Source organism: Sorghum bicolor, chromosome 4 (genome assembly GCF_000003195.3).
Source record: "Sorghum bicolor cultivar BTx623 chromosome 4, Sorghum_bicolor_NCBIv3, whole genome shotgun sequence".
Classification (NCBI taxonomy): Eukaryota; Viridiplantae; Streptophyta; class Magnoliopsida; order Poales; family Poaceae; genus Sorghum; species Sorghum bicolor.
The window spans coordinates 8,905,582-8,975,439 of record NC_012873.2 but is presented as its reverse complement, the minus strand read 5'-3'; the positions used below and the strand labels follow the sequence as shown (position 1 = coordinate 8,975,439).

Here is a 69,858-nt window from a genome sequence, read left to right as displayed (position 1 = left end):
GCACAATATGTTACGTACGACGTCGCTGTCGTAAACAAACAAAGAAAAAGTTAAACATAGTTAAGTTGCTTTCGCTCCATCATCAACAAGAGACACAAACATGTTGAATTTCTGCAGTGTTGAGAAAGACACCGAGAGATCCAAGAAAAATAAAAGAGAGGAAATATATATGCATGTTAGGATGGGAATGGCTCTCTAAATAGATACCTGCGGTTTTTCCTAACTAAATGAAAAAAATGAGAGAATGAATTGTGTATTTAGTTCATTTAGTTACACTAGAGAAGAACCACAGGTATCCATTTAGGTCAGTCTCAATGGAGTTTTATGCACATTAAATATGCTGGTGTGTGGCACCGTATTCATAAAGAGAGAGGTGATAAGAGTTTCATGGGAGTAGAAAGAGTTTCATGAGAATGAAATTCTTCTGCAGTGAGTCATGAAACCTACACTGGGATGACCTTATATGCATGCGTCCATATCAAGAAATATATTGACCGAGATGTTTAGCTGTAGTCAGCAGGTCAAATCGATCACTACTCACCAACACCAGATCCAGCGGGCAGCAGGCCACAAAAATTTCATCTTGTTAATGATACCCTCGATAGGTGGTGGTATTTATTTATTAGTGATAAATGGGGCTTACCATATCAAAAGATTACTTTACATTCTAATCGATGTTGCTTGTCCTCTCAAGACCGATACCAAAATCTCTAGTGAAAGCGGGATCAGGCTACATATGTTCTCGTGCTAATTTTGTCTATTGTTTTTCTTCAGTTCACTTTTTTTTGTCTACTATACGGTGAAAGTTTTCTTGTTTTCCCCATTTTATGTTTCGGCATAAACTATATATAGCTTTACCTAAAAATACTCGTTGACAGCAAAAGGTGATTGAGATTCAAATTCAGATTATACTACTACACAAAATCTTTTCGGTGACCTTTTCAAAACAACCTCTGAGGCAAGCAACTATACGAACCGCCTGTTAATGTCGTGGGTTAATCGAGGCAGTGAAATCTATTAACTGAGGCGCCTCCAAAAATACCCCTAATTTCAGAGGCAGACCACTTATAAGGTCCACCTCGGTTAATCCCAAAACCCTAGCTTTCACTCACTCACTCTCTCTCCCACTGTCTCACACTCAGCCGCACCCCTTCGCTCTTTCTCGCGAAGTCGTGAGCCGCACCCCTCCCTCCCTCCCTCCCTCTCTCCAACTCGTTCTCTCTCCCACTCCCTTCCATCCCTCCCTCCCTCTCTCATGCGGGCACTAGTGAGGCAGACGGCGTGGGTGGCGAGGATGGAGTGTGCCGCATTGGTGAGGCGGGCCGCGAAGCCACAACATGGGTGAGGCCATGGGCGGACCCAGGGCCCGGCGACCCTGGGCGCCTGCCCGGGCTCTGCTCGGTGACGGACGTGAGCAAATGAAGGCAGTGCACCACGCTACAGCGTGTACTGTATCTATACGTTTGCACACTGCACACCGAAAGTCTCACGGAGTGATCGAGGCCTGCAGCGCAAACTCAGACGCATGCATGCAGATAGTACTAATTAATAATTGGCGTTGTACTTAATAATTAAATTAACAATCTTGGTCAGTTTCATATAATTCAAGACTGAAAAATGCAGCCAGTGTATAATTTAAGTATTTATGAGCTTACATATTTCCTAGCTTGTCTTATCAGCCGCACTTTTTCTGTCAGCAACTAATATTTTTCTCTCACAATAAATCAGCGAACAGTACGTTCAGCCATAACATTTCAGACCAGCGAACAGGTATCGCCCAGGCTCTACAAAATTTCTGGGTCCGCCACTGGGTGAGGCTGACGATGCAGGCGGGGCAGCGTCAGCGCGTGCGTGGCGAGTGAGGCGGGTTGGGGCCATAGTGCGGGCATGACGTACGGCGTAGGGCAGCGCCGATGGCGTGTGCGGCAGACCTGCTACCTCATCTAGTAGCGGCGACATGGCTCCCACCCCTCCTGTAACACCCAAAAATTTTCTTTCTTTAAAATAGATGAATTGAGTTTAATTAATCATTTTTGTGAGCATTTCAATATAGGAAAATAATAAAATTTTGGGAAATTAAAATTTAATATAGGTTAGAATGACATTTTTGTTGCATACATGCCAGTGCACTTTTACTGTGATGATTGTTATGAAAACAAAAATGTCAATTTGACTAAAAATCCAATTGAAAAATGCATTGAAAATTTATATGAAAAAGGAAAAAGAAAATGGAATTCTTTCTCCCCCCTCCTTTTCGGCCTTTTGGCCTAGCTCCCGCGCCCCCCTCCCCTTCTTCATGGCCCGCGGCCCAGCCGGCCTCCTCCCCCTTCCCCTCTCTCTCTCACCCGCTGACAGGCCGGGCCCGCCTGTCAGCTTCACCTTCTCCAACCGGCCGCCCCCGATTTCCTCCTCTCTCCCTGCTGAAACTGCAGCCCCCCGCTCCCCACGATCCCCCTCTTCTCCCCCCCCCCCCCCGCGCGCCTCGGACGTTTTTGAAAGAGCTCCGCACGCCTGAGCATCTCCACCTCCCCATTTCCCCCTCTTCTCGCCTCTGCTCTCGTCCTTGAGCGTTTCAAGAACCGCTGCCGGAGAGCCATCGTCGGCCGCGCGACGCCCGGCGATTCGAGCCGTTTCCGTCCCCGATTCTCATCGTGGTGAGCGCGTTACATCCTTCTCTTCTTCCCTAACCCCTTTCCTTGCTAAACAGCGCCCGCTAGCGACCTTCCCAAGAGCACCGACGGGGCCGGCCATGCCGCCACCGTCGGTCTCCTTGCAAGCCGCTCCCACCGGCCGCGTTTTACCCGGTGCTTGACTCCCCTCGCCGTCCTCTACCTCCCTGTGCAAACCGATTTGAAATCCGAGCACCGTAGCCCCCTCGCGCCCAACTCTGACGAGGCTTGGCCGGCCGGCCATGGAGCGCCGCCGCGTTCCCCCCTGTCTCCGGCCGGCAGCGCCACCCTCTTTCCCCCCCAACCAACCAGCGCCGTTGATTTCTAATCCAACGGTCCAGGGCGCCCCGTACCCCTTCGAGGGTAAATTTGCTAAAGAGCCCCTGTAGTTTCAGGTTATAAAACCCGCAGTCCAAAAGTGTCTTCTCAAAATACGTTTTCGTTTATTGAAAGCGTAAAATTGTTTACTCAGATTAAAAATACGTTTTCAGATATTACAGTTTTGCCACTTATTTCATTTAGCTCATAAAATGTTCGTTTTAACTCCGATTTGACCCGTTCAAATTGCGTTAGATTAGTAATCACGAGATCTACGTGTTAGTAAACTTGGTTTAACAATTTGAAACATTTTAATTTTGTGACTCTATTTAATTAATTACTTTTCTATATAAAATCTTAGAAAATTCATATCTTCTCCGTTTTAGCTCCGATTCGATCCGTTCAAGTTGCGTTAGTTTCATAATTGCATAAGCTTCGCGTTGGTACCTTTGTTGGCTAGATTCACCACTGCTAGATTTCCTAGTTAAATACAAGTCCGTAGATAGCCTTTGTAGTCCCGTTTAATGCGTAGATTTCACGTCGTAACTCCGTTTTCCGTGAATTTCCCGTTGACGTGATCGTAGCAGCGTGTAGATGATTTTGGAAAACCTTTATTTAAATTTATTTACTACTGGTGTACTGTTCTAATTGTAATCTTGTTTGCTTCGTGTATGTCTGTCTCCGATTGTTTGTATGTTGATGATCGATGATCGAGATTAGACAGTGGGCATTACTTCGGTGATCAAGATCACAGTCTTGGAAGCAAGTAAGACTAGCAGGACCAGCAGGAGCAATTGGATCAAGGCAAGTATAACATTTGGGTTTTAATTCTATGACTATGATCTTGTGACTAGATTAATATAAAGCAACAAATGATAATAATGACTTTTTAGCAACTTGAGGATTTATTCGTAAGTGATAACCGGGATGAAAGTGCAACCATGAGGGCTACGATGGCTCTGGCTTTAGTCAAGTATGAGTAATTTTTCTAGCTTGTTAGAGGTTACCCGTGTGGCGCAAATGAGGGATAGCAGACCGTGGATCCCCTGCGAGGTAGAATCACACGGACTGACTATCGAACCAAGCGGCCCTAACTTGTTAGACGAACCTTTAAAAGACTTCATAGTGATCCCTACCGACCGACCTTGGTAGTGGGTTTCGAGGCTGATCACCTCGGGCGAAAGGGTAAATCATGACTCATGGGTAAAGATGTACAACCTCTGCAGAGTGTTAAAACTGGTATACTAGTCGTGCTCACGGTTACGAGCGACCTTGGAGATTCTTACATTAAGGGTGATGAATCTTGTTATGTTAAGAAACTCATTGATTATTGTTTAATGCTCTATATTATTTATGTCACATTGATCATGAGACCGTGGGATCTATACTATCTAGTTGTTATACTTGCGGAGTCTGTCTTGGACTCACTCTTGCTATCTCCCTCACACCTCAGGAGAAGTATTGGGCTTGTGATCAACCAGTCAGTTGGATCCTGTAGAGTGAAGTTAACACCCGAAGTTTAGAGTTCTCTTCCGTGGTTTGCTGTTCAAAAGTTGTTTCTGGTTTATTATGTACGCTATATAATTTATGCGTTGTCCTTTGATATTACCCCTTATTTGTAGCTATATGTGAGGTTTGTCTTCTAAAACTCACATATGGTGCATATCTGATTTTGTTCTTAAAATCGGGTATTACACCTCCTTCCCCCCTCTCTCATGCAGGCGCTAGTGCTGGCGATAGTGAAGGGAGCGCGAGGCAAGGCGGGTCGAGGCCACGACGCCGGCGCGAAACAGGGCAGCGCTGATGGCGTGCGTGTCGAGCACGGTGAATGATGCGGGGCGGCACCGACGACGTGCGAGAGCCTACTCCCTCATGTGGAAGCTGCGGTGAGTGGGCCCAACCCCCTCCTCCAGCACCGGCCGCGAGTAACCGATGAGCTGGTGCCCGGATTCGGCAGTGGGTGCCCAGATCTAGCGAGTGGCTGTGCCGATGCGTCAATCTGGCGAGCTTCAGCCATGGTGGCATGTGGATGGGCTTGGCGGGGCTGTGGATGGGCCACCGAGCTTATCCAAGGTTTTTTTAATTTAATTAACCGAGACGGGCATCCAACTACCTCGGAAAAAGTCATCCTTTGGTCCCGAGGCGGTTCCAATACCCACTTCGGTAAATCAATTTTGCTCGCCTTCAGAAAAGTTTTGTGTAGTAGCGTTAGAGAATTAAATATAATTGAAAAGTGTTAAAAAAATTGGGCTAATTGTGCATTCTCCAGTAAAAACCGGTCCAAGCCGGTTTGGGACTGTTGCCCAGCCGAAAATAGCAGAATCGGCCTCCGGTTTCTCCATAGTGCACACGTGGGCGAGGAAAAACAGCCTAGAAATCAACTTAAGGGCTTCATTGGATCTAAGGGCTAAAAATTAGCCCACTTTATGAAATTAGATTATATATGAGCTAATAAGAGCTGATGGACTCTACCACCAGTTAACACTCATTAGCGCTCTAGCTTATTTGTCCAGAATTAGCCCATATTTAGGCTTTCTACTTAGTATAAAAATATGGGCTAATTACTGGCTGTCTCATCCAAACGGTTTTAACCTTAATTCAATGACCAGGATGTTTAGCGGGTAGGCAGCAGGTCACCACGTCCGCAGAATCATCTTCTTGTCCATGATGCACCCGGGCGCCCATCATTTGTACGTTTGCTTATTTATTTAGTGATGATAATAATATAAGCGTGGATGATTATCGATGAGAACAAATCATGCTCTGTATTTAACAGTCCAATCGATCTTACGAAATCCACCGAGAATATCACATATATATTAATTGTCTCGTGATCATGAAAAGCGATATATGATTAGGCTGTGTTTCATTCTTCTCTGGTTATTCTGTCTATTTCGCCTGCTCTGAAAATGATGAAAGTGTTTCCCTTAAAAAATAATCAGTCTTCCTTCTATAGCACTCGAAAAATAGAAATTCAAGTGTCATATAAGTCAGACTGATTTGTTTCTATGCTAAATAGATAATCCCCTCCTAGGTATTATCAGCATTACATATGGAGTACACATTTGCAGACCGCATAACTAAAGATGGCAATTTCTACCCGAAACCCGATGGGTAAAAACCCTATTAGGGCAAGGGTATGGCTAATTTTTTCACCCATGGGTAAGTAGATGGGACAAAAGTCTTACCCAGCGGGTAAAGCGGGTAAGGGTATGGGGCTGCATTGCCCATACCCTTTAACCCATGGGTAAATTAAACCCGACCTAACTCTATGAATCATGGGTTAAAATTACCACCACACAGCTCAAGCCCAGTAAAATGTATATAACGCAATCCTAGGTTTTCACCTCCCCATCCCACTTCCTCCCTCCCCTCCTGCGCTCCCCCTTGCCGCAGAGACTGCGACCGCGAGTTGCCGCGACTCCGGACGCCGCTGCCCCCATTTCTCGTGACTTCAGATGACAAATTTTATATCAGACTATTTTGATTATGTGTTTTTATGACTAGTTTATTTGATTAATTTGTTACTGATTCTTTGGCTGAAATGGGAGTCTGATATATTAACACATGTAATTTTGATATTGCAAACATTTTTAGATCCATGGGTAAGGATAACCCATGGGTACCCGTTACCCGCATGGGTAAGGGTATGGGAAAGAATTCTTACCCGCGCATAGATATGGGTAAATTAGTGGGTAAAATATTTCCTCGTGGGTAAGGGTATGGGCAGCTATAACCCGGTGGGTAATTACCCATTGCCATCTTTACGCATAACATACACATGGCCTTGTTTAGTTCCCAAAATTTTTTGGGTTGAGGTACTGTAGCGTTTTCGTTTTTATTTGACTAAAATTGTCCAATCATAGAGTAACTAGACTCAAAAAATTCATCTCGACAAACTGTGCAATTAGTTTTTGTTTTCATCTATATTTAATACTTCATGCATGTGCCGCAAGATTCGATGTGACGGGTAATCTTGAAAAGTTTTTGGTTTTTAAGGTGGGCCTATATGATAAAAGATTGTTTCTAATCTTAGTGGAAAAATAGCTAGTTAGATATACTCCATCCCTCTAAACATATGTCTACGTTGTTCTTATTTTTTCTAAACGACACACAGTTTTTGTTATACACTTGTCACGTTTAGATACACATAGCTAGTTGTGCTAAAAAATTATAACCTAAATTAATTATGATTGGCTAGTTAGTTGGGTAACGACTAGTGGGAAACTTAGCTAAAAAATTAGCCCACCTTTAGAGCAACTCCAAGAGCTTGGGCTAAAACTAGTAGTCAAATTCTATTGTTTAGCCATTTTATAAAATAGAAAAATTTTAAAAAAAGAAGAGGTATACAATAGCCTTGCTATTTTACAAAATCAGATAGCACATAGAGCCTATTTTTTTGTTATGCAAATTCTAAAATAGTCTCCACAATAAGAATAACCAAGCTGTTGGAGTTGCTCTTATTTAGATGCACTAGAGCTAATTTGACCTAAAATTAGCTAGCTAACAATTGGCCCATGATATTTCAACATTAATCTTTATATATATATTATGCATTATATTGTATCTAAAGTTCTAAACCTAAATATACAGTAAAGTTATATATTATATCTAAAGCCATTACGACTTGCAATTTAGAACAGGAAGAGTTAGTACATAACACATAATTATATATCCTCAGTAGTATCCCCCAATCCCATGTTACCAAACTCTTCAAACAAATCTTGATCTCATCAATCATGCATGAGATTCGAGTAGTGTACTATATACCAGTAGGATCGAAAGGGAAAGGAGAAGCCCTAGGCTGCTAGGTAGGTTGGACACAATTTTCAGCCAGTTGAAATCAGGCACGCACACGTCATAGGGTCCCGTAGGGGCATGGGCCCACCCAGACCGTCCTGCCTCGGAAAAGCCTAGCAAAGTGTCAAAAATGTCATGAAGGGGACGGAAGATCGATGGCTGCCTAAACACCACCCGTGCTCCTCCATCTCAAGATAATTGTTATTTTTCTTTCCAAAAAATAACTTTAACTAAATATATTTTAAAAATATTAATATTTATGGTCTAAAATTAGTATCATCAGAAAAAATTTAAAATTTAGATTTTTCTAACAAATTTATTTAAAGATATAAATATGACACGTATTTTTTTATAAATATAGTCAAACTTATGGTATAGAAACCTAAAACGACAGTTAATTTGGGATGGAGTGAGTATGACAATGCATGTGCTGCTTGTTTGTATTAGAGCTTATACCACAGTTTATACAATATCTATCTTCGTATTTTGATTATCCTGCATCGGCAACCGCGTTTAGTAAAATTATGTTTGTTTATTTTATTTATATTGGACAAAAAAAATCTGGGACAGAGCTAGTACCACATTTGTTGCACAAATTTCGGTTACTGCTCTCTCGAGTATTGAAAACCCATGACCTCTATGTAGTAGTGTCTTAAATCTTTCTTAAATAAATCAAATTTTTAACTTTAAAGTTTTAGATCTCACCGGGTACTATAATTTTAGTACAGCTAATCTTTTCATCCTAGGTTGTTTGAACAATTTCAAATTGTGAGAATTAAAACATACTTATATTTAGGCTTCTATAAACAAACTCAAATAAAAATGTCATCAACTAAAAAGTTTTTGATCTTGTTGACGTCTACATGTCAATGTAAAGTTTCTCTTCATCATGCTCATTTGAAAAAGTTATGAATTTATTTAATTTCTCAACAACTATTTACGTGGATGGTTGTCAACCATCATTGAAAATTGAGACTTAGTCAGCTACCCCTAAAAATCCACCTATTTTTCAGGTGTGATTTGCATAAGAAACCCTATCTAAAAATATGGTTTGTAGATATGGTTGTTTTATGTCAACCGCTCCTACAAATAGGTAGATTTTTAGGAGATGGTTTTATTAAGGCAACTGCTTTTAGAAATCGATTGTAGGGGAGGTACAAAGGCTATAGTGTGGAAAAATATTTCTAGACGGTTTACTATATAAAGTGCCCTTAAAAAAGGAAGGTGAATGTACAAATCATCCATAGTAATGGGAGGTGAAAAAATTCATTTTGTGTGCCCACATCGGTTTGTGCTAATATGCATTGCCTATATTGGTGATTTGACGATGTGCCTAAGAGGCACACTTTGGATTGAATTCATGCATGGACCAAAATAAGACATTGATCCACTAGAAACATAATGACTATATAAGATAGAAACTTTTTAGCGGAGTCTATATATATGAGGAGGTGGGGGATGAGTAAGGACTTTGACCACCCTAAAGTCCTACTAGCCGCCACCTCCTCTTGCCCTCCCGCAAAACCTAGCCATATGTTGGAATCAACCCAAAAAGCTTAAGGGCTCATTCGGTTGAGGCTTTAGGACGCTAGGAATTAATCCGACAATGAAAGCTTTTGTAAATTGGGCTCATTCCCAGTCAAACAAACGAGGCCTAAGTTTGTTTAAGTTTTTTTTTTTTGAGATGATGAAAAACAACTGGGCTAGGTTTTCTCGGCCCCAACTGTCTACAGGCCCATAAGACTTTAGGGCGGGCCTCCTAACCAAGAGTTTCGTGTGTTCTTTGGGCCGGGCTTTGAGTATATAACAGAGGCCAACAGAAAAGTTTGTTTGGTCCAAATGTGTTTACCCTGTAAGCCTGCTCCTCCCGTCCCATTGATAAACAGAGTTTGCTCTTCATTATCTTTGACTGAAACTTCTACTACTTAATTAGTTCAACAAAACCACATTTTCATTTCCCAATTCACCTAGACCATGCGAGATGATGCGAGAGACCATGTGTAGTATCATAGAACCAAACATATAATAACCCCTGAAACACTGAGCAAACTGCATGCCCGTGCACATTTGACAACACATGCGATGCGATGCATCATGATTATTCATGCATGCACATAATCCGAATCCAGAGACAAACTTCTAATTAATTAATAATGGTACTGGCATTGGAAACGAAACCTACGATACATCACGACATTAAAAGAGTCCAACATCATCATCAGCAACCTAATGAACATGAACAATATTTGACGATACGACACAGCACACACATGCGATGGCACTCTTAATAAGATTCAAACTACGTACTGATGATCATGCACAATAATGCATGCATGCCTAAACACCGAATAACACACAGAGACACTGCGATACGATTGCTGAAATCAAACGAAACCGGCTGCCAGCAGCGCGACGGCCACCACGAGGACGACGGCGTGAGCAGAGGAAGCCGCGACGACCGGCAGCGCAGCAGCGGCGGAGTGCTCACCGGACGGCGACGGCGACGGCGACAGCACCCAGGACCACGGCCCGGGCGCCGAGGACGACGACGACGACGACGACGACGGGGACGGCGCGGGCGCCGGCAGGCTGCCGGCAGCGAGGACGCTGACCGCGAGGCGCTCCTCCATGGCGCAGTGGGCGAGGTCGGCGCTGGCGAAGTAGGCGAACCCGGGGCCGTCGAGGAGGAAGACGGTCCGGCCGTCGCGCGGCGCCGCGTCGGCCGCCGTCTCGTTGCAGTGGTAGTACCCCGCCTTGGACACCCTCAGCACCGAGTCGTTCTTGTACACGAACTCTGCCGCCGCCGGCGGAAACGAGAGAAATGCATGAGCGGCGCAAGTTGCATCCGGTCGATGAGCATGCATGCGATTTGGCGCGTGCGTTACGTACCGAGGGTGTCGCCGACGTAGAAGGTGATGTTGGAGGCCCAGGTGTCGTAGTACCTGTCCTTGTTCTCCGGCGGCGGCGGCGGCGGCACGCGCCACCCGTCCTCACCGCCGACCCTGTACTGCTTCCCCTGCGGCGCCGCCGCCACTGCGGGGCGCTCGAGGCAGCAGACGGCGAGGACGTAGACGGCGGCGGCGAGCGCGAAGAGGCGGCGAGACGTCATCGTCGTCGCTGCAGCCATGGCCTTGGTGGTTGTCCTTCTTTCTATTGGAACAAGAAGATATGAATCGGAGAGAAGGAGCGGCGGCCGGCCTTGGTGGTGATATAGAGAGGGGACGTACGGTAGTAGTAGACTCGACTGGAACTGGCGGCCATTGGTGTGGTGGTGGTGGTGGGCGCTGGCGGTTCCGTCAACTCGCGCGGAGGAGGAGCGGACGTGCAACGGGGGAGGAGGAGAACGTGGCGTCGGACTGAATGGCGCGGCGGCAGTTCCAAACTTTGAAATGGCAGTTCCAATTCCAAAATCACGACCTGGTTTACTAGAGCGTAAATAAAAGCCTAAAAGGCCGGGCTCAAAAGGCCCACTATATTATATGTAACATTTGACAGACCCGCAAAGGGAATTTGGCTTTCTGTGCACTTTCGTAATTCGAGGTTTCGTGCACAGAAAATCGGTCGACTATAATAAAATAAAATAAAACTCCAAAGAGAAGATAATTTCGGTTCTCGATAGGTTAACAGGCTGCAAACCATGTGCTTATTACAAGCCTTGCAAGTTTGGTATGCAACGCACATACATTCATAGCTTACAGAAATAAGATGCTAGCTGTTCCTAGCCTCATCATTTGTAACAAAAAACCGACACTAAATCTACAGGGAAAGGAATTGCAACATTTTAATAAAAGTAGCAACATGGATATGGATCCTATGGCAATCCAGCTACACCTCTTCTGATGTTCAAACATCTACCGTTGATTATTTGGTTCAGCTCATAGGGGCTCAAGGCCTGGAAACTCCTAACCAACGTCTCCTTCTGAACACGGAGCAGAGTTGGCAATGAAAAATCGTTGGCCACAAACAGGTGCAACCATTAAATAACTAGCACCACAACGCCTACACCTTTGATGATCAAATAATGTCTATTATTCGTCCACAACTTGATTGCTGCTAATGACTTCTCTGGAAAACCCCAAGCCTTACTTCGCCTTAGTATCTGTGCAATGATTAGCTAGCTTTCATGCTATGATATCTGAATCGATTTGCTCGAGTTTTGGAAATATTTTCTTCAATGTCGATGAGTACTCTGGAGTTTTTGCCTGCAACAAAGGGGGAAACAGACGAGGGTAAGCTCATCGGAAAGAGGGAACAAATTCCACAGGGGTCCTATCAGAGTATCATGGTAGTACCCTGGAACACAAAATATTGTACAATTAGACATCAATTTTGTCGCATTTCTCTGATAGCAGATATTTTCATGGTATATAAGAAAACTTTAGTGCATGTGACTTCCTTCTCACTAATACCTTTATTGTTTATTTCCTGTTTCATTCAATAACTTGCGCTGAAAATTTCAAAATTGTATAACACATCAAATAAATGGTACAATGAGTAGCACCTGACCCATGCAAAACTAACGATGGGTCAACATCTCAAGTAACACAGCAAAGATACTGCAAGAGTACAAGGGTCCAAATTACCCAGTAACCACAATCAATGGAAGCAACAGTCATTAAAGTCCCAGCTTTATAAGTACCTTGATTCAGTGGAGTTTTTTTTTCCAAACTGATTCTGAGCAGAGTTTCTTTTTTCAAACTGACTGAGAGCAGAGCTTGTACTAGCTATCTTAGCCTATAGCTCACTCAAGATAGCCAAAAACAAAAGGTAATAACTTATAGTTAGTTTTTTTTTCCACTTTGGAATTCACACCACTGAGTTTTGGAAGACGCTTCTCAAGACTTCACTAATCAATAGTGTTACTTTTTACAATACACAGCAAACAGTTTAATTTTGGCAAAAAAAAAAAATTGAGAGACTATCAAGTATCAGCATCAACAATAGGGAACTTGTAAAAGCAAACTAGCAACATTAATTTACAAAAAAAAAAAAATGTACTCTAGCAACAAGGCACACAGCAATGGATGGCAACAGCTTAACCATAATAAACTGCAAATATGTTGAGCGCATATGATATGAATCTTGGCTCTTTTTCCCATCTATATAGAAATATCAAGGATTATATATACAAGTTATGAAATACTTACACAGGGATTTCGTTCAAGATATATTGTCGTCAACTTCTCCCGCGAACCAGCCAAAGCAGTCTCTATCCCATCTAGAGATGGTATTTGGTTGTCATTCAACCACAGGTCCTCCAGCCTATATAGCAAGTTCACATGATAAAGAAGAGAAAGAAATAGCCATTTTCTCCAGCTGCTTATATTCTTAGAATAGCTGTTTCTACTTATCTTGTTACTCTGAGAAGAAAAAGCTATCAGACAGATGGTATCATTTACCTGGTTAAGGTTTCAATATTTTCTATAGTGGTTAGCTTGTTAGATGAAACATCCAAAATGCGGAGGTTCTGCAAGGTAGAGAGGCCTTCCATCTTTTGAATTCCATTATGGCTGAGGTACAGCTCCTCTAACGCAGTACATTCCTGAATTCCAAAACAGATATATTACCATGCAGCAACTACAACAGGCGAACAAGGAAGTTATGATAGAGTACCTGAAACCCATCCATTGAAGTCAATCTGTTGCTTTGCAAACTTATCTTCTTAATTAGCTTCAAACCACACAAGTTGACAGCTCGAATTCGATTTCTTCCCAACCACAGTTCTTGCAGATTTGTCAATGTTTCAAGATTTTCCATTACCTGAAACAAGATAAAACACGTAACTACGTAAGGCTGTAGGAAATAACAGGATCTAGACATAAACAAATTACATACAGCATGAAGCATTACATATGGCTCTATCCATTGACCAGAGAAACTAACTTTCCAGACAACATGCAGTCACCAGGAGTCATATGCAATTTACTCTGAAATTCTTACCCGTAACCTGTTGCTACCAAGTTCAAGAATTTCCAGCGCATGTAAATGCTCAAGCTCTTCCATCTTTGCAACTTCATTCTTTGAAACATAAAGTTCCTTCAATTTGCTGGAAACCTTGGACATACCAGTCAAGGAAGATATCTCATTGAAAGATACATCAAACACCAGAAGACCCTTGAATATGCCAGCATCAGGAATCCTTGTAAGTTTGTTATCTCTAAGGACCAACTCCTGAAATATGAAAGGGAGACAGTTAAATAGCATTGTGAAAAAGTTTTTAAAGAAAGCATCTTTGTTTCTAAGGTAGATCAAATTAATTTGCCATGAATGCAGCTCTTTTATGCAAATGGATTTTGACGCTAGACGGTGGAGATGACAGTATTGTGTGAGGCTACTTAGAGCCAAGTATCTTCAGGGCAAGAATTTTAGTCAATCACACAGCGTAGGTGGATCTCAATTTTGACAAGGTCTTCATGCAGTTAAACCTTGGTATGAGAAAGGCAAAGGAATGATAGTTGAGTGTGTGCAACAGACAAGATTTTGGCATGATGTGTGCATTTAGGAAGGTCTGCAATGCTAATGACTCTATATCCAAACCTGTACAGGATTTCCCTGGACCAGGGCAAGTCACTTGCAAATTTAGCATAAAGAGAGTGAAATTTGTCTCTAAGAAGAAATTTAGGGAATAAGGAGGTGGAACAATGGGGACAGATGATGACTATGTTAGAGGGGATTAGTCTGACTGAGAGGACAGATACAGCTGTGTGGATGCTTGAGAAGTCTAGTAATTTGACTACTAAATCAGTTTATAAGATAATCACTTTTCCAGGAATAGTTGACTTGAGAATGAAGGACATTTGGGAAACCAAGTTAAATTTTCCTTTGGACGGTAGCTCACAACCGAGTACAGACCACTGAACAACTCGAAAAGAGAAATTGTAAAGAGGCTAAAAATTGCAGCTTATGTGGAAAGAATGAGACCATTGATCATCTTCTTTTCAGATGCCGCCTGGCCACTTTTGCTTGGTGTTGAATTAGAGATAGCCTAGGGTGGGACTCAATCCCGGTAGATAAGAGGAAATTTTGAGAGCAAATTCACAACAACTCCGGGTAGAATTAATAAGTGGAGCATGGTGATTATCATCAGATCATGGCGACCAACTCTTGGGCTCTATGGAGAACTCGGAATGATTTAGTTTTCTCAAATCATATGATTAAGAGCCCAAAAGAAATTAGTTATAAATTCTTTGGTTTTCTTCAGCACTGGAAGATCCTGCTGAAGGGGGCACAGCTGAAACTCATGGAAGGAATTCTGGAGAAGCTCAAGGAAGGCCTGTCAAGATGCTGAAGACAGGGTGTTTGGCTCAAGAAGGCCTCAATTGTAATTTCTGTTTTCTAGGGAGCACTTTTGTGGCTGGTTTCCTTTTGGATGCTGGGGTGTTTTGTTAGACTATGGAGGGGTGCAGTTTAAGAGAGTAGAGTTTAGAATTTGTGGTTGATCGTTTGGCTGAGAAGCTTGTGTTGGATGTGCTAGATTGTAAGCTGGTTTTCCCAGCAGGCACTCTCTATGCTTTCAGTAAAAAGCAGGGCTTATGCCTTTGGTCTAAAAAAACAAAAGAAGGTACCGAAAGCCTATACTAAATACACTAAGTACTACAGTGACCTCCAGCTCACTGAAGGAAAAAGTGGTGCCTCAACTCTGTCTGATCTTGACAATCCCTTAGTTCAAACTTCAGAGTGAGGACTCACTTTAATCCATCTCTCCACAAAAGCTTCTAAAAGTAAATGAATTGGTCACTTCGGGTATGTTGTGAAAGTATCAGGACTGTTACAATGCCCTCAGCTATAATGAGTTCCAGCAAATAATAATCATAAGAAATACTCCAGATAGTTGTCAACACAGCTGTCAATTTTTGTGAAATGTGTCAGACCAAAATTTAGTCCCCTCAGTAGGACTGCTTGTTCTTACAGTAACTGAGCCAAGTTACTGTATATCACAATCTATTGCCTAATGATACCAATTACCTGACTTGATATCTCAGTGAAGGGAAGAACATTACAAGAGCACCAAACTTCAAGTTTCATGAAATTTCTATGTTTCACCACAAGATTATCATAAACAAACCCTCTCGTTTTCCACTGATAAATGTCGCTAGGCTTTGTACGTAAAAAATGCAAATTAAGGGCATTTAGTTTTCACCCATTTACAGGAAAGAATAATTAATAATAGACAAATAATTATTGACCACGCTAGCAAGTATTATTATCTAAAATATGTGTTCCTGATAATACAGGTTGGTAGTCATCACAAGATGATTTATAATCAAAGAAACTGCAGGAATTCTTTAACACAAACATCTACTAGTAGCCAAAATTGGGCATCACGATCGGTGCGATACAACAACGACTCGCCACTACAGATTCCGGGTCAGTAATCACCTGCAATCCGGCGATAGTCTCCCAGGACGAGAGCGGCGCGACGGCGTCGTCTTCCAGGAGGTTCTGGCGGAAGGAGAGCTTGCGGAGACGGGGGAGTTGGCCGATGCGTGGGTCGACGGAAGAGAGGCGGTTGGCGGTGAGGTCGACCTCCTCCAGCGTGGGCGGGATCTCCACCTCGCTCAGATCGTGCAGCTGGTAGCTCGTCAGGTCGAGGTACAGCACCGGCCCCTCCCGCTCCCCCTCCGTCTCCATCTTGGCCTCCGCCTCGCCGCCAGCCGCCCCGGACAGCTGATCAACTACACCTTCGCCGGAGGCCATGGGGACCGCTGGGTCAGGGTGGATTCAGGTCTCGAGAAAGTTCTGGAAGAACGGGGGAGCTAAAGGCAGGAGAAGAAAATACGCAATTGGTTCCGCGAAGAGAGGTGATTTTTTTTTTTTTTTGAGAGGAAGAAGAGAGGTGATTTGAGTAGGCCGGGCCTGAATAGTATGTGGGCCAAATAAATGGGCTGACAATAATACCATTAAGGCCCATCTATGTCTTTTTCTGAAATGGCAAGGTCCAAAACCCTAAAAACCCACACGGCCTCGCCGCCCCTCCTCCGCCGCGAGCTCGTCACCTCCCTGTCCCCGGCAGGCAAGCCATGGCGTCGCGCCTCCGCTCCTTCACCCGCCCAGCCGCCGCGGCCTTCCTCCGCTCCGCTGCCGCCCGGAGCCCCGCCGCTTCCCTCCCCGGCACCCTCGCTCCTGTCCCCAGGTAAGGGTTCCTTCCATTTTTGTTCACGGCCTGTGAGGATGTTTCCCGATTAGGCGTTGCTTAACTGGGGTTTTATGTGGTGCAGGGCTTCGGCAATAGGGCGGCGGATGGCTCTGGCGCGGTCGCTGCAACCGCTGCACAGCGCGGTCTCGGCGGCCCGGCTGACGTCGCGGCTGGGGCCGGAGGTGGCCCGGGCCGTGTCGCAGGGTACGCTCTGCAGCTCCTACCCGGGAGTCTGAGTCTGATACAGTCTACTAATCTTTGCAACGCTACAGTGAGTTGTGGCTGCCCGATTGCTTGCTTGCTTGTCTATTATTGATCATGTGTTGTCATTCTTGATTTTGGATGATTTTGGTTCACTTGGTGAGATCTGTTTCACTTGGATCGATGAAACTAATATTAACTTCTAGGTAGGAGTGGAGAGTGAAAGTTTGCCATTAGTCACTGGCTACATTTGTAGTTTCATTCACTCACATCACATTGCTCTAGTGTCATATATGTCCGTGATAGAGTTATAATGTGGATGATTAATACAACTTTTCAAGTTATGGGAACAAGCTTGATAAACTTCTATCAGGATCAGTAATTCAGTATCACGGGGAACATGATATAGACATAGTGCCATTTCCTCGTCCCAGGAATGACAGAAGTCAGAACATCATTCCCGTTGGAACAATGTCATCCTCATCCGGACCTTGGCAACACCTTTCTCAAGTTGTGCACCATGTCCCTCGGACAGTCGGACCCCCTTTCCTTGACTAAGAAACGTCCTGACTATGGGGAAATTGGTGCATGATATACCAGAGACAGCCCATGCAAGCTAAAATGAGTGTCAATAGCTTCTGGATGTCATCGATTCATTCTTAATCTAGGATATTAACCTATTTGGCTTTGAATACAGTAAGTTGATAATGCATTTAGGTTTGTTGTGATTGTCAATTGTATCCTTTATATTCCTCAGCAATTGAGATTATCAACTTTGTCCTTTAGGTCTCATCTCCTTTTCTGATACAGGGTCAGTTACCTATTTGGTCTCTAGACTAGTTGACCTTCGTTGTTGGTTCATTTTTTTAGTTCTAGACAAGTAGACAGTCCACGTTGGTTACCATACTGCTCAGCATGCTTAATCCGCGTGACGAACTCCCCGTTTTTGTTGATTCAGCTGATGCATTGTTATTTGTGTAAAGTCTATTTTTCATTTTTTTTTCAACCTCCAACTTTCACGGTAGTTCGATTTCCAGCCTTGAACTACGAAACGGAGTACCAGACGCCCTACAACTGCCAAAACCGGACAAATTTGACCCTCTTGCTAGTTTCAAATTGGTTTTCTATTTTGTAAAAATAATAAAAATCTGGTTTAGTGTCTTAAAATCCATAACTGATTTATTTTAAATTAGAAAAATATGAAACCCGTGCCAATTTTGTTAAAATGGTATATGTCTGTTTGAGATCTATTAAGAGTTACTTGACATATTTAGTTATGTTGCATTGCTTTATTGCTTGTAGTCGTGCACTCATGCTCATTATTTATTAAAAAAAATAAGATCCATAGATAACATGTTTAGAAGAAAATTGGTGCTGGTTTCATATTTTTCTGGTTTAGTAAACTAAATCAGTTATGACTTTTCGGAGATTAAACCAGATTTTTATTATTGTTACAGTAGAAAAACAGCCAGAGGACCAAACTTGCCAGGTTTCAATAGTTGGAGGGGGTTTCATAGTTCAGGGTTGAAAATTGGACTGCCGTGCAAGTTTAAGGTTTAAAAGTGGACTTTATTAATGCCATTATCATTATGCTACTTGCCCAGTGATTCAGTCCACTAGGCGCTGGCCTTTCCTGTCTTTACCCTCGAATCATTCCCTTTACAGGAAGAGCATCACTTCCTTTATGCCACTCTTTAAGCTATCTAGTGACTGGAGCAGCATCATCTGCCTCCCACTGGTTTCCCCAGTGTGGCAGACGAATTTCTTGAACATTTATTATGTTTTATACATATGGTTTGTTCTTTTTCATCTTGTCAGCTTTTTTTTGTGTGTGCTGAAAATTATTTTCATTCTGTTTGATTTGAATGGGTTCAAATTTCTTGCATATTGGTCCCAAGGTCAGGCGAGGCTTGTTGATTTCAAGAGCTCGATGATGTAGATGTTAGGAAGCATAGCCCGCCAAGAATGAGATTCTTGCCTGACCAGCACTTGGATGTGAGTGGGTGGGCCTTTTATTTTGGAAGGGAGTCATCACTCAGTTGTCTTCATTACAAAACATGTCACTTAACAGGTTTTCTTGACCAAGAATTGCTTCATGGTCAGCTCATTTAAGGACCAAAGTGGCCCTATTTCCCATACTTGGATCAAAGTGGTCATTGACCCATAATAAAACACAATATAGTGGAAACTAATTAGTACAGGTATATATAACATGGAAAATTACATTTCTAGCATAATGTAATTGTAAACCAGTCGTAACTGCATGATAATTCCTGCCAATTTGTCAAGTCAAATTGGTGGTTGCTTAAGTTCTACCTGTATGTAGTATTGAAGCTACGTCCGTCCTTACACATATCAACTGTCACATTTACTTGTGCTATGTCCATTTCAATTTTCATTTCAGATCTGACTGTACTGAGAAGATCCTTTTATTCGCCCCATTTCTTTTGGTTCTGATTTTCACATACGTCTCAAATTTTGATTTGTCTTTATGATTTAGGAAAGAACAATGTCCTGTCATTCGTGCCTCTGCACCGTTATGAATTTGTCATTCGTGTTAAATCCTCCTCCGGCACTTTCATTGTGCATAAGCCCCAATATTAATGTGATGTTGCCAAAATGCTCCACTTGAACACTGAAGTTCACAAGATCTGGTTTCGCATTACCCAAGCCACTCTCTCTGGGGAAGAGTTATAGTGACATGGACATTTGGTGTTCTATGGTAGCTTCACTTATATTAGCAACTGCATAGCTTCTGGTATGCTTTATTGTACCTTGTGTAGTTGTGCGTGCATGGGTATATTAGATGATTTTACTGCAGTACAACCAAAAAACTCATGTTTTCCTTTGATAATATCTTGCAGAGACAGGTCTCAGTGTCCCTCGATAATGAAAGAAACTGCTCCAGATGGCAGCGACATCAGCAGCAGAGAGTTGGAGGGCTTGGTTGTCATAATAATAATCATACTTGTTAAACGGTTACCTTATTTATTTAGGGGCACTTTGTGCAATGTGCCAGTGGCGCATGTTTTACCGTAATACATTCCTGGTAACGGCTATTCTTTTGAATTCCATGTGAGGTCAAGGTTTTAGATAACATAGTCATTTACTCATTTTTCTTGTAAGTGTTCTTGCACGGCGTCTCCGTCTGTGGAGATGTGGGCATCAGTTGAAAGTTGAGATTAAATTTCGGGGTGGCATCTCGAGAAAATGTGATATTGTGTTGCAAACATTGTTTCAGTACGTTAAAGTGTTTTTCTTGAAATGTTGCGAAAATTGAATTGTAGATGATGTTGGAACATTCAATCTCGCGGCATCATCAACTGTCATTGTTGGAAAATCAAAACAACTCTTAAAAAAATCTCCAAAATTCTAACCTTTATTAGATCATTTTTACTCGAGATGCTTGAAGTCAATGACTGCAAGCAACATAGAAATACACATGCAAGTGTCGCATGGCATGCAAAGCACGACGAAGCACCATGAAGGGCAAAGCATGTTAGTGTAGATGAAGACATGAAATTAGCTTGGGACGGGAAGATAGCTTTTCACACTCCCGGCTCAGCTCTCAGCTAAAAGAGCTCAAACAAGGAAACAAGAGCCGATCCAAAAAGTTGTGAACTCCAACAGGCACTGAACCTGGAAACAAAATCAATTCTATACACATGGTGTACCTACGTACGCCCTGAAGTCGCAAACGGCTTATTACTCCCTGGGTGTACACTCTTTAACCAGCGATCTAGTTGGTGACCACCTGATCGTTGCGTACGCCGGCGATGAGCGCCATGCTGCCGACGGCGGCGACGGCGGTGGCGGTCTTGGCGCCTTCACTGACGACGACCCTCGTGCCAGCGTCAGACCTGGGCGACCTTGGGCCGCCCGACCCCGAGAGCTTCCTGACGATGCCAATGACGGCGTCGGCCTGGAACAGCGCGGGGTGCGTCCTCCCGAAGCCGTTGAACCGCCGGCACACGGCCATGTGCGCCGCCAGCGCGGCGCCGCGGTCGCCGCCGTTCTTGCCGGCCTCCTCGGCCACGGCCTCGGCGCACAGGCCGCACACCAGGCGGCCCGAGAAGCGGCGGCGCACCGCGGCGATGTACGACGCCGTGCACTCCTCCGACATGCCGCAGCACTCGCACTCCGCGTCCTCCACCTCCGCCGCCGAGCGCGCCGTGGCCGCGGCGGCGTCCCGTGGGTCGCCGCCGCCGCCGCCGCTGGCGTCGTCGGGGCTGAGCATCAGCTCCAGTTCCTTGTGGTGGTCATCGCCGCCCGCGACGCAGCTGCGGAGCTCGTGGCACGACGGGACCCTCTGCTGCCGCCTGTGCTCGCCGCCGAAGCTGCCGATGATCGTCGCCAGCAGCGGCGCCACGGCTGTCGTCATGGCCGGTGATTCTCCATTGGGTGCCATGGACTGATCGACTGACTACTCTAGCTTTTTGCTTCTGCTCTTGACGTGTGTTGTGTTGTGCTTCGTTTTTTATGGAAGGGTCGTATGAGTCTACTACACCATGGCACCTATTTATAGAGAGGCAGAGCTTAGAGAAGAAAGCGACTTGTCGATGACCTCGTGATCGATCATGATTAAGTAGTTTCGTATTGAGATGTACGTATATTTTTATACACTTCTCAAAGCGTATCCAATAAATAAGAGAGCGAAGGCACATGTAATAAGTAAAATAAACTTTACCCGAGGAGATCTTGGACATGTCTCTAGCTAAAGAGAGGATTTGATACGTGGTTGCACGAACTTGTGTGGTTGAGGTGCGAGGCGCGTGCTTATCAGTTATCAGCTTATCATTACGGTCGTGGGTTATCATGATTGGTGCACACGAGTAACATGAACATGAAGCTATCTTTGTGCCAAGTATCTGCTTTTTTCGACCTGGGGTTAGGTTTTAATCTCACGTATGTGATGACGCCAGCTATGGTTTCCCGGATGGAATATGCTAGATGCCCAGATACTTCACCAGGTAGGTTGCGTACAAGTCGGTATCGCGATACGTATTGGATTCTCCGAATACACGTCCGATATGTTATCGGAGACATATAAGGAAATATTATCAACAAAATAATGGTCTTGTTTAGTTCCGAAAATTTTTTAGTTTTTGTTTTTATTTGGTAAATATTGTCCAATCATAAATTAAATAGACTTAAAAGATTCATCTCGCAATTTATAAGTAGACTATGTAATTAATTTTTTTTTTCGTCTATGTTTAATGTTTTCATGCATGTGCCGAAAGATTCGATGTGACGAGAAATCTTAAAAAGTTTTTGGTTTTTGGGGTGAACTAAACAAGGCCGATAATTAAAGTTTTTTTGTTTGTGACCATCAAACAACAGCATTAGAGATTGCCGCACATGTCCAAAATTTTCAGATGCAGGAGGGGAAGTTCTTCTTTTGAAAAAAGATTAGCAGGAGCGCTGCTATATACGAAGAAAGAGCAATTCAAAGTTTTATAAAGTTATATAAGAAGATGCACATAGGCACAAATCACAAACATATATAGAAGACGAAGTAAAATCATTGGGTTAGAACAGGAAACCCGGTAGCTCTTGTAGTCTTGTGAGGAGTCGCAATTTCTTCTTTGATTAGGCCGAACACCTGTAGTGGCAATCGCGTCAATCCTTCAAAGTTTCTTCGACTATGCTCTTTCCAAATGTTTCAGGCCGAGTATGTGAGGATTGTGATTGTTGTTGTTGTTATTCTCTTTTCCGCTGCAATCTGTCCTTGAAGCATTTCTCCCGCCATTCTTGCATTGTTTGAACATTTATATTTATTTGAATGCACTCCCCTGCCTAGCTTCTTACCAGGTTCCGTACTTCTGGTTCTTGGTCACACAATGGGCAAATGGGATTGCAAGGCCAATTTCTCAAAGCAAGTTTGCCCGACCCTTGGTACTTTCACTTGTACCAGCAGCCAGGCAGGAGGAGAAGTTTCACCCGGATATGATATAGCAAAAGTGTTCATAAATTTACTCATAGCTTTTAATATAATATATATTCAAACCGGAAATGGTAATCAAACCAAATTTCGCTAAAAATGGATTGGAATGGCATGACATGTAATTAATTCAGGGGGAGAAATGAAGAGCTTGTTTGCACTCGTGTCTATGCGATTAGCCTCTCTTTTCGCATGCTAAATAGGAACCTAAATATAACCCAATTATGGTCTAATAAGAGCTAATGGGAGCTAAATGATAGTTAGATCCTATTAGCCCTTATTATCTTATAATTAATTAGCCTATGCTTATCCCATTATCTGAGTATGGGCTAATTTTTAGCCCTAGAATCCAAACATCCTAGAACCCAGAAGTAATAACCAAACATAGCTCGTTAACCACTTGCATTCCTAACGAACTGGGGAGAGAGAGAGAGAGAGAGAAGAGTATCATTATATTTTTCAATGCAATATAATGATGATTTGTGGAACCACCATTTACGATCTCGAGATTTGATGGTGGTCTTTTGGAGGTTTTTACTGAGGTAAGGGGTGTGAGTGTGTATTGAGGTCAATGTCCATACAAACCATATATACAATGCGTGTATGACCTTGTTTAGTTCCCTTACAAAAACTTTTCGGGCTAGCGTAGCACTTTTGTTTGTGTGTGACAATTATTATTCAGTTATGCTGTGTAATTAATTATTTTTTTTATCTATATTTAATGTGTATGTGTCGCAAGATTTGATGGGATAGGAAATCTTGAAAAAGTTTGTTTTTAGGTTTTCGAAGGAACTAAACAAGGCCTCAGTATTTGTACAAGTGTACCGTGATTTGCCAAAAATGTATAGCACGGTGGTTTATAGCAGGTTTATAGAGGGGAAAAAAACATCAATTCAGTTTGCGAGACCAATAAATACGTACCCGAGTGATGTCATCATCAATAAGATGTGTTTTATCTAATATAAGGGCGCTAGGTGATCACAATCGTGTTACGTTAGCCATGACCTTATCAGGTTTGCCTTTCTCATGACTTATCACTCAAACTCGATCTCTACCAAAAGTAGTGCTAGCTACTGCGCGCACGCGCATGCAGATGAGCTGATATTTTTTACGGCCCAGTTCAGTTGCCTGTATATATATATGTATTACAGTAGTTCTCCTTTATTTATTTCATTAATTCTCGCAATGCATGCATAGGGGGCGGGATCAGTCATCCATCAACATCAAGCACGCCTTTAATTAATTTGATATATATAGTCAGTCACGTGGAAGCTATTCCGACCAGGTGTGGTGTGCCCTCGCTCCTTGTGTCTCAAAATCATGATGATCATCGCTCCATCGTTAATTAGATCTGATGATCTGACGACAGCGTTGCTTTCACGGTCACGGTCAAGGTCCCAAGATTTGATTCAAATACATGTAAATCCTGACTCTCAATCTCTTCCCTATGCTTCTCTCTCACTCCATGTTTACTCATTCTTTCTCCCGTTCTTTCGTCCCTCCCTGCTCTCGGTCTCGTCCTTAGTTGAGCGCGAGCTAGTTTGGGTGGCCAAGCCCTGATTTATTGCTCAATCACCTGGTAATGATACGCCACCTATCATGGTCCACTTGTCCATATTGAGTGGTAAAACCACCTGTGTGACAGTCGGTTCATATATAAGAGCAAGGCTAATAATATAGTCAGTTGTTGCCAGTAAGGTCGGTCTCAGTTGTAATACCCGATTTTAAGAACAAAACCAGATATGCACCATATGTGAATAAGGGGTAATATCAAAAGACAATGCATAAATATATAACATACTTAATATAAAAGAGATAACCTTTAATAGCAAACAGCGGGTAGATAACTCTAAACTTCGGGTATTAACTTCACTCTACAGGATCCAACTGACTGGTTGATCACAAGCCTAAACTTCTCCTGAGGTTTGGGGGAAATAGCAAGAGTGAGTCCATGTCGAACTCCACAAGTATAGCAACTAGATTGTATAAATCCCACAATCTCATGATCAATGTGACATAAATGTAAAGCACTAAACAATAATAATGAGCATATTTAACACACAGGAATCATCACCCTTAATGTAGATGTCCCCAAGGCCGCTCCTGACCGTGAGCTCGGCTAGTATACCAGTTTTTAACACTCTGCAGATGTTGTACATCTTTACCCATGAGTCATGATTTACCCTTTCGCCCGAGGTGATCAGCCTCTTAACCCACTTCCAAGGAAGGTCGGCAGGGATCACTATGAAGCCTTTCAAAAGTTCGTCTAACATGTTAGGGCCGCAAGGTTTCCTTTGCGAGCAGATATAGATACCCCCTTCCGAATGGCACAATGACGCGCAGCCTATACACATAGGGACAGGGGCTCGCACTATACCCGTGTTGGTTCAGCCCCTCCGCCCTTTCGGGTAACCTCTAACAAGCTAGAAAAGGTCTTCATACTGAGCTAAAGCCAGAGCCATTATAGCCCTCATGGTTGCACTGTTGTCCCGGGTGATCACGTACAGATAAATCATTAAGTTGCTAAAAAGTCATCTTTTATCGTTTATTACTTAACATTAATCTAGTCACAGGATCATGGTCACAGAAATAAAATCCAAATGTTATACTTGCCTTAATCCAATTGCTCTTGCTGATCCTGCTAGTTGTCCAAGGCTCTGATCTTGATCACTGAAGTACTCTTATTCACCACGAATTGTTCACCAACTAAACTCGATCATCGATCACACAATCAAACGGAGAAAGCATACACGAGCAAACAAAACGACAATTAGAACAGTACACCAATCATATAAAAAGGTTTAAAAACTAATCTACGCATTACTACGAGCACAAAGACGTGAAAAGCACATTAACCGAAGCTACGATGAAAGAGAAATGACTATTGTAAAATTGACTTTGTACGAGAAAAAGAAAACTTCATGCTTCGTTGATTTCAGTAGTTATATAAAATATCTATAAGATACTTTAGTGAAATACCTAGATTGAATTAAACGAAATTATATTTGAATTACAAAATCAAGTTAAAACTAATAATATTTTATTTATAAATGTGGTCGTATAAATTAAACAAATTAATCTCTAATTTTACAAAAAAGAAGTAACATGTGGAAATCTATTGAAATTATATATGTACGATCATGTTCAAGCTAAGTAGTTAAGATTGAGAAACATAATTATGTTAGTAATTAATTATATATTAATGATTATCAAAGTTTGACACCTATAGTGCTTTTAGTTATAAAACTATAGTTGTATGCATATTAATCAAATTAATATTGAAATTGTAAGTTCTCAAGCACGTGACATGTTAAGGATGCTAGCTCGTACACGATCACAAATTAAATCGGAGCTAATACTAAGAAACAGAATTACGAAGACACAGAGTGTTCCTCACCGGGCAAAGATAGAAGTGGTGGATCGTCGGTGACGGCCAGATTAAAAAAAAAGACGCCGGATCTTCACATGGAGAAAAGTATAGATTAGAGTCCCTCTAGCCACGGACGCGCCGGTTAATTCTGAGGAGACGAACGATGGCAGCTCGTACAAGACTAACGACAGCAGTGTCGGTCATGGTAAAGAGGTGTCGATGGCTTGAGCGGCGGAGTACTTCTACGGCCGAGAGTGGTTCAGGGTAGATGACGTAGTACAGAAACGAGGAAATCTAATTTACTACCTAGAGATCCCAAACTAGGGGCTTTCTCTTCCAGTAGTCCTGATGTGTTTTGCCCAAAGAGTTGGTACATATATGTAGGAAGAAAAACTCTCCTCATCAACATCAATTAGCAATATGATACTAATTGCCATTGTATCATACAGATTTACTAAATGGCCTAATTAATTATTAAAGTCCATTGGTAAATAAAGACATGAGCCTTTAGAAATTATAAGAATTATTGGGCCTTGCGTTGGAAAAACAAAGAAATATTTATTTTCTTTCGGAATTAATTAATTTCATGAATAAAATAATTCTAGAAAAGTCCAGAATTATTATTTACGCCATGAAAAAAATATTCTGAAAGCTTCAAAAATTCAGGAAAAATTCTCAGAGATATTATAAAACATGGGGAACCCGAATAAAGCTTTTGGAGCTCATGAGAAGATTGTTTGGAGCATCTAAAAATTAGATCATGCTCACAGAAAAGTGAGAACAGAAGTTGAAAAAAAATCCCGAAAAATTTGTAGCGAGTGCTTGATGGATGAGGAACTAAAAGAAGTGTTTTGAGTGACAAAGAAAATATTTTAGGAAGGCCCTAATAAAAATTTGAGCTTAGAAACAAGGAATTTGGTTGTAGATAAAAGATAAATACGTGCCGAATAAGGAAGATCGATCTACTAAATGTATTTTAAATATTTTTCTTACTATCAACACATAAAGGAGCAACAAGCATCACATCAAAACATATCCACCAGCATATATGCATAATAATATTGCTAAGCCTTATGATAAATTTTAATTTAATAAAAAATATTATTTTTCCTATATTTTTATGAGTACAAAAATACAAAATTAAATAATTTTATCTATATTTCAAAAGGAGTAAATTTTAGGGTGTTACATCAGTGGAGAGTTTCATAGCGTTGTTTCCAAGACTGCCATGTCATGTGAAATGAAATGAAACTTGGATGAAACATTCACTCTCAATGGAGAGTTTCATTCCATGATTTTCATATGCATTTAATTTAAAGACTCAGAGAGTTGGTAATCATGTCAAGAGAGTTTTATCTAGATGAAACTCATTTCTTCTCTCTTCTTTGTAGCATTCTTGCAGCCCACTTTATATAGTGATTAACTTATCACTATTAATACATGACTCACTTGTCTTTTTCACAAATTTTATTGGTTATTGTGTCCAAACCGGCTATAAGCTTACAACCAGTCTCTACTCTCTCTCTTCTCCTCTCTTCTATCTTAGCATTTAGCCAGCTTGTAGCCTGCTATATACTTGCTCTAAGGCGTTGTTTAGTTCCTAAAAAGTTTTGCAAAATTTTTCAGATTTTCCGTCACATCGAATCTTTAGACGTATGCATGAAGTATTAAATATAGACGAAAATAAAAACTAATTACACAGTTTGGTTGAATTTGACGAGACGAATGTTTTGAGCCTAGTTAATCTATGATTTGACAATATTTATCAAATACAAACGAAATTGATACTATTCACATTTTGCAAGTAAACAAGGCTTAACTGGCAGTGTTTATCCATGGTGTGGCAGTGAGTGTTGATATTTTTCTATGTAATTATGTAAATATGGTCAATCCAAGGACGATGATGATGCTTCAATGCAACTAAACACTAGAAACATTTGTGTTTGACTCGTAGTAATCGCGCGCCCCACCGCCAGCTGCTGCTCAACCTCGAAGCCTGGTACTAGTAGAAAATACGTAGAGAAGATGGCCGGCGTGGTCGTGGTCGCTACTCGCTTAGTGGGCCTTCTCTTTTGTGTGATGTTTTTTATTTGATACCTTTTATGTGATGTTGATTTTTTAAAAAAAAAATCGATGTTGAATTGTTTCGAGCGGTAGGCTTCCGTCTCATGTGGGTACTGGATCGACGAATATTTTTCAACATTTGTGAACCGCGCCTATGTATAGACAATCGTACATGTTAGGTTTATCATAGAGTCTAAAGTTATTTATTACCTTAAACAATGGGAACTTAGAGTCTAAATAAGACTTGGAGTCTTATTTTTTCTACCTTTTTCTTCAATAAATATGGTGCCACATCAGCAAAATATCATAAATAATATGTAATTAATTGTCTTAGACTCTGTGATAGAGTCTTGCATTGTGAGTGTCCTTAGTCCACATAATACTCCTATGTGAGGTTTCAATTCCAATGGACATGTTAGGTTTACATCAAAATAACGGTACGGTACTAATTAACATTGCACACTTCACCTCCACTCACGGGCTTAAAAATGATAAAGGTCATGAATGGTTACACTAGAGCTAGAGAGTTATTCTCCTTATATAATTATACCAAACCTATGAAAAAGTAGAACTTGGACATTGTAGGTATACCTAGTTTGACTATATCACCGCGCACGACGACTCCAACTCTTTTCTTCGCCGCGCTGCGCGTCAAGTGTAACCATCCATGACCTTAACTCACATGTTTTTCTAGTCCATGTTCTCCCCTTACAAACATGTTTTCCTGGTCCCACGTGGTAGAAATATATTGATATATATATATATATATATATATATATATATATATATATATATATATATATATATATATATATATATATATATATATATATATATATATATATATACGGTAGCGCTATTTTAGAATATTATTCTACACCGCAGGTCAAAATTGAGCAGAAAAAATACTGAGCAGTACTGAACAACGTTCAGTATCATTCATGACTACACCTAGGACCATGAAATACTAAAAAATACTAAAACACAAGTACTGAACAATACTAGATTTTGTTCAGTACAATAGTTTGGTGTAGAATAGTATTCTACACCTAGAGTATAGAATAGCACTTGTATAAGGAACTTCCCTCTATATATAATCTTTTCACACATATTTCACTTACATTGCGCGTGAATTGCAAAGCATCCAAGAAGCAGCAGTGATAATAGCATGATGGCAGCCATTTGCTTGGTGTGCTTCTCCATGCTTGAAGGAAGTGCTTCGTGCCCTTGGGAGATTGTGCGGATCGGAATGTTCAGCTCGTCACAATATATAAAGGGAAAAAAACGTTACAAACAATGCATATAGCTAGATGGTATTCAATTCAACAGAAACTGCACCTATGTAACTTAATTTCATGCTAATTAGGTTACGAGTTTTCAAATGATTTCTTAGTAGTAGTTAATTCGATCCCTTCTACTATTTAGGCAAAGCTAGCAGCATTTTTCTCTAGTCATCCTTCTTTTTTGAATTTACTCATACGTTACAATGGATATAGGGAAAAGCATTACAAACAATATATAATTAGCATGATGTAAGTTTCATTCTAATTCGGTTATGATTTTCCAAATGATCTCTTAGTTAATTTTATTCTATTTGCAAATTATTGGGTCTGCTTGGTTGGTTCTTTTGCCAAGTATGGATAGCGGAGCAAGGCTAACCTAGTCTAGCCGAGCAAAGGTTAGGCAAGCTTCAGTGAAGATGTTCGGCTGTTTTTGGAGGAAAGCAAGCTTGTTCGATGCTTTTACAAGAGCAGCAGGAAAACACATACTCCATCCGTTTAAGATTTTGAAATTGTTTTGAACAAGGTTTGAAACAAATATTAAGAATATAAATCATCAATAACTTTAAAATTATTGAGGTTGCAAATGTAAAAATTATATAAATAGATTTGTCTTGAAAAATACTTTTATAAAAGTATACACATATTATTATTTTTTCTAAATATTTTTATAAAAATAAGAGATTAGAATTATGTTTTGAAGACTATATCCTAAATGACTTGTAAATTCTATACGGAGTGAGTACTTTTAATACACCTACTACTACCAATGGAATAACAGTTTCTATGCCCCATGGGCCATGATGCTGGTAGGTAGCTAGTTAGCTCAGGAAACCTGTTCAGTCTCGAAGCACACTAGAACATCAGGCGCCCTTCGGGTGCCCTACCGTGATTTCAAGAACAAAGTAACTTTAATAATCATGTATAAGCAATACAATAACAAATGGCAATATGAACACTAACCAATAGTTGTACTATATGTCCATACATACTTCATAATTACAGCCAACTAAGTTGTAACCATATAAACAACAAGTGGACAATACATAAGGATTGTTGAATAAACACGTGCAATTTTGCAATCTTCTCTCTCAAGTCTCATTCAGCAGAATCTTATTATTTTCTTCTTCACTTTTCATCTTTGTCCTTTGAGCCATGCAAGAATTCATCATCTCCACAACCTAAAAATTGATATATATATATATATATATATATATATATATATATATATATATGTTTTACTATAAAATAATAATCAGAACAAGTCACTAAAACACTAAGCAATTGGATGCATACACACACTCAACTGACACCTAAAAAATTTCCCTGCACATTACGAAAAGTCTTCTGCAAATAAGAAATTGCAAGCTAGAGATACTTTAACCCACTGCTAACAGCCCTAAAATAAATTATAAATACTAAGCAAAGATCCTAGTTTAGCAGCACATGAAATTAACATATGTGAGTGAGCATTTCTCAGACATGTCAAGCTGAGGCCTTGTTTACTTTCTCAAAAATTTTACAAAATTTTTCAGATTCCCCGTCACATCAAATCTTTAGACGTATGCATGGAGTATTAAATATAGATGAAAATAAAACTAATTACACAGTTTGGTCGGAATTGACGAGACGAATCTTTTGAGCCTAGTTAGTCTATAATTGGATAATGTTTGTCAAATACAAACGAAAGTGCTACTATTCCTATTTTGCAAAAAATTTTGGAAGTAAACAAGGCCAGCATGTGCCCATGAATAAATAGATTACCCAGACATGTGAAGCAGGATAGAATTGACAGATCTGTATCGGCCAAGGTATCATCGTAAAAAGATCATTGTACTAAAATGTTTGCCTATAAGTATTTTTTTATGGACCATTGAACCTTGAGAAATAGTGGCTGTGGAATAGATGGCGCAACACATTTTATTTCTATTCTGAATAGTACGTTGCTATAAGGAGCATTTGTAGTGTGGTGATCTAAAGCAACCTGCTTACTGTAATGCAAGCAAAAAAAAAACAAGTTGCCAGCTGCTTGCTACCATCTAACAAGAGCCAGAGATAAACTCGTACATCTTATATGAGCAAGATCCGCAAGCAACTGGAGAAGTAAATTTAGACATCTCAATGAGATTTTCAAATCAGAACATCTAACAACACATAAAAGTATAAGATGCTACTCTCACCTATATGCTTTATCAGAATATCTGAGGTTAAAATCTGATAGAACATCAAAGTCATTAATGGAGAGACCTGCAATAGACAAGATCTTTACTTACTGTAAGAATTTAAATAGCAGTAGAGCACACGGACATCAGACAAGTGATACCATTTGTGTGCCTAACCTTGATAATGATCTTCTGCTATCAACCTTGCAGCGACCTATCAACCATGAGTGAGGAAGGTAAGTATGTAACTTGTTGGCCACATTGGTATTGTAAATTATAATTATACATCACTGGATAAAAGGTGCACTATGCAAGGAAAGAATAGCTCATCGACATATAACATCAATGCCTACATGGTAGATTTTCTTGGAGCAAACTGCATACCCATTTCTTACTAATGACTTAGATGGACATGCTTTGAAATGATCCCAACTTTCATGATGAAAGGTTTGAATTCAAAGGTATTGATAAAACATGGAAAAGGAAAACTGGAATACCTAAGGGCCAGCAGAAATTCTATGAAATTTTAGGAAAGTGCAGGTTCAGTTGTCAATAGGGATGACAAACTTAAACTTGCAGTGCTGTAGATGCACATACAGTAGCAACAACTCCAACCTCTACAAAACAGCACAACAATAGAAGAACAGTAATACATAAATAAACATATATATAATGAATAGGTAAGTTCAGGCTAGGGCTAGGCACAGTTAATTTGTCTACAAATTACCCAAAGGAATAACTAAAGCTATTAAAATGGGTATGTGAAAAGCAAGTAGCTCCACAAATATATGGAGAAGGCTTGTAAAGAGAGTTATCACTATTGTGGTAAGAAAAATGCTAGAAAGAAAAGAACCTCACAAGTTCCCATATCTGAGCATCATTCCACTATTATACGGATCTATTTTTTTAGTTAGGCTTAAGTGTCAGTTGAAGCTTAAAGCTGCTAGTTTTCCTTTATTTTGTCTCCTTACAACAGTCCTGCTAATATATCTTGAACTAATTTTTGGGGTCACAAATCTGATTCTTCGCACTACATAAACTCCATCACCAGGCTTCTAGAAAAAAAGTGTTCAATGGATAACACAAAGGTAATGCGATTGCTGCAAGAACAGAGAAACCTAAATCACGAGAGTCCAACTACAGTCTACGCAAAGGAGGAGATCACACACAAGAAGCCAACCCTCCAACCAAGATCAACACAAGCCACGGGCAATCACACGGAATAATTAAGATGGAGTGTCTTACGGTTGGGACTGTCAGAGTCTGTTGTGTGTAGAATTGAGGAACAGAGAGAAGAAGAAGAGGTCAGGGTTTGCAATGAGGAGCAGATCGGGGTAGAAAACAGGGAAGGAACGACTCACCTGGAGGATCGAAACCAGTGCCAACTGCCAAGAGAAGCTAGTAGAGAGGGGTGAGGCACGCCGTCATGCCGAGGCCGCCCGAGATTTTCCCAAAGGGAATAAGAAGGGATCCAGATGCGCTCTTGGGGCCTCCAGATGTGGGAGCTCCTCTGCAGGATGCGCTCTTGGGGCCTCTTGGAGGTGGATGGTGCTGGGATTCATGCTGCGCTACTTGATATGGAGGCCTTGTGCACCACCGGCCACCTAGAAGCTCCGTCTGGGCGTATGCTCATGCCCGCTGAGGAGCTCGTGGCTAGATCTGAGAGGGAGAGAGACCAAGCTCAGCTCCAGTGAATAGATCTCAGAGAGGAGGTAGAGATAAGGCACAAGAAGAGAAAGGAGAAGTTGCTTGCTGAAAGGTCCTTGTTTGGTTTTGGTAATTGAGTGACAACTTAGGTGGACTAATAGTGTTTATGTGAGATACACAGGAGATTAGTCCACAGGTGATTATATGATGATGGAGGAGCTCATTGCATATGAGACATGACATGGAGTCATGTGACCAAGGTGGAGAAGATCAAGATGAGGCTTGGCTCGATGGACTGGTTGCAAGAGTGAAGGGCAAGTCGGAGGCTTTGAAGCGAGGGACCGCGTGTGACGGTGAAGCTTGAGCAAGACTTGGCGCCGATGGACCGAGGCAACGGTGAAGAGCAAGCGAGGTCAAGATCGATGAACCAATACGGTCATGTGATGATATGTAGTGGATCATATCATTTGGTGATTGGTTGGTGTGTTGCATCAACATTGGAGGAGATGGAATGGAAAGCGCAAGGCAAAGGTATAACCTAGGGCATTTCCATTTCACCGGTCATAGGTGTGTAGAGAAGTTTATGACCGGATTTAGGATAGATGGCCGTACTATCAAGAGGGGCAAACTTGTTTGCATATCGGTCATCTAGTGCCACTTGAGCGATCTAACTTTGCATACGTGTTAGGATCGAGTGGCGTGGCAAGTTTGAGAGACTAACTCCTTTGGGAAAATGTTTGTGAAAATGCTAACACACGTGCACATGTTGGTTTACACATTGTGGTGTTGGCACACTTTGAGAAGGGAGTTGAAGTTTGAAGGGTTAAGAGAGGATGGGTTCCTTTTTGAGAAAATTAAGTGCATATTTTCTATTGCGCCAGTGGGATTTTTTTAGAGAAGTCGCGGGAGTGTTTCTCAGTTGGAAACACTCACCGGACGCTCAGCGCGGAGGCACGGGACGCGGGCCTTTAGCGTCCGGTGTGCTGTCGGGTGCAGCAGAGTGCACCGGACGCACCGGAGTGAGTCCGGTGCTCAGCGTCCGGTGTGAGGGGTTTTTGCAACCCTCTCTGCGCACGAGTCCGGTGAGCACCGGACCGTCCGGTGCCTATCGACCGGTGGTGCTGTGTCTGGCGCGAGCGCGTGGTAGCCGTTGGCGGCAACGGTCGTTTTCAAACGGCTAGTGACACGTGGCCGACGCCTGAGCACCGGACGCTGGGAGTTGAGCGTCCGGTGGCTCCCTGTGAGCGTCCGGTGCCCTCGTGTTTTGCCCAGTGAAGGGGCAACGGCTAATTTAGCCCTTGGGGCTATAAATAGAAGTGGTGGCCGGCCTTGGCCAGTGCTGAGCACCCTTGGGACTTAGTGTCCATGCTTGGGGAGTGCTAGGAAGGCCTCTAACTCACTTGTGCTTGCAAGAGTGCGAATCAATAGCGAGTGAGTGATTCTAGTGCGTTGCATTGAGAGATTGCATCGAGTGGCACTAGGTGTTCGTGTTGCAAGCCGGTGGTGCTTGTTACTCTTAGAGGTTGCCACCTCCTAGACGGCTTGGTGGCTTGTGACTCCGTCGAAGCACGCAAGGAGATTGTGCGGTGCTTCGGAGAAGAGATTGTGAGGGGTACGGTGCTCACCCCGCGGGGATCGCGAAGAGCAACTCTAGTTGAGCGAGACGTGAAGAGCGACAAGTGGTCTGGCCGGGTCAAGTGCTAGAGCTTGTGGTAAGCACTCCACGTGGGAGAGTGTGACTTGCGGGTCACCACTAGCAAGAGGACCGGCGGCAACCTTGGAGCTTGTCTCAACGGGGACGTAGCTTGGTGGCAACCAAGTGAACCTCGGAAGAAAATCATCGTGTCAACATTGTTCTTCCCGTTGGTTTGCAAGTCCCTAACACAAGCTCGTTCTTACGTTCATATACTTGTGCTTGTGTAGTTGCTCTTGTAATTAGTTAGCTTGTGTAGCTTGCTAGTTGCCTTCTTGCTTGTGTAGCTAGAAGTAGTTCCCTTGCGTGACTAATTTGGTTTGTGTAACCTTGTTAGTCACATTGCTTAGTTTGTGTAGCTAAGTAAGTTGCGCTCTCTAATTTGGCATTAGTTGCCTTGTTATTGAGCTTGCTAGTGAGCTTAGGCTTTGTGCGCTTTGCCTCACTAGTTTGTGTAGGAGCTCCCTCGGTTTGCAAAGTACTAGTTGCATAGGTTTGTGTGACCTTGCTCCTAGAATTGGTTAGGTGAGCTCTTGCTAAGGTAGCACCTTGCTTGCTTGTTTAGGATCTTTTCAAGGTGCTAGAGAACTTAGATAGAGGGGTGTAGTCTTGGCTAGACCGATAGTTTTAATTCCGCATTTGTTTCGGTTAGCCGGTGCGATAAGTTTTTAGAAAGGACTATTCACCCCCCTCTAGTCCGCCATCTCGACCCTTCACTTGCTCGTACCTTCAGCTCTCGTCATTGCCTTGGGAAATCAAGGGTTATTGCTCTGACCACGAGAGCATCGTCGCTCCCCACTACGGCGTCGCCATGGCCGCACACCGCCCTCGGCGGCTAGGGTTTCTGCTGTCGCGCGGGTGCTAGGTGCGGGCCGAGCGGTGCCACGGTGCGGCCGTGTGCGGGAAGGGCAGGGTGCAGATGAGTTGGACCGCGGGTTGATTTCTAAAATGTAGAGGGGCTTTTTACAAAACATGTAGCGACGCGTGTCAGTGCACAAATGAGCCACCAATGCTTCGAATTTTGTGGTGTGAGCAAACAGGAGTAGTCTTTAATCAACCCTGATGCTCTCCCATCGAGGCTTTGTTTAGTTCCGAAAAGTGAAAAGTTTTCGGTACTGTACCACTTTCGTTTGTTTGTGACAAATATTATCCAATCATGGACTAACTAGGATCAAAAGATTCGTCTCGTGATTTACAGCTAAACTGTGTAATTAGTTTTTGTTTTCGTCTATATTTAATGTTTCATGCATGTGCCACAAGATTCGATGTGACGAGAAATTTTGAAAATTTTTTGGTTTTCAGGGTGAACTAAACAAGGCCCGATTCTTGGGCTATCCTTGCCCAGGCCAGAGAGCCAATTTGGCTCACACGGATTAGCAATCTTTTTCTTGCTCAGACAAGCAATCTCGCCCAGCAAAAAGCTACTTTCTGAAGGTGCTACAAAACAAATATTCTTACCCAGTAAGGTTGGACAGAGCATCCACGCAGGCCCAAAATCTTTGTAGCGATTTCCTGTTTTTTTTTTGTATTTTTTTCATGTGTTCTAACTTATAAGAAATGGTTCACCCGCTTAGCTAGAAAGCAATGCATAAGCTAGGCTTGACAAACGGCATTCTTAGATTTTTCATCTTCGTTCTCGTCACCACGACTCACTACACCATGGACAACGCCACAACGGCTAGGCTGACTTCTTCATTATAGCGATTGGCCAACTGTAAGGATCATGCGCTAGCTCAGTCCGTGGATCACTGCCGAACTGCCGAGCCCAAACCGGCTAGCATCACTATCAAAACCAGACCCAGGAGAGGGTAATCAGCAATAATGGGCTTCTCTATCACTACTAGTTTCTAGACCCGGCAATGATAGAAAGATATCACTATCAGATCAAAGCTACACTCTGCGATGATAGGATGAGAGTAATTTGCTGGTAAGCCTCTACCCGATAGTGAAAGTATGATGCTCGATGCTCTGAAATGCTCGATGCTCTGAAACCCGGCAAAGACCATCATTTTGATTATTTTTTTATTGAAATTAAACAAACTAATGACATCTGATCTGAAATTAGATACTTCCTACAGTACGAGACAATAATGCTCATAGACAGACAAGTTGAAAGTTAACAAGTGGATATTATCCATATCTTGCCTCACCTTGCTCTACGCTACCTTTAACTCATACGGTCATACCTTATCCAACATGAACCTGCTGTCTAGTCTGTATTTGGTAATGAGAAAGAAAAACACATCACTACTCCCCGTTCTTTGGCATCACAAGTTCCAGGTCAAGGTTATTGAAACGTTGAATGTTCAAAACAAGGGTCTGAGCCATGACTACACAAGCATATGCAACCCATAGCACCATCTTTTATTCTGATTCAAATTGGGAGTAAACTGGATACAATAGTTGGGTCCATCAGGTAGCATGTCTTTACAACACAACCTTTGGCTTGAGTAGCTAAACACCGAAAATTTGCTTGTCCACAAAGGGAAATGGTGACACTGCATATGGGGCAAAAGGTACCCTATCAACCAGAGAACCTTCTCAGATACATCTCTGCATCAAGTTGACTTGTCAAGCTTCCCAATGGTGTTTTGTCGTGCATTCCGTAGAATGGTTTTGTCAGCAGTGATGAAGAAGCCAGAGATACAGGCTGTCAAACAAACCAGTAAAATTTCAGAATGTTTTAAATGGTTTGTTGGGGCTTCTGCGAACTATGGCGTCTCCAGAAGCATGCTTCTAGTAAAAGCACGCCATCATTTCTAGAGAAGCAAAAGCAACCTTTACTACTACAGATTACAGAAGCCTGGTAAACCAGATGCAAATCTGGGTGTGCTTTTACAAGAAGTAGGCTGTTTGTTTCTGCTGTTGGCTTCTGAGATGCAGAAGCACAAAACAAACAAGGCTTTAGTGTGCTACCAATAGCATATCAAAATATGGTACAACTGTTAACATTTCAGAAAATCAATAGTCCATGATAGTGATGCAGGGTTTGATAGTCCACTCTGAAAACATGAAAATTAACACTTCATGTACCAAACTACCATTGGAACAGTGAATTTGTTAATTTAAATTAGTCCACTCTGAAAACATGAAAGTTGCCTAACCTCATTGGGATATATGGTCATCCAGGCTCACTAGAACTTAAGAGGAATAAAACAAAAGAAAGAAGGGGAAAAAAACAAGGTTACATGCCTGTACTTGTGCAAATACTTCACGTGAGCAGAATAATTTGAATACATTATACAAGCAGCCCTATAAACCAATACCTCCATACAGACAGAAAAACAATCCAACTTATTTCATTTATTGATTGTCAATGCTATGCTAAAGCTCTGATTTGCATTTTAATCATGCAGGACCGGTGACGTGACTTCTGTCTTATGTGGCATATGATACAATCAGCAATCTGACGAGATATTTGAAGCTACTCACTTGAGAAAGAAAGTGAAACAAAACCTCACTTCACATCCATTGTTTTAAGTTAAAGTACTTAAGTTTAGAAAAGAAGCCTATCCAAGGAGGGTTTGGCCAACCAGAAAGACATCTCAGAAACCACAAAGGAGAACTAAATCAGCTAATGGGCAAGATCTCGCTTAAACGTTTTCCGCCCGCAGTGCGCCAGGCCGCCTCACCTAACTTTACCAGAGTTTCTAAGTAATGCTTTTCGCACACCAGTTCACCAGAGCCGACTCATTTCTTGGGAACTATGGAAAAGAGAGGAACACACAATCTTCGAGCAACAGTCTACACCATCACGTCTTACTAGTCACACAAACGTGGCAGTAATTCATCACCATAACTCCTATTCTTGTGCTCCCTCCTAACAACATCAGAGAAAGAAGGCTGTCCTACTTTTCTGATATAAGCACTGAAGAATCTCATTAATGTAAGCTGGAAGCCAGATGCTTTTCTTCTAATCAATAATGCCAAACTTCACTCATGCATGACAAATGTCATTTCTCAAGGTTTGGCATGCAATGCAAACCAAATTTAGTTCAAGTAACTTGTAAACCAAAATAGATCAAATTTCAATTATAGACAGAGAACTGAAAGGACACGTTGCTAATAAGTTGAACAAACAAAAAAGGGCTCATGAATCATAGAGGATGGGATCCTTATAAGTAACAAACTCTGGCCTTGTTTAGTTCACCCTGAAAACCAAAAAGTTTTCAAGATTCCCCGTCACATCGAATCTTGTGGCACATGCATGAAATGTTAAATATAGACGAAAACAAAAACTAATTACACAATTTAGCTGTAAATCACGAGACGAATCTTTTGATCCTAGTTAGTCCATGATTGGATAATATTTGTCACAAACAAACGAAAATGCTACAGTACTGAAAACTTTTCACTTCTCGGAACTAAACAAGGCCTCTAGGGATGTTTTTTTTTTGAAATAGGGGCCAGGTAAGTATGAGAACATCTGATTCATGTTCTAAAAAGGAGAGAATAAGATATTTGTTATAATGCAAAACATAAATAGGGGAAAAGCATCTAATAACCGAGTTTACGAATTTCTTATCGTGAGAAGTTCAAAACCTGATCTGACAGGATACAGATTCAGGCATCAAAGTGTCTTTCAGCATATCAAAGAAACAGGCACCATGTTCGATTTGGTTATCTATGTACCTTCATATGGTTACATTTTATCGTAAGACAATGTAAGTATTATCCATAAAACAGGAACTGTAACAAAGTGACTCACTACAATATTCACAGAATTCTATTACTTAGGCCCTATAAACAAATCCAATATTATGATGCAACTATATGACAATTGTCTTCAGTCATTACAGCTACCTTAGCTCAACAACTAGTTTCAAGCAGAACGGTACCTGCGGATATGATGAGTGCTTGTGCAGTGTAGTTGAGATTAGCCTTAGCCCAAGGAAGAACACGGCAGCCAACCAACTGCGCCAAATAAAATTTCATGTAAATCAGAACCATATGCAAGAAATGATCCAAATCACATGACAGTTATACATGAGGGGAAAAGAATGGTACAGAAGGTAGCTAGTTTTTTTTCAGCCATTAGAACCTCAGTGTTCGTCCTAAATTATAAGAGGAGACATAACAGGCTGATGGAATGAATCCTCAAAAAAGCAAGGGTACCAAAATGATGACATATTAAAGAAAACAAATGATGATCTACCCTATCTTAAGCATGTTCATTAATATATTGGGAGGAAGTGCACATAAACTATATAGTACTAATAACAGTGAAACAATTACACACCGTGGGAACCGCCACCACAGTACCAGCTATCGCACCGTTCTTTGCTCCCAGTAGTACAGCCTCTGCAACAGGAAAACTCTAGAAATTAACATCACAGCACACAAAACAAAACTCACAGCCAGAACTCGGTCCCTGATTCCGCAATGCCAATAACCCTACCCCCCACCCAAACAACTGCAGGTCTGCTAAGATATCAGAGAGAAATTGAATAGTTCAATTCACAAGCAACTGCTGATCAAGAGACGACCATGTGAGTGCAGATGTACATACTACTACTAGGCTGCGCTGGGGAGCGCTGCTCGCGCTTGTAACCCGATGTTTCCGCTTCTCCTCTTATTATTAATCAAAGCCGGTTAAACCGGATCTTTCAAAAAAAAAAGTAATCACTGAAACACGCCCCTTACCTTAAGGCCGTCAAGACAAAGGGGAAGAAAAATGTAGCCCCGCAAGGGGGAATGGGGATCGAAACCAGACCAAAAGCTCCAGCGACTATCCCTAGAGTCAGACGCCAACCACCCTCCCCGCCCACGCTGGGGCTTCTAGATTTGCACGGCCCCCACTGCCAAAACCTCTTGCGCAAGCACAACAAATCTAATCATCTACCCCGATTTCGTGCCGATAATGGATCGGGAAATTGGATATCATGCGTTGGGAAACGGGAATCCACGCGGGAGAGAGTTGGGCGCATTCTACCTCTGACGGCGGCGTTGGACTCCTCCTCCTTGGGGGACCGGATCAGGAAGCTCCTGCTGGCCATGCTCTCTCTCTCTCTGGACTCTTCTAGCTTCCTCCACTGTTCAGCGCAGGGGATAATGGCTGGCGAGCGAGCGAGAGGGTGGGCGAGTGGGGAAGGTCGGGCACGGAACGGAACGACGAACTTGGACAGCCCAGCTCGTGATTGATGAGGACTCGGGCCCACTCAGCCTTAGGCCTTAGCCGCCACATCCCACATGTTATGTTATGATGAATAGTGGCAAAAGGCAAAAAAGAATTCTCGGACACCATATTAAACCAGCTCCACCAATAAACCTTTTTGTTTCTTTTTCTTAATTAAAAACCATTTGTCTGCTAACGTGTGGCCGTACCTATAAAAAATAACTTGTCTTTATATACACTGCCCATGTCCTAGATTGAACTACTCAGCGCTCATCCTATCATAGAGTCCAAAGTTATTTATTATCTCGAACAATGTGGACTTAGAGTCTAAATAAGACTTGGAGTCTTATTTTTTCTACCTCTTTCTTCAATAAATATGTTGTCACATCAGCAAAATACCATAAATAATATGTGGACTCTGTGATAGAGTCTTGCATTTGTGAGTGCCCTCATAAGCTTATGAAAAATGATATAACTTAAATTTTTTTTATGATTATAGTATAGCAAGATTTACCTCTAAATTTAAGTCATGCATTTTAGCTTCCATTACAAGGTCTTGAAAAGTATGTCATGCCATTAAATTTTACTTATGTTACAAGTCATTATCATGAAAATACTTGCTCAATTTATTGTTACAACTCTTTTTTGCATAGTTTGATGTCCAAAACCTGCAGAGTTTTTGATTTTTTTCCAAATTATAAACATGCTTTACATTTTCTTTTTGCGAAAATAGGCACATTTTACATTGATAGATGAAGAGAGTGCCTTGATTCTTGCCACTGATTTGTGTTATTTTTTTTCAACATTCAAAATCACTCCTTAAATTCAATCCTAATCTCACTAGAACGATAATGCTATTAAACCCCATTCCCCATTGGGATTAAAGGACTATGATGCTATGATTGTAGTTTTTTCATAAAACACAGCATATATTGAAGATTAGACCAACAATACAGATTCAAAGAACAAGACAGACTCAATGACGACAGCAACACCAAGGCTAGCAAAGAGCTTGGATGGTGGACTGGCTAGCTAAAGTGGCTATGAGATCCTAGGGCAGAAAGGCCTCGCTACCATAAGTAGAGGTAACAATGATCATCCATCACCTTTAATAAAAAGACCATCATTATCACATAAGATTGCCGAAGATGGTCGATGGTAGCGCTTGATAGAGGTCAATAGAGATCTAGTGGACGAGGCTAAAGCTTGGCTTGTACCTGGTAAGGGAGTGCACCTACTCAACATAGATGATATGTAGGTGGTGGTGGTGATTGAATTTGAGGCTAGGACGGACAAAATAACAACTCGAGTTGAGGCGTCGAGGATGAGTAGATCTGAGCGATGACAAGTGCATAACAATAGTAGTGGACGAGAACCATGAGAAAGTTCTAGCCAAATCCTCGACATCGGCGGCCAGGCAAGTAGCGACAAGGGGTGGAAAGGGGCAAAGGATGGTGAGTGACTTTACTTTATTGACACCTTTGCAGAAGTCAGAGCTGGAACCGATGATATTGAGGCCTGCACTGACACGAATGACGATAAAACGAAGGACACCTAGGCCTAACAATAGCGACGTAAAAGGAACAAGCCCATCCAAGCCAGAACTTTTAACAAAATTAGAAAAAAAACTAGCGGATCTAAGTAGTGAATGGGTTCCCGCTCTTGTTTGCCACCTACGGGGCATCAGAGGAAGAGGAAGAGGAGGCCATTTTATGGCGGCTGCAAAAAAAGCTAAAGCTTGGAGAGGCATTCTAGAAGGTGAGTCGGTGAGTGCGGCTGCCATAGATCACTATTGATGGAGATGAGAATGGATCACACATGATCAAATTATATATTAAAATATTCTAAAAATATATATAAAAAAGGTAAATTGGAATGATGCAAGCTCGTGACGATCATGTGTCAAAGTTTCAAGAAGCAAAACCAAGCATGCCAGATATCATTATGGGTGGCAATGGCGTTATTCTTAAATTTACCCCAGAGTATTTACCCTTTTATTGCTTCCACACCTCCACTTGGTGAGAGATCAAGATGCACTTTGCCTTCTATATAAGTGGGACTATTACCATGCTTTTCATTGTGAGTTTATCAGACAATCAGTCCTAGGGTATGTTTAGTTGGACTTGAGCTCCTAAAATGGCGCCAACTTTAACTCCTAGGTATGTTTAGTTGGACTTGAGCTTTTCATTGTGAACGGCTAGTAAAGTTAAAGCAATATGTAAAAATGTTTAGCAAAATAGCTTTGAGAGTATCTTTGACCGAAAAAAGTCTAAAAGCAGATAAAAACTAAAAATTCTGTGTGCTCTTTGTTTAAAAAGAGCTGCGGCTTCTTAATGGCTTCACAAGGGCAAAGTTCTTTTTAAAATATTAACAAACAACCAGAGCCGGAGCTTTTTTTTAAAATCCTAATAAAAACTTTCTACTCTATTGGAAAAATGTTTTATAAGGTTTCAACCATCGTCACAAAGATTATTATTACAAGGCATGCTTTAACGTACGTGCTTGTCGTCTAGGTCAGCATTTGAAATTCATGTTTCGAACAATCCAACAGAGGGGAATTTGTTTCACCAAATTTTTGTTTCCATCTCCAACCAGTTTTATTGGAAAATTTAATAATTTTTTTAAGGAAATTTCAATGCTTTTAATTCCTTTTTAAGTTTTTCACTAATAAAGTAGTGTCTCTAAATTGGAAAGCCCAAGAAAGGAACTTCCAGTACGTTCGAAAAAACAGAGGCGTGGCCCACCTGTCAGCAGGCGGAACCCTCGCGCACAGCAGCCGGGCGCCGGCGAATCTTCCCACTTCCACACGGCTGGGGGGCTCACGCCGCGCCTCCTCCTCGCGCCCCCCCCCCCCAACCTCCGCCGCAAACACCCGCGCTGGCTGCGCCCACGAATCCATGTGACTTGCATCCACTCCTCCACGGCTCCACCTCCGCGTTCATTCCTAGGGGCTAGGGTTCCTCCTCTGCCGCCGCATCGCGGGGAACTCTGCGGCTGCGTGCGGAATTTGGTAGGCTAGTCTCCCGCCAGGAGGTCAAATTCCAGTCAGCGTCGCTTGCTTTTGTAGCCGACCGGTCGATTTCAATCCGGGGGTGGCTGGGTGACAGGGTAGGCTCGATTTAGCGTCCTTTTCGTGGGAATTTTTGGGTCTTAGGCGCGGATTACTGGTGTCTAGGGATCTGCTAGCTGCTTGGGTTAGGCGGCGCGCGGAGGCTTAGGTGCTTGGCTGACTAGTGTCAATGGCGGGATCTGTTGGCAAGGGCAGGGCGGCGCTGCGGTCGTCCCCGAAGCGGTACAGCGGCACGGACCCGCCGTTGTCTCTGGCAGGGCCGACGTTGGCGGATCTGCAGAGGACGGCAGAGCTAGAGAAGGTTATTCGTTGTCTCTGTTTGTGTTTTGCAGTCCTAACGGCTTCACTTGGCTTCCATTGTGATGACGTTCCTTTTGTTTTGCTGAAAAACTTGGTTTCAGTTCTTGGTTGAGGCGGGCCTCTATGAGGGGAAGGAGGAGTCTGCCAAGCGGGAAGATGTGCTATGCGAGATTGGTCAGGTAATCCCTAGCTCCCTGTTTTACCCACCGTTTATATGTTGTTTGTTTACCCTACCCGACAAGTTGACATCTCATACTCGATTGAAGTTGGGGAAACATGTGATACATACTACACCCTGTTTCGAAATTGTAAGTCATTTCAGTTTTATCCTAAGTCAAACTTCTCTAGCTTTGACTTAGTTTATATAGAAAAATGCACAAACATCTACAACCTCAAACAATATTCATTTAGGTACACCATTAAATATATTCTGATAGTGTATTTTTTTATACAGTATATGTTAATATATTTTTCTATACTTGGTTAAAGTTAAATTTGACTTGGAACAAATATAAACCGACTTACAATTTGAGATGACTGTAGTACTTCCTAATTGAGCTTTGTATGGTGTGTACTGCCTTGTTGCATTTTGCTAAGTGAGTGGTGTACTTGTATGGTTTTTGTTTCAGAATTTTTGAATAGGAAAGAATGTTGAATGGTTACCACTATATTTATCTGTCCATTGCTGGTATATTCTTTAGTACCTATATAGTTTTATTTTCCATTGCTACTTTGCAGAAATAATAGACCTATTTTTTTTTGTCTTTCTTATTTCTTAATCTATCTTTGCTTGAGCCTTGAAGTGTTGCATAATACATTAACGTGCACATATACTTTCTTTTGAATTTACAGATAGTCAAGGAATGGGTGAAGCAGTTGACTAGTAAGAAAGGATATGCTGATCAATTGGTTGAACAAGCAAATGCAGTCCTTTTTACTTTTGGGTCTTACAGATTGGGGGTATCTGCTTCTTTTGGTTCTTTTATCGTATAACAACTTTTCTTGCCATTCAGTTGTTGAAATAGCACAACTCGTTGTATTTATAGTTTTATTAACAGCATTCAGTCCCTCTTGCTGATTATAACCTAAATCTGTTAGTTTTCTTCAGGGTTCAGAACCTCAGACTTAGTTTTATGTTCTGCATAAGCAGAAGAGCTTGCAACTTAAGAACTAGTAGGCGCTTTCAAGTTTGGTACCCCACTTTTCATTAAGTTTTACATACCAGCATGCAGCATGTGGCATTAAGCAATTACTGTGATTTGCCATAAATATAAGAGTTGGTTAAAAGGAATCTGAAGGAACATTATTGTCGACTATTTTAGTACGGATTGTAATTTTGTACTGGATACAGTGCTGGTATTTTGTTGACCCCTTGCTGGTTGATAACTTAAAAGAAGTGACAGATTGTAATTCTTGTTTTGTAGATAGACAAGATCAATAGAGCTGATGGGGTTTATAGTTTTCTTTCTTCATTCAAATAATATTCAGTGTTGTATTTAAGAGCAATGGTACTACCGAATGTTCTGAGAGTGGTTTCAACCTATTGTGTGTAACTCAGATGAAGAGCACCAACTCATTCTTGTTACTTGGATACTGCAAAACTATGAGAGCTTGTATATCTGTTTATAAGCAGTAACTTACAGGACAAGGGGTTCTAGGTTGTAGATGCTTATTTTATAGCTATTGTGTAACCAGTTCGCTGCTGCATTTTGCAAATTAACTTCAGTGTTATAAAGTCGTCCGACTGATCACGATTAATAGCATTTAGTCGTCCTAGACTCCTAGTCGGTATCCTGTACTTGACTTGGGGCTATGACTCGATTAGGCTGATTAGTTTTCTGGCCGTCCGATTCATTGTCGACTAGTCACGATTAGTCGGATGGCTAGGGGTGGAAGACCAGAAAAAGAATGGAATTGCTGGGCAGTTGAGGACATGGGCTGCATCTGGGATGGCTTAGGGCACTTGACCTCATGTTTTCCAGCCCAATTTGCAACCCTACTTGCAGCCACCACCCTAGAGTTATCTTCATGCTTGTTTTGTACTCTAGAACATATAATACATTAGTATATATTTGGTATATAGTCCTGATATATAGGACGACCAGGACCAACCCTGGTTGACAACTAATTGCGACTAGTCGCCCTGGTTGATGACTAATCGCGAGTAGTCGCCTGGTGGGTCCCATGGTGACTAGGATTAGTCAGACTTCTTGATATCACTTAACTTGACGAATTTTTTATGTAAAGGCAACAAAAAACATCCTTCCCTAGGTTATGTGTCCCATCTTACTTGATTTTGTAAGGTGCTGAGACAGTATACTATCCTTTTGCATTAAATACTTTTAGTCGATAAATTTTGTCTATAACCTTGTTAGGTTCATGGACCTGAAGCTGATATTGATACCCTTTGTGTTGGACCTTCATATGTGAACCGAGAGGTGATTTCACCTGTGCCTATTGGTTGTATGGATTCCATAAGGATATATGATGGATGTTAACAATAATATTCTGCAGGAGGATTTCTTTGTCACGTTGCATGGCATATTAGCAGAGAAGGAAGAAGTTACTGAGTTGCAACCTGTACCTGATGCTCATGTACCTGTATTGAAATTTAAGTTCCGTGGGATATCAATTGACCTTCTGTATGCTAGCCTCTCTCTTTCAGTGATACCAGCGGTAAGTCATTCCATTGAATACTTCTATGTCTTGATGTGTCCTTGTTCGGCTACACTTGTTAAAGAAAATTTTCCTGCATAAGGAGTGTACCTTTTGCACAAGATAGTGTTTTAGCCACTTAAGTTATCTTATATATGGGTTCCTGCTTTTCAAAGGTGGAAGTTGTGATAGATTTTGGACTTTTTATTAAAACCTGTTTCCTTAAAATATATATCACCTGAACCTGTTTTCTTAACTTAATGTCATCTATTTTGTTAACCTTAACCTTTTAAGATGACAGGAGGGACAAAACAGTCATATACCTTAAACTGTTTAATTTGCCTTCTTGAAGTCGTTTCCCCATTTTTGTCAATATTGGAGATTTTGATTCAACTTAACATGGGATCTCTCTCTCAAGAACATACATGCATGCAGATTGCTGTTGAACAGATGTATTGTTTATTTGTATTTTTGTACTGCTGCAGGATTTTGATATCTCTCAAGGATCTGTGCTTTGTGATGTTGATGAAGCAACTGTTCGAAGTCTTAATGGATGCAGAGTGGCGGATCAGATTCTTCGGCTTGTTCCAAATGTTGAGGTTATATGAAACAACTGCCTCAACTTTATCCTGTATGGTATGGTCCCACTGTGTTAGTATACCAAACTTTGTGCTTTGCAGAATTTCCGGACAACACTCAGATGCTTGAAGTACTGGGCAAAGAGAAGGGGTGTTTATTCTAATGTATGCCTGAGTTTATTATAAATTATTTGCACAATTCATCTTGTAGTTGGACTGAATGAACACTAAGAAAAAGAAGTTTGTCCTCGCAAATGAACTGTAGTGATGTTAGTATTTTCCTTGTCAGATTACTGGTTTCCTTGGGGGTGTCAACTGGGCTCTGCTGGTTGCCCGTGTCTGCCAACTCTACCCTAATGCTGTGCCAAGTATGCTGGTTTCTAGGTTCTTCAGAGTTTTTACCCAGTGGCAATGGCCAAATCCAGTGATGCTATGTGCAATTGAGAATAATGATCTTGGTTTTTCTATATGGGATCCGCGCAAAAATCCGCGTGATAGAAACCATCTCATGCCCATCATCACTCCAGCCTACCCATGCATGAACTCTAGTTACAATGTTTCAAGCAGCACACTGAGGGTTATAATGGAGCAATTTCAATTTGGCAACAAAATTTGTCAGGTATGCATTGATTTCTACCTGTAAATTTACGGCTGATAGCTAATGTTCTTGGTATGGTCTCACTGCCTATCTTTTATGCAGGAAATTGAACTTAATAAGGCCAATTGGAATGCTTTATTTGAGCCTTTCCATTTTTTTGAGGCATACAGAAAGTTTCTAGTGGTTGACATAGTTGCAGAGAATGATGATGATCTTCGTCTTTGGAAGGGATGGATCGAGTCTCGTTTGAGACAACTTACTTTAAAGGTACCTTTTCAGTTTCTTAATTTTGTGCACCATGACTTCAACTGTTGTTAGTTTTCTTAGTTAGACATATGGAGTGCACATAAAAGCATGGTTGTATTGTATTTACTGAAAAATATAATGTCCTTATGGTATTTGTTCTTCTAAAATGCAGATTGATCGGGATACTAAAGGAATTTTGCAGTGCCATCCGTACCCATGTGAGTATTCAGATCCCACAATAGAGTGTGCACATTGTGCCTTCTACATGGGCTTATCAAGGAAAGAGGGGTCGAAAAAACGTGGACAACAGTTTGATATCCGTGGGACAGTAGATGAATTTATGCGTGAAATTGGCATGTATTCATTGTGGATGCCTGGGATGGATCTGGCTGTCACCCATGTCCAAAGGGAGCAGGTCCCATCTTATGTATTTGAGCAAGGATACAAGAAACCCTGCCCTACAATGCATGCAAACCAACAAGAGCAGTCTGATGGAGATGTCACATTGAGCCCATATCTGGACAGTCAGCTTAAGAGAAAGTATGATTCTGATGGAGATGGCCATGTGGAACTTCACAAATCTGTAAAATGGGCTTCAGTAAGCCCACCTGGTGTGGGAACCCCACCTCATGGAAATAGTGTCAGTAACGTCGTTTGTGACAGCCCAGTCAAATTCGTTTCAAGTGTCGTTTGCAGCAGAGCTCAGACTTCTCCATCACATGATGATATAAACTTAGAACAAGCACAATTAACTACTTCACCATATGGATCTGAGGATACCTCAGCATCAGGCACAAGCTTTGCAGCAGTGGGAGCAGTTGTTTTGGCTGATGAATCCAGCAAGCTCGGTAACTTGACATCAGATCTTGAACTTAATACAATTCAGAGAATGCCACTGCACACATCTTCAGAATGCGTGGCTCAGAAGGATGAAACAAAGTTTGAGGAAATCAGAAGCTTGGCAAGCAGCAATTGTGCAGAGTTTGTAGAGAGCTCAGTTCTTGCCATTGCCGAGAAGGTACACTTAGACATAGGTGGGGATGAAGTGAATTGAAACGTCGTTGCAGTTGAGGTTTTGCTTCCTATACTTTCTCCCTGTCAAATTAAGATTCTAGTTTGATATGATCTGAACTCTTTGCCTGTCTTGCTATTTGTCATTGATTTACTGTCCTGATCCACAAAGTGGATACATCATGTGATTCAAAGTGGTCTCAAAAGGTGATGCAGGTGTGAAGTTGCATAGCACTTGAGAGGCCAGAAATCGGAGTCGAGGCATGTCTGGTATCAGAATCCTTCATTCATTCCTTAAGCATAAAAAAAATGCTCTATTATGTTTATGTTGTGTTTTTTGGTCCTTATTTCTTTTTGGCAGGTCTTAAATCATATGCCATCAACTGCTTGCTGCTGGATGGAAATCTTGTTTCATGCCTGTGGGAGCTCGTGAAGATAAGGATGGTGCAAGTATTACAGCCAAAGTATCGGAACTGTTGTGAAGGATAAAGATGAGATTCAACATCTGAGAACCATCATACGCCACAAGGAACCAAAGCTCCTAGCTTAGGCATGGTTAGAGTAGAGAGTCGTGCTAGTCCTATAGGTTAAGAATTTGTAGGGTCTCACAGTATGCAGGAAAAAAAAGTTAGAGTCCTATAGGTTAAGAATTTATAGGCTAATATGGTCTAGTTATTGTCAATGGGTTAATGCACAAATCATGTGTGTTTTGTATTCCAGATAGGCAGATATCTATAAATTCAAAGTAGTGCATCAAATTTTGTCCTATGTATCATGCTGTGATGTTTGATGGAGTTCTTCACAAATAAAATTTCATTGTGCTGCGCATTCATTGGTTGGAGACTCGAGTCACGAGAAAACACGCCACAAAGACAAGTGGACAACCAATCGACCGTGCTGCATGTATGAATACGTGACACTACTACGAGCAAGGTACACAAAAATAAAAAGTAAAACATGTTTTTTTAAAACTAATTAACCATAGTAAAATGAAAAAGATAAAGTCAAATGGAAATGAGAGTATAATTCCGAATGTATACATCATGGAATAGACATAATTAAACTATAAATTTAGAAGGAAATGGAAAGTAATTAAAATAACAAAAATTGAAACAAAAGATACCGACATCTCATGTAATAAAAATAAATACTCCCTTTGATGGGATGATATCGCGGTGATTCCTGCATGGCTACACCTCTCTTGGAAAATATAGACTTTGAAACTTATTGAGTGCGGGGGTTAGAAAATGCAAAATAGGGGGCGCAGACTTTATCATCCCATCAGAGGCGGAGCCAGGGAGTTAGCAGGGACCATGCCCCCTAAGCAAGTAGATTTATTTAATACCTATATAAATATATCAATTTATAGCAAAAAAAAAATCAATTTCACCTTAAAATATTATAATTTTGGTTATAAATAATGTAGTTTTTTTTAAAGTTGTTCAAACATATAATTATGTATATTTTATCACACTAAAAATATGATCACATTTGTTTGTCCCCTCTTAATTAAAATCATGGGCTCTGCCTCTGCGTTCCCTCATTCAGGTAGGAAAGCTTCTAGTTGTTTTCGCATTCTCTATCAAAGCCAGTTGTTTTCCTCGGCAGCGAATCATGTTATTATATACATATACCCCCTCCGCACAGAATAGTACGAAAAGAAAAAAAAGAAAAGAAAAAGAGAAAGCAACCTTGCCCTATACCCGCACGGAGAAGAAAGGCGCCCCCACGTGCACGGAACTGTCAAAGAGAAAGCAACCCCCGCCCCGTGCCGCCACTGAAAAGAAAGGTGCCCCCAACGTGCACGGATCTATCCGCCCCCAACCTCGCTAGCCCCAGCACCTCCGACCATGCCACTAGCTCGCCACCATAGTCTATCCCCCAGCGCTGCAACAATAGAAAAAGGCTATTGCAGCATGGAAAGACATCTAAATGCAACAAAAGGAAAAACTGCTAAAATAAATGGAAAAAGCTATTAAAACATCAAAAAGAACATCTAATGCAACAAAGAAAAATATAAATTGTAACATAAAAAAAGTCTACTGCAATATTCAAAAACATCCATTGTAACATCGAATCTGCTGTGACAACGAGAAGAAACTATTACAATATCTCAAGCACTACTAATGCAACTATTGCAAAAAAAAAATCTACTGCAACATTGGGGGAAACTGCTGCAACAACGAAAAAAGCAATTGAAACATCTCAAGAATTGCTCTGCAACATCAAAGAAACGCCTGTCGCAACAACTAAAAAAAGACACCGTGCAACATTCCACATCATCTGTTGCAACATTGAAAATGATTAATTGCAAACAATGATGAGATCTGACTCGTGAGAACCCTAGCTACCACCAAACCTTTAGATCCAGAAGGGAAAGAAGATGAGGAAGAGGTGCATGAGGAGGGAGCAGATCTAGATCCAGGAGAGGAAGGAGGGGGAAAGAGGTCTCAGATCTAGATCCCTCCCAACCTACCTTATCGGAGCCACGCCGTCGTCCTCGTCTCCAGTTGTATGGAGGTCATAATGCGCGAGGATGAGATCAAGGAGGGAGGGGAGGCGCGCAGGCTCACCAGAAGCCATCCGCCATCGCCTCCACTCCGGTGGCCATGGACGTCGCGGGACAGGAAGGTAGGGAGGGAGTGAGGGGCAGCTCGCCAGCGAAGCGGCAGGAGGGCGGGCGGAGTGCGAGAGAGAGTGTGTGTGGACGCAAGGGTCACGGAATAGGATGTGAACAAATAAGGAGCCGAGGCGCACGACACTCGTGGCTCGATCAAGTCGTGTGGGTCCGTCCGATCCGTGGGGACACCCTAGAAGAAGCATAGGGTTGATCTCACAACCATGCATGATATGAGGATGGAAATATAGAACAATCAACAGACTAGGGATTTTGATTCGAGTTGCATGCAAGCTGTTTCCATTTTTAGCGAAAATTCTGGGACCAAACGAGGACGACCAGTCCATAAAACGAAACCCCCCCGGTGACCGGAAAATAGCTGCAGACTGTACACAGGCCTGTAGTCGTAAAAACCAAACTATTATTAAAAATAATATGATTAGACTTCTGTATTCTGTTGCGCCATTTTTTTACCTCTGCGCGCCCCTAGTAATGTTAAAATCTGTAAAATTAAAAACACTTGCGCAATACTTGATGTAGTCCAGTTGTTTGTTTGGACCCTTGCAAAATACTTTCAGATTAAGATAAGAATTACGAGTACGAGCCCTCACGCGTGTGCATTTTTTTACACCTGAGGCGAGCGCGGCCAGCAAAGTTGGGAGGGCTTCTTGCGCCCACTTGGCTGGCAGGCTAGGCTTCAGTGCGGGAAGCTACGCCTCCTCCAGCATGGATGCAATGTAAGGTCCGGTATGAGTGGGCCCAATTCGGTGGAGGACTTGGACGAATCCAGTGGAGGAGGTCCGACTGGATCCGATGGAGGCTGACTGGTGTGGACGCCATGGTGGAAGTGGAGGCAACCGGTGGGGCTCGCAAAAGCGTGGTTGCCCGGTATCACAGCTTCATATTCGCTAGATCGATAGAACGGTGCCATGTTGCGCTCAATCGATAGAACTTGTCTTAAGGGCTTAATTAACTACCATTACCGTGCCCTGATTCGGTGTACGTACGTCAAGCCTGCTAACAGCCCAGTTCCATATATACCAACTTGAGCGTATAAAAGAGATGGATCTCGTTGTTCTCCCTAAGGGCTCGTTCGTTTCTGGGCTAGAACGGCCTGGAATTATTTCGGGTCTGGAACCATTCGATATTTTATACTGGGCTGGAAATGTTCCGGACCGTTCCAACCGAACAGACCCTAAGCCAATCTAAGGTAATACCTAACACCAACCGATCAAGGTGGCTTGGGAATAGCTTTGAAGACTAGAACCGATCGTCAGCCTATCCCTGTGCCGGTGTCCTCTTCTCCAACAATGGTGTATGCCTACTACCCCGAGCAGGCACCATGGACTTCAACAACACCTAAAACCAGTCTCAGTGGGGGTTTCACCAAGATGTCATGCACATTTATTAGAGCGCCATGTTAGCAAAACTGTACTTTTTGCATGAAACGAAGAGAAGAGAGAAGAAAGTAGTTTCACCATGGTGTGGGCGTTGTTTCCCACGCGGTGAAACGGAATGAAATCCCCATTGAGGACTAAATCGTTTCACCATCTTGCATGTGATCCAATCATTTTGCAGTAATTAAATGCTTTGCCTAGCCTAGGAAACGTCAAGGTGAAACTCATGCATTGTGGAGGTTGTTTCATTGTTCATTTCATTGATGCTCTGTCAGCAAATTTGTTTTGGAAATAGTGCATTGAAACAGACCACTGAGACTGGCCTAAGGGCATCTCCAATCCAAAGGTCAGTGCAAAATCTATGCGATTAAGCCCTAAACTAAGTACTAGGTGTTCTAATGGTGAGCTAGGCAATCTCAGATCGGCGATCTCAGATCCTATCTATGGCTCATGATATCTAACAATTGGTATAAGTAAGGCCAACCTAGATACATTTTTTTCTAAGGCTCATAAGATCTCCAATGATTAACCCTAGTTTAGCTACATTTTTTTCCCTATTTTGAAGTTTTAAGCTGAATTAGATATCTAGGGTTTAAGTTAAGAGCTTAGAAGGAGGGGAAGTCAAAGTTTTTCAAACCCTAAGTCATGTTTTACCCCAAAATCAGAACATTTCAAAAAAAAAGAATTAGAAATACCCAAACTTTCAGATGTGATCCCTAGTCCTAAGATCAACATAAGGACATTTACCTTGCCCAAAGAACTAAGACAACACCGTCGGGCTCTTGCCCAAGTTCGACACCGAAATAAATAGGGCCACACCACTGCACATGTTCTTATTTTCTTTGGCAATATACTTCGAAATGTGACATGGTTGTTTAGTTCACATTTCAAGGGGAGAATTGTAGTTTTTAAAACTAATCCACTTCATTAAGCAATATTTTAATTTTATACATTGAATGATAAAGTTAAGTCATAAGTTAATCTCTTTTAGCATCCGTCCATTTTTAAGACAATAAGAAATTTTTTATGGAATCAAGATAGTGGGCTATCGTGGGTCCACATAACCTAATGTGACTCTTAAGGGATATGATAAGATGCTCTCCATAATGAAATAATAAGGTCATTAGTGGCTCTTATTTGCCATTGATTTATTGATCACAATAAGATAAGCAGAGGTATAATGTTAAGTATTTGTTTTTTTTATCTTGCTGACTCTAAGTAAAGCAATAGAGTTGCACATAAGAGCTAAAAATTTTCTTTTATCCTTAGTATTCCAAATTTTCTTTAGTTTTTCTGAAGCTACACAATTTTGGGATAAGTCTTCTGTTTTTTTAGGGAAACGGGAGGGGTACCTCGTACTGATCTTTCATTGCAAACGAAAGGTTTTACACAACAGGTTTATGAAACAAAGAAGAAAACAAAGAAAATCAAGAAGATTACACATAAGCTTCTAGCCATTGACTAATTTGAGGTTCATAAACTTTCTTTGCTCCAAGAATAAATTGAGCAAAATCTGTCTTTAAATGCCTTTTGTCATGTTGAATGGATGGTTGCACTTGCTGAGATATTGCATCATTTCATACTAACCCACACAACACATGGCGATGATCACTTCCATAAAGAAAGGCGGACGAAGCTGATTTACGAAAGAAGCAATAGCATGAAAGGATCTGCTGTGGAGAAATCACAGAGCACACAATTGTAATCCTCCAAAATCTTAATTTTCTTTTTCAGTAGATTCCTTGAGCTGAGGCAGTAGAAGCCAGAAAAAGACCTTGCTCTTGTTGAACAGGAAGACGATCTCTGGAGCCTCGGGGTCACAGCGAGGGTTAAAGAGGGATCTTTGCGTCAAGAAGAAAAATCGCAAGTTTCAATTATTTTTTGGACTTCATGTCCACGCAGCACATATTACAAGAAGCCATATATAATTTACATTCTAGGAAGATTTAACGCCATACTGAAAAAAGTAAGTTAAAGTGAAGATTTAAACAGGACGAGCCACGAAGTCGCCGCTCTCCTCGTCGCCACCCAAGAACGCCCCGGCGTCATACGATCTCTTGTCAGCTTGGTGACGACCATGCTTCCCCTTGGGCACCTGTCCCACTTCGACGTCGCCGCCGTCCCGGCACGCGCCGGCAACGCTGGCGGTGCGGTCGTACCGGGCGAGCTGCTGCAGCACCTGCTTCATCGACGGCCGCGACGGCGCGTCGTCCCCGGTGCACATGACTCCGAGCACGAACACGGCCACGGCGTCCTCGGCGTACACGGACCTGTCCTGCATGCTCTCGTCCACGACGTCGTGGAGAGGGCCACCGGCCTTGTACCTCCGCCACGCCCACTCCACCAGGCAGCACTCGGCGGCGTCCTTGCTGCTGTCGTTGGCCACCCTCCCCGTCGCCAGCTCCAGCAGCACCACGCCGAAGCTGTACACGTCCACCTTCTGGTTCACCTTCGCGCCGCGTCCACACTCTGCAACCAGAGCAGATCAGCAGAGTGGCAAGACCAGAAGGGTTCGGGTTCGCGTTCGCCGCCGGTGACTGTCTTGCGACGACTAAGAGGAAGAACGTACGTACGTACGTACGTACCTGGAGCCATGTATCCGAAGGTGCCGCCGACGGCGGACACGGACTCGGGCTCGCCGGACTTGAGCAGGATGCGGGCGAGCCCAAAGTCGGCGATCTTGGCGTGGAACTCCGGGTCGAGCAGGATGTTGCTGGACTTGACGTCCCGGTGCATGATGGGCTGCGCGCACTCGTCGTGCATGTAGCTGAGCCCCCTCGCCGCGTCGATGGCGATGCTCAGCCGCGTCGGCCAGTCCAGCGCCGCCGTGTTGCTGTCCTTGGGGTGCAGCCACCGGTCGAGGCTGCCGTTCTCCATGTACTCGTACACCAGCAGCTTGGTGTCGTCGCTCGAGATGTAGCAGAGGAGGCTCACGATGTTGTTGTGCCGGAGTTCGCCCAGGATCTTCACCTCCGTGCTGAACTCCCGGTCGAGCTTCTCCTCCGCCTTCCCCCTGCTCCACAGCTTCTTCACGGCCACCACCGTGCCGGCGCAGCCGCCCCCGCCCCCGCGCCCGCGTCCGGGGAGGTGGACGCGGTACACCTTGCCGGAGCCGCCGCTGCCGATCACGTCCTCGTCGCGGAGGTTGGTGAGCACGTCGCACTCGCTGAAGTCCAGCGTGCGGAACGGCATCATCTTCCACGACGTCACGTCGCGGCCTTGTTGCTTCTTCCGCCGGACGATGAAACACCCGATGACGGCGCCGACGAGGATGGCGCCGGCGAGCACGGAGAACAGGATGACCAGGCCAGTCGACATCTGGCTGTGGCGGCGGTACCGGCACGCCGGAATGTTTATGTTCGGGCTCGCCGCGGCGCAGAGGCCATGGTTTCCGAGGAACGAGTCCTCGAACGCCGGGCTCTGCAGCGACTGGGGGAGCTCGCCGGTGAGTTGGTTGGAAGAGAGGTTGAGGAAACTGAGACGGAGGTTGTTCAACTCCTGAGGTATTTCTCCGGTGAGCTCGTTGTTGGAGAGATCAAGGATGGTGAGCACCGGCAGCGATCCGATCTCTGCCGGGAGTGGCCCAGATATCTGATTGCTGCTAAAGTTCAGGTAATTCAGGTGTTCCAGTGATCGGATGGAAGGTGGAATCGAGCCAGATATCCGGTTCCCGGCGAGCTTCAGCTCCGAGAGGTTGGCGAGACCCGACATGTTCTCCGGTAGAGGACCGGAGAACAGGTTGTTCTCCGCCATGAAGGTCTTCAACCCCGGTGCGGAGGTCGGCACGGCGCCGGAGAATCGGTTGTTCCCCATCTCGATGCGTGTGATGTTGGAGGATATCACACTGGGCATACTGCCAGTGAAGCTGTTGCTCTGAATCTTAACAGTCGTCAGGTTTGGGAACGCCGACCATACCTTCTCAGGGAACTCTCCGGTGAAGTTGTTATTGTACACCATGATGTTGTTCACCGTGACGCAGTCCCCGAGGACCGCCGGGAACGCGCCGGAGAAGTTGTTGTTGAAGACTACGATGTCGTACAGATTCTTGTTGAAGCAGAGCGTGTCCGGGAGCTCGCCGCTGAGCAAGTTGTTGCTCACTTCGAAGTTGCCCAGCGGCGAGTACTTCCCGAGCTCCGGCGGGAGGTGGCCGGAGAGGCTGTTGCTGAACAGCCGGATGTCCACGAGGTTCGGGAGACGCCCGACGCTCGACGGAATTCTCCCGGTGAGGTTGTTGAAGTACAAGTAGAGCAACCACAAGTTGCTCAACTTGCCGATGCTCTCCGGTATCGAGCCGGAGAGCCAGTTGGTGGACAGGTCGATCTCTTGCAGGCTCACGGCGGTGATCTCCGGTCCAATTGCACCGGTGAAGCTGTTAGCATAGAGGTACAGGATCTGAAGCTTCTGAAGCTTCCAAATCCACCCCGGGATTTTACCGTCAAGTTTATTGTCAGACAAAGCCAACAGCGTCAGCTCAGTGAGCGACGACAGGTTGTCAGGGATGCCACCAGTCAGGTTCATCCCCGACATCCACAGCATCTGCAGCTTCTTCAGCTTGCCAAACTCGTCAGGGATGGGGCCTGGCACGAAGGGGTTACTTGCCAGGGTTAGCGTCTCGAGCTGCGTGAGGTCGCCGATGGCGGCACCCGGGTAGCTCCCATTGAAGCTGTTAGTGTCGAGGAGCAACGACTTGAGCTTCGGGAACCCGGCGATCGCCAACGGCACACTGCCTGTGAAGCCATTGCTTGACAGGTTGAGGTGCTCCATCGCCGGCGACGACAGTTTTTTGTCGATGTCAGCTGGGAGAGCACCGGAGAAGTGGTTGTTGGACAGGTCAAGGAACTGAAGAGCCGAGCAGCCGTAGAGCGCCGTCGGGAACTGGCCGGTGAGGTTGTTGTAGGAAAGGTCGAGATGGGAGAGGTTCTTGAGGTTGCAGATGGAAGCTGGGACTGGATTGATTATGTTGAGCTTTTGGAAGGACAGGGCGGACACTAGGCCGTTGACGCACCTGACGACGCCTGCCCAGCTGCAGTAGGAAGAAGCGTTCTGGGAGCTCCATGAACTGAGGGCAGATGGGTTGCCCCAGTCTTTCTTGATTGTTAGGAGCGTTGCTAGCTCGCTGGCGGCGTCAGTCTGCGCCATGGATTGGTGGAAGCTGGAGTTGAAGGTGATGAACACGAGTAGGAAGAAGAGGAGTTGAAGATAGGAGTGGGCCATTTTTTTTGTCGTCGTCGTTGAGGTGTGTCGTCGTCTTCACGTTCAGACTATATGGTGAGTGAACTTAGTAGGAAGATTCTTATAACCAGAGGGCGTGAGGGCAGTGGAGAGTGGGCACGGCGCATGCGCCAATAAGACAATGACCAAGACTCACACAGTCAAAGTCTTCGCGCACACTGATTAGTGAAAGATATACACCGATGGACAATTTTGTTATCTAGCACTAATTTGAGGTAGAAGGTTTCCACGACCACAATTATTACTGCTTTTCTGTAAAAAAATAAAAAAAAACCCTGCTTCTCGATCCGGACTAAAATCTTAGAAGACATAAACATTAGATGCTGATGATGAATACGGAGTACTAATTAAAAATATAAGTAATACTTTCCATGTTTCTTTCTCTCTGTTTAATTTATTTTCTAACATAATAGACACATAGATACTATATAATTTATATCTAATAAACTTCTCAGTTATTGACCTATATTTTTCCATCCCTAGTCTTTTTTCCTCTTTGTATTCAGTATATATTTTCGATAGGCATTAAGTTCTACCATACATTACTTTGATATAGATTTTAAGAAATATTAAAGTACTTTTAAGGATGAAAGAAGTGGCAATTTAGATGCAAATTTAAGAGATTATTACATAGATTATCTATCATAATGGAAGATAAGTAATTAGATGCAAATTTAGGTTAGTGTAGACTTTAGATTATGTTTCATAGCGGCATAAGTGGTGTAGTTTAGATGCGTATTCACGGGTTATCTTATTTTATTTTCATAAACACAAATGGGTAATTATAAAATCTTGTTACACCTTAGTTGAAACCTAAGATTAAGTAACATAAACTCTTGTTACACCTCATTTTGTAACATCATGAATCTCTATTTTTTTCAACTTTTTTATCTCAGTGTTTAAAATTGTATATTTTATTCATTTTTTACCTTTTCATTTTATTAAAGAAAGATTGGTCCAAGGTTAAACTTTTTCCTACTACGGTGGTTATGCTGCATCACAGTACCCAAGATACTAAATCTGCTATACCGGCGAGCCTGTTCGTTTCTCTTTTTAGCGGTACTTTTTCTGCCAGCCAGTAGTGTTTTTCTCTGACAATAAATCAGCCAACAGTAATTTCAGCCATGACTTTTTAGACCACAGTAGTTTTTACTATCGAAATATATGTAGAGTGCATACATTTACAAAATGTTTGAGTCAAAATTATTAAACTTAAAATAACAGCTTATAATCTTTCAAAAAATAGTAATTAGTAACAGTAAGATCGATAGATTTTCATTATACGTCCCTATTTTTTTTAAAAAAAATGCTAGTACTGATAGTTAAATTAAGGATGATGGGTAGTGATATCCATTGTCACCCCTAGTGCTTCTAGATCCGAATTCGGAATAAAGAGCAGTAGGAGAATAGAGTGAATCATGGTCCACTAAAGACTTCCATCGTTTGACGCAGGGCAGTCAGCAGTCACTGACAAATTTTCGCTCTTTTTTGTTAGCTAGATGCTGCACACAAGAATAGCGATCTTGGCAAGATCTAGTGCGTGACTGAGTGATTATACCTTTCTGCATTCGTTTTGGATCCTGTTCCATCCAAATATTTGGAGTCCTTTACATACACATGTCGCCACTTTCCAGCAGAAAGCAGGGTAATCTATACCCTGTCGATGAAGATTGGAGCTGCCGAGTGAGAACTCACACCGCCGTTCTGAAAACAAAAACTCCCAGTGATTCGCATCGTCGTTTCCCATCGTGTTCAGCCTTCCTTGTTCGATTCCGAGGTGGAGGCCTTCCTCGGCCCTCGCGACGCAGAGTAAAGGCCTTGTTTAGTTCATCCTGAAAACCAAAAAATTTTTAAAATTTCCTGTCAAATCGAATCTTATGCCACATGCATGAAACATTAAATATAGACAAAAGTAAAAACTAAATGCACAGTTTAGCTGTAAATCACGATACGAATCTTTTGATCCTAGTTAGTCTATGATTGGATAATATTTGTCACAAACAAACGAAATGCTACAGTACCAAAAACTTTTTACTTTTCGGAACTAAACAAGGCCTAAGCGTCTCTGTTTGTGCTGATAGAGGTTTAGGATCATCTAGCAGTAGAATAGATCGGGATTCGAGTACAACAAATACAGCAAATAAACATAGGCAGTAGAACTGCACTTGTACACACTAGAACTACTACACATAGAGAGAAACAGAGAGGTTTAGGGGATTAGGATTAAACCGTCGAGGCGTCCATGGCGTCGGTGTTGAGGCAGTGGTGGCGCTTCCCGACGCTGCTGCACTGGCCGATCGGATGACACTAGGGTTAGAGTCGAGTGGGGCAGAGGTGTACAGTGGCGAACCTTCCATCTATTGTGCTTGCAGCCCCCACTCCTATACTTATAGTGCAGTGCGCCAGGGGCCCACCACTCCAATGGGTGGTTGAGCGCCCCCGATCAGGGCTTGGTCAAAGGGTAACTGGCTCCAGCCGTTGGGCTAGTTCAGAGATCAACCTAACATTCTCCTCCTTGATCTCATCTATGCTCTTATGCTTCACCAACCCACCTCATCACAAATAAATATATTGGGCATGTTTCATCATGACAGTAATTACCGTTAGATTGGACAACCACAAACATTTTTCTGTTTAGAGATGAATTCTTGCCTTGGGCCCCTTACTATCCAGGAATCACAGGCTTTCCCTTAAACCCATGCCGGCTATATGTTCTCTGAACATATTGGGCGGTAAGCCTTTCGTAAGCGGATCCGCTAGCATCTTTTCTGTGCTTATATGTTCAAGACTTATGATATGATCCCGGATTTTATCCTTGACAACATAATATTTTTATGTCAATGTGCTTGGCGGCATTGCTTGACTTATTGTTGTGAGCATACAACACTGCTGGCTCGTTGTCACAATACAACTTTAGTGGTTTATCGATGCTGTCGACCACCTTTAAACTAGGTATAAATTTCTTAAGCCAATTCACCTGTCCTGATGCCTCATAACAAGCAATAAACTCAACATACATTGTGGACGATGCAGTGACTATTGTTTGTTTTGAGCTCTTCCATGATATGGCTCCTTGCGCGAGAGTGAATATATACCCTGAGGTAGACTTTCTATCATCTCCCGCGTAATCAGAATCTGAATACCCTACTATTTGTAGGTCATCAGATCTTCTATAGGTTAACATGAGACCTTTTGTGCCTTGCAAGTACCTTAGGACTTTCTTCACTAGATTCCAGTGTTCCATACCTGGATTACTTTGATATCTACCAAGTAGCCCGGTCACAAAAGCCAGGTCTGGACGTGTGCACACTTGAGCATACTGTAAGCTTCCGACAGCTGAAGCGTATGGAACGCTTGCATGCGATCGCGCTCGAACTTGCTCTTGGGACATTGATGTTCCCCATACTTGTCACCTTTTACTATAGGAGCAGGTGAAGGTCTGCACTTATGCATATTGAATTTCTTCAATATTTTCTCTACATATGCTTCTTGGGATAATCCCAATACCCCTCGACTTCTATCTCGGTGAATCTTTATGCCCAAGACAAAAGAAGCTTCACCTAAATCTTTCATATCGAAATTTGAGGACAAAATCTCTTGGTTTCCTGCAGTAGAGTGACGTCACTATTGGCTAGTAGAATGTCACTAGGGCCATTATAATTCTAAAAGAGTCCTTGCTCGAGACGGGAGAGAATGTTTCATTATAATCTATCCCTTCTCGCTGAGTAAAACCCTTGGCTACCAGTCTTGCTTTGTACCTTTCTATGTTCCCTTTGGAGTCACATTTCACCTTGTAGACCCATTTGCAGCCTACTGTTTTGGCTCCTTCAGGAATTTCCTCTAGGTCCCATACTTTATTGGTACTCATAGACTTTAATTCATCTTCCATGGCTTCTTGCCACTTAGACGCTTCGGTGCTCCTCATGGCTTCTTCAAATGAAGTGGGTTCATCCTCCATCTGAACTTCTTCGCATTCATAGACTATATAGTCATCTGGAATAGGAGACTTTCTCGCTCTTTGAGGTCTACCAGAGGTTTCTGCTACTGGCATTTCTTCTTGAGGTTGCTCTTGTTGGGGCTGCTGTTCTTCAACTATGGGTTCATTCGGCTCCTGAGGGACAGGTTCCAAATTAGCCATAGGCGAAAAAGCAGCAGGTGCTGTCACTACTGGTGTAGATCCAACAACAACAGGCAGCGTAAAGTAGGGTTCTTGCACCATGGAAATGGGCACGAACACCCGCTTCTCTTCAAGGGTAATTTCTCGCGCTGCCTTGCCCCCCCTGATCATGTGATCTTCTAGAAAACTGGCGTGTCTCGTTTCCACAAACTTGGTATGTCTACCAGGGCAGTAGAAACGATAACCTTTTGACTTTTCTGGATAGCCAATAAAATGACAACTTACTGTTTTGGGGTCTAGCTTTCCTATGTTTGGGTTAAACACTTTTGCTTCAGCGGGGCTCCCCCAGACACGCAGATGGTTAACTGAGGGTTTCCTGCCGGTCCACAACTCATACGGGGTTTTAAGTACTGACTTGCTTGGAACTCTGTTGAGAATATGAATGGCGGTTTTTAAGGCCTCCATCCACAAACTCAGTGGCAGAGTGGAATAGCTCATCATGCTGCGCACCATATCCATTAGAGTACGGTTACGCCTTCCTGCTACTCCATTCTGCTGTGGGTCCCCTGGCATTGAATACTGGGCTACTATGCCATTTTCCTGTAAGAACCTCGCAAAAGGTCCAGGAACTTGTCCATAAGGGGTATGTCGACCGTAGTACTCCCCCCACGGTCAGATCTTACTACTTTGATTTTTCTGTCTAGTTGGTTTTCAACCTCAGCCTTGAATATCTTAAATTTGTCTAAAGCTTCTGAGCGTTCTTTGATTGGATAGATATATCCAAAACGAGAGTAGTCATCTGTGAATGTGATGAAGGAATCAAAACCATCCACAGATGTCACTGGAAAAGGTCCACAGATGTCTGTGTGGATCAATTCTAGTACTCCCGTGCTTCGCTTAGCGCCTTTCTTTATGTTCTTTACTAACTTGCCTTTAATGCAATCGACGCATTGCTCTAACTCTGAGAGTTCTAGTGGTGGGAGGATTGATTCTTTGACTAAGCGTTCTATTCTCCCCCTCGAAATGTGGCCTAAGCGACAGTGCCATAATTTCGATGAGGAATCAATTCTCTTTCTTTTCTTGCTAGCATCTGCGGGTATTGCATTCTTAGCGTTATTACATTCAGCATTCACATTCTCAGGCATAGATAATAAATAAAGTTTGTCTTGTCGGAAGGCAAGACCCACACATTTATTATTTAACTGTAGCTTACAATCACCTTTGCTGAGAGGGAACATAAAATACATCATGTAAATTCCTTTGTCTAGGCATTGAACTGATTCTGCACTTTCTCGAGGTATTCTCTTGCTTGGGGATTGCACTAATGAAGTGCATCACTTGCTCTGAAATAATAATGAGAAGATGGTGAGAACACCAACATTTAAAACTTGGTAGAATAATTGAATATCTTAATTTAACGTTGGTCAAAATTAAGATATACAAAAATTAACTCGCTGCATGAAATCTAATCACCGTTGGGCAAAATAGAATAAATGCTTAAAATTGGAACTTGGCATTTGCAATATTGCTATTTTTAACGTTGGTCAAAAAATAACAATATTACAAAAAAGATTTCTGGGCTTCAAACCTTGCTTCTCGAATTAAATATCCCGTTGGTTCAATTTAATAAGAGAACTAAAATGTCTTGCGCAGCGGAAAACGTAAATTAACTTAACGTAAATTAACTTGCTAGAATCGTAACTTGCTGTAACTTGGAATTTGCAATATTGTTATTATTGACGTTGGTCAAAAATTAACAATATTACAAAGAATTCTGCGCTTGAAAACTCGGCTTCTCAAATTAAATATCCCGTTGGTTCAATTTAATATGAGAATTAAAACTATAACTTGCGCAGCGGAAAAACATTAATTTACTTGCTATTTCCAGAAGCATAACTTGCTGACTGTGCTTTCTAATTAATATACACGTTGGTGCAAATTAAATAGAATTCAAAACGGAGCAAAACAAATATTTAAATGCTTCTGAAAATTAAATAGAATATATATAAAAAAAAGGAGTTACTGTGCTTAAACGGGCCGTGGCCAAACATTTGGCCCAGACCTCTTGCGGTCCAGCTCGGGCGCTGGCCCAGCAGCGCAGGGCTTTTTTTTCTTCTTGCTTGGCTCTGTGATTTTCGGCCCATGAAACCAAAACGGCCCATGGTCGAGCCGCGCGCAGGCGCCCCCCGCGCCCAGGCCGCAACCTGGGCCTGGGCCGGGAAACCCCCATCCCGCCTGGGCCAAAAGTGGCCCAGTGCGATCCTGGCCGATCTCGGCCGTTGGATTGCATCCGACGGCCGTCCTTCAATCTCGCGTGAACAAAACAGCCCCCAAGCCGGCCAGCCCCTGAAACCCTAGCCCTCATTTCTTTGCTTCTCTCTCTACGCTCTCTCTCTTCTCTCTGACGGCGGCGGCGGTGGCGAAACTCGCCGAGCTGCCGGTCGGCGGCTCGCCGTCGAGGCTGCGGCGGATGTCTCCACCGTTCCTCGCGGCGTTCTGCTCTATCTCCCTCTCCTCCCTCTTTGCTTTTCTGGTTGGTCAACATGACCGGCCAAAATGGCTCGTCGGATGAAGAAAAGGAGACGGTGCCGCCGTGAAGCTCCTCGCCGGCGCGCGCGCTCGCCCATGGCTGAGCGCGCCGCCGTCGTGTCGCTTGACGACGGTGCCTTGTACTACGCGCGCCCCCCGCACTGGCTATGTGCTCTTCGCGATTTGGCTCGGCTGTCCGCCCCGCCGGCCATGGTGACGGCCTGTGGCGAGGCCGGGATGGACGGGCCCCAGGTAGGGTCGCCCTTTCCCTTTGCTTTAGGGTTAGGGTTTTCTATTCCCCTCCCCGATCTGGATCTTTAGGGTTTGGGCCACTGGTTCTGTGCTAGGGTTAGGGATTTGGTAATAATTCCCCTTTTCTTTTGCTTTTCTCGTGCTTGTCTCGCGGGTGAATCCCAAATTCAATCTACATGCTAGATTGGCTCTGGTACCATTGATAGAGGTTTAGGATCATCTAGCAGTAGAATAGATCGGGATTCGAGTACAACAAATACAGCAAATAAACATAGGCAGTAGAACTACACTTGTACACACTAGAACTACTACACATAGAGAGAAACAGAGAGGTTTAGGGGATTAGGATTAAACCGTCGAGGCGTCCATGGCGTCGGTGTTGAGGCAGTGGTGGCGCTTCCCGACGCTGCTGCACTGGCCGATCGGATGGCACTAGGGTTAGAGTCGAGTGGGGCAGAGGTGTACAATGGCGAACCTTCCATCTATTGTGCTTGCAGCCCCCACTCCTATACTTATAGTGCAGTGCGCCAGGGGCCCACCACTCCAATGGGTGGTTGAGCGCCCCCGATCAGGGCTTGATCAAAGGGTAACTGGCTCCAGCCGTTGGGCTAGTTCAGAGATCAACCTAACATGTGCTAGCTGTTCCCCCGTGAAGCGTCTCGGCAACATTCAGCCGAGGCTTAAGGGCGTGATCGATGTTGATAGATATACTCTCTCCATTCTAAACCGTAATAAGTCATTCTGTTTTTCCTGGATTCATAGCTGGAGGTAGGTAACATTCAAGCAACTGTTGAATGGACAAGCTGTTTTCAAATCTCCAAGATGTTTCAAGACTTCAAGAGCAACGACGTCGCACCGTTGCTTTTGTAACACGTTTCGGGAGTGTGTCCTGGCACTAGAACTAGAATAATTAGACGCACTAGTCCATCAACCGTGCTCTCGCATGGCTTGAAAGATATGAGGATTACATGTTTTTCTTACTATGATAATCCCATACTCCAAAATATAAGAGGTTTTGGCTTTTCTAGATAAATTATTTTTTACTATATATTTAGAGAAAAAAAGTCTACATAACCCCTCAAACTATCTAGGGTGGACGAATATTCTACCCCATGAACTTTCAAAACTGGTCAAATAACCCCTCGAGTGGTTTTGGAGGGTGATTTTTATCTTTTTTTTTTAATTTATTTTTGCTGAATATTAAAAAATCATAATAAATCATAGAAAAATCATAAAATGAAAAATTCAATTTTCTTGGACTCCTAGTAAGTAGATCTACACAGTGAATATATAACATGGTATACTTTAGTATAAAGTTTTTGTTGTAGCTTTAAATCTATGTTTTTCTGTAATTAATTCAAATAATACATATATGTAGTTTCTATGGTTCAATTGTGATGGTGGCATCATTATTATATGCTTGAACTATGGTAAAAGTTTCGTACCCATTCAATCATGTATAACTTAGTTATAGATTTATTTAGCTTTATTCTTGTTAAATTTATGCTTTATCTATAACTAAGTTATACGTGATCCAATGACTACAAAATTTTTAACTTTCTGTTAACATTTTATTATTAAAAAAATGATTAAATCTGTTATTGTAGGTGTGGAAAAAATTATGGCCGTGATGCATCGCATGGACATTTATCTAGTCTAGAAAATTATTTGTAACTTAGTTGAAATGTTAGCTTAACGAATTGGTTTGGAAGTGTTATCTCACTCTTCAAATCTTGTGTTCAAGGCCTAAATTAGGCCAATTCTTTGGAGATTTTTTAAAAAAACATTTGGATCAGAAAATAGAATGAGTTAACGGACAAAAATTGGGCCCCGTTTAGGTTCTTGAAATTGAAACCCATGATCTCAATTTAGCACAGATCAATTAATTTTTTTTCGAAAAGCCGTCAACAAGAGCATGTTGGGCATATATTAACAGAGAAGGAACGGAGCCAAAAAAATCAAAAGGAAAGGAAAAAGAAAACTCAAACACTCACAGACAATACTACCGGATGTGAGGGGTTTGTCGTGTGGCTGGCGTACATGGCAAAGCCCAAACCACACACGGTAAAGACTTTGTCTTGTGTTGCTCACGGCGAAGAACACACGGCAAACCCACCCACGGTGAACCTTAACTTTACTCACGGTTAGATTGTGGGCACACGGTAAAGTTTTGCCGTGAGTTAATCTTAACACACGGCAAAATAAAAAAGAAGATGGACGACGGGAGATGGCTTGACGGCAAGGTTTGCCGTGTGTCACCATGCAGGCACACGACAAATTCTCAATGTTTGTCGTGTGCCACGGTCGGACACACGGCAAACCCCAACGAAAAAATCTAAAATTCTAAATTTTTTTGTGTCTTTTGCGGTCCATGGGTCTCCGCTCTTAACCACTGCACCACACTATGACTTGTGTTTATATTGCATTTTGGTTCCTCAAATATTATACCAAATTATGTGTAAATTGATTATTTGAGATCCTAAATGATTTCAAATCACAAAGTTGTCAACTACAAAGTTTCATAACTTTTTGGGATCTACAATTTTCGTTTAGGAAGTTTCTCCATCTGAGGTCGTTTAAAAAAAATTTAATTTCAAATTTGATAAATTCAAACGTAGTTTTTGCATGACAAGATGATTTCAAAATAAAAAGTTGTCAACTACAAAGTTTTATAACTTTTTGAGATCTACAAAGTTTATTTAGAGAGTTTTCTATCCGAGGTTATTTAAAAAATTCAAATTTTAAATTTTTCAATTAAAATGCTGAAAATAATTAAGAAATAGTAAACGATTTCAAAAAAATTCCCAAATTTGGACACGACACAACCTATGTGGTGTAGTGCCTATAGAAAAAGTTTCCAAATCAAACTCAAATATGAAAGTCGAATCTACTCCAACTCATGCTCCTTCACTCATAACTGTCTAGAACTTGTGCGGAGATTGTCCGGTTTCTATACATCGTACGTGACAACTTGTTCGAAATCTTCTCAAACTTTTTCTATAGCCTCTATGTATGATAACATGACATATGTACAAGTTTTAGGATTTATGAAATAAAATAGTATTTATTACAATTTTTGAAAAGTACCGACGTACATTCGGCGTCGTGTCTCTTAACCACGACATTCGATAGTCATTTCTGTTTCGAATGTGTGTTCTCAGACAGGGTTGGGTAACATGAATATCATTTTTTCGATATTTTTCTTCAACTATTTCACTGACTCCTAGTTCAAATTTGACCGCATCCGAAAAAATGAAAATAAATATTGTTAATTGCAAAAAATATAGCAAACATGTTTCAAATTTTATGAAATTTGAGTATGGAGTTACAAATGGTGAGTGTGTAGAGAAGAAAAAATTTGGAGGACAAAATCTAAAAAAAAGACAAATTGTTTGTCGTGTGCTGGACCCTAGGCACGCGGCAAAGTTTGTGTTTGTCGTGTGCCAGCCTCAAGCACACGGCAAACACAGGTTTTGCCGTGTGTCTAACGGCCGCACACGGCAAACGTTGACAGCTGAGGTGAGCGTTAGCGTGGGGTTAGCTTTTGTCGTGTGCCCTATTTTTGCCGTGTGTTGCTCACGGCAAAAGTTTGAGTTCGCCGTGTGTCTGGTGTTTGTCGTGTGCAACACACGGCAAAGACTAGGTATACCCTGTGCATAACGTTTGCCGACGTTCCGTGTGTTGCTTACGATAAATAGATGGACACACGACAAACTCAGCCTTTACCATATGTTGCTCATGGTAAACAGGTGGACACACGGCAAAAACCGACTCTCCCATAGTACAACAAAACCACCATAAAAAAACCACCAACGAAACGAAGCAAAGCCACTCTAAGGTACTTACATGTTGTTGGTCAT

General features: G+C 42.4%; 7 protein-coding genes and 1 long non-coding RNA gene across 13 annotated transcripts; 2 read left to right on the top strand and 6 right to left on the bottom strand.

Annotated features, from left to right (window-relative positions):
* On the bottom strand, positions 9,912-10,963 carry LOC8073802 (uclacyanin-3). The gene is made up of 2 exons (XM_002451774.2): positions 10,677-10,963; positions 9,912-10,581 (listed from the first exon to the last, which is right to left on the bottom strand). Exons 1-2 carry the CDS (start codon positions 10,912-10,914, stop codon positions 10,172-10,174), a joined length of 648 nt encoding a protein of 215 aa, XP_002451819.1. The 5' UTR covers positions 10,915-10,963; the 3' UTR covers positions 9,912-10,171.
* Positions 11,382-16,595, bottom strand: LOC8085553 (protein phosphatase 1 regulatory subunit pprA). The gene is made up of 6 exons (XM_002451773.2): positions 16,167-16,595; positions 13,728-13,958; positions 13,401-13,547; positions 13,187-13,329; positions 12,935-13,049; positions 11,382-11,989 (listed from the first exon to the last, which is right to left on the bottom strand). The coding sequence occupies exons 1-6, from the start codon at positions 16,482-16,484 to the stop codon at positions 11,909-11,911; spliced, it is 1,035 nt and encodes a 344-aa protein (XP_002451818.1). The 5' UTR covers positions 16,485-16,595; the 3' UTR covers positions 11,382-11,908.
* LOC8073801 lies at positions 16,722-20,367 on the top strand. Its single transcript, XM_002453521.2, has 3 exons — positions 16,722-16,920; positions 17,006-17,194; positions 19,989-20,367. Exons 1-2 carry the CDS (start codon positions 16,808-16,810, stop codon positions 17,157-17,159), a joined length of 267 nt encoding a protein of 88 aa, XP_002453566.1. The 5' UTR covers positions 16,722-16,807; the 3' UTR covers positions 17,160-17,194; positions 19,989-20,367.
* On the bottom strand, positions 20,610-21,716 carry LOC8073800. Its single transcript, XM_002451772.2, has one exon. It carries the CDS (start codon positions 21,530-21,532, stop codon positions 20,864-20,866), a length of 669 nt encoding a protein of 222 aa, XP_002451817.2. The 5' UTR covers positions 21,533-21,716; the 3' UTR covers positions 20,610-20,863.
* LOC110435108 lies at positions 30,672-32,899 on the bottom strand. Its single transcript, XR_002452770.1, has 4 exons — positions 32,439-32,899; positions 32,119-32,155; positions 31,960-32,026; positions 30,672-30,960 (listed from the first exon to the last, which is right to left on the bottom strand). It is a non-coding gene; the product is annotated as an uncharacterized LOC110435108 (long non-coding RNA).
* LOC8085546 (early nodulin-93) lies at positions 37,585-41,490 on the bottom strand. Its single transcript, XM_002453515.2, has 4 exons — positions 41,214-41,490; positions 40,521-40,582; positions 40,120-40,195; positions 37,585-37,931 (listed from the first exon to the last, which is right to left on the bottom strand). The coding sequence occupies exons 1-4, from the start codon at positions 41,275-41,277 to the stop codon at positions 37,840-37,842; spliced, it is 294 nt and encodes a 97-aa protein (XP_002453560.1). The 5' UTR covers positions 41,278-41,490; the 3' UTR covers positions 37,585-37,839.
* Positions 44,219-50,682, top strand: LOC8085547 (nuclear poly(A) polymerase 4). Of its 6 annotated transcripts, none has more exons than XM_021460199.1 (12): positions 44,219-44,767; positions 44,868-44,945; positions 45,619-45,726; positions 47,142-47,204; positions 47,281-47,442; positions 47,907-48,020; positions 48,102-48,164; positions 48,289-48,618; positions 48,700-48,864; positions 49,016-49,915; positions 50,062-50,115; positions 50,216-50,682. In XM_021460199.1, the coding sequence occupies exons 1-10, from the start codon at positions 44,636-44,638 to the stop codon at positions 49,895-49,897; spliced, it is 2,097 nt and encodes a 698-aa protein (XP_021315874.1). In that variant the 5' UTR covers positions 44,219-44,635; the 3' UTR covers positions 49,898-49,915; positions 50,062-50,115; positions 50,216-50,682. The 6 variants fall into 6 exon arrangements, with proteins under 6 accessions (XP_021315874.1, XP_021315873.1, XP_021315875.1 ...); XM_021460198.1 differs by having other exon boundaries at positions 50,062-50,124; XM_021460200.1 differs by having other exon boundaries at positions 50,027-50,115.
* Positions 55,711-59,148, bottom strand: LOC8073798 (receptor-like protein kinase 5). The gene is made up of 2 exons (XM_002453516.2): positions 56,454-59,148; positions 55,711-56,337 (listed from the first exon to the last, which is right to left on the bottom strand). The coding sequence occupies exons 1-2, from the start codon at positions 59,080-59,082 to the stop codon at positions 55,853-55,855; spliced, it is 3,114 nt and encodes a 1,037-aa protein (XP_002453561.1). The 5' UTR covers positions 59,083-59,148; the 3' UTR covers positions 55,711-55,852.

What these genes read in the sequence shown, in the direction of transcription:
- LOC8073802 (XM_002451774.2), bottom strand. Translation starts at nt 10,914, where the DNA reads ATGGCTGCAGCGACGACGATGACGTCTCGCCGCCTCTTCGCGCTCGCC. An exon ending in CTACGTCGGCGACACCCTCG is followed by an intron (nt 10,582 to 10,676) that starts GTACGTAACGCA and finishes CGGCGGCGGCAG; the next exon opens with AGTTCGTGTACAAGAACGAC.
- LOC8085553 (XM_002451773.2), bottom strand. Translation starts at nt 16,484, where the DNA reads ATGGCCTCCGGCGAAGGTGTAGTTGATCAGCTGTCCGGGGCGGCTGGC. An exon ending in CTTCAATGGATGGGTTTCAG is followed by an intron (nt 13,330 to 13,400) that starts GTACTCTATCAT and finishes TTTGGAATTCAG; the next exon opens with GAATGTACTGCGTTAGAGGA. An exon ending in ATCTTGAACGAAATCCCTGT is followed by an intron (nt 11,990 to 12,934) that starts GTAAGTATTTCA and finishes CCTTTGTTGCAG; the next exon opens with GCAAAAACTCCAGAGTACTC.
- LOC8073801 (XM_002453521.2), top strand. Translation starts at nt 16,808, where the DNA reads ATGGCGTCGCGCCTCCGCTCCTTCACCCGCCCAGCCGCCGCGGCCTTC. An exon ending in ACCCTCGCTCCTGTCCCCAG is followed by an intron (nt 16,921 to 17,005) that starts GTAAGGGTTCCT and finishes TATGTGGTGCAG; the next exon opens with GGCTTCGGCAATAGGGCGGC.
- LOC8073800 (XM_002451772.2), bottom strand. Translation starts at nt 21,532, where the DNA reads ATGGCACCCAATGGAGAATCACCGGCCATGACGACAGCCGTGGCGCCG.
- LOC8085546 (XM_002453515.2), bottom strand. Translation starts at nt 41,277, where the DNA reads ATGGCCAGCAGGAGCTTCCTGATCCGGTCCCCCAAGGAGGAGGAGTCC. An exon ending in GTCCAACGCCGCCGTCAGAG is followed by an intron (nt 40,583 to 41,213) that starts GTAGAATGCGCC and finishes TTCCTGTTGCAG; the next exon opens with AGGCTGTACTACTGGGAGCA. An exon ending in CTGTGGTGGCGGTTCCCACG is followed by an intron (nt 40,196 to 40,520) that starts GTGTGTAATTGT and finishes TATTTGGCGCAG; the next exon opens with TTGGTTGGCTGCCGTGTTCT.
- LOC8085547 (XM_021460199.1), top strand. Translation starts at nt 44,636, where the DNA reads ATGGCGGGATCTGTTGGCAAGGGCAGGGCGGCGCTGCGGTCGTCCCCG. An exon ending in TGCTATGCGAGATTGGTCAG is followed by an intron (nt 44,946 to 45,618) that starts GTAATCCCTAGC and finishes TTGAATTTACAG; the next exon opens with ATAGTCAAGGAATGGGTGAA. An exon ending in TGAGACAACTTACTTTAAAG is followed by an intron (nt 48,865 to 49,015) that starts GTACCTTTTCAG and finishes TCTAAAATGCAG; the next exon opens with ATTGATCGGGATACTAAAGG.
- LOC8073798 (XM_002453516.2), bottom strand. Translation starts at nt 59,082, where the DNA reads ATGGCCCACTCCTATCTTCAACTCCTCTTCTTCCTACTCGTGTTCATC. An exon ending in CTTCGGATACATGGCTCCAG is followed by an intron (nt 56,338 to 56,453) that starts GTACGTACGTAC and finishes CTCTGGTTGCAG; the next exon opens with AGTGTGGACGCGGCGCGAAG.